This window comes from Amaranthus tricolor, chromosome 12 (genome assembly GCF_026212465.1).
Source record: "Amaranthus tricolor cultivar Red isolate AtriRed21 chromosome 12, ASM2621246v1, whole genome shotgun sequence".
In the NCBI taxonomy this organism is placed as follows: domain Eukaryota; kingdom Viridiplantae; phylum Streptophyta; class Magnoliopsida; order Caryophyllales; family Amaranthaceae; genus Amaranthus; species Amaranthus tricolor.
This window is the reverse complement of record NC_080058.1, coordinates 20,539,627-20,611,715: the sequence shown is the minus strand read 5'-3', so window position 1 is coordinate 20,611,715 and position 72,089 is coordinate 20,539,627. Positions and strand designations below refer to the sequence as shown.

The 72,089-nt window shown below is 35.0% G+C and overlaps 5 protein-coding genes across 5 annotated transcripts; 4 read left to right on the top strand and 1 right to left on the bottom strand.

The window, feature by feature from the left end:
- The first annotated feature begins 2,611 nt into the window (after positions 1-2,611).
- LOC130828688 (uncharacterized) lies at positions 2,612-5,618 on the top strand. The gene is made up of 6 exons (XM_057694652.1): positions 2,612-2,904; positions 3,058-3,070; positions 3,158-3,316; positions 3,419-3,485; positions 3,588-3,818; positions 5,584-5,618. Exons 1-6 carry the CDS (start codon positions 2,612-2,614, stop codon positions 5,616-5,618), a joined length of 798 nt encoding a protein of 265 aa, XP_057550635.1.
- A 23,882-nt stretch (positions 5,619-29,500) lies between these two features.
- On the bottom strand, positions 29,501-32,351 carry LOC130796896 (uncharacterized). The gene is made up of 3 exons (XM_057659324.1): positions 32,139-32,351; positions 30,279-32,018; positions 29,501-30,095 (listed from the first exon to the last, which is right to left on the bottom strand). The coding sequence occupies exons 1-3, from the start codon at positions 32,149-32,151 to the stop codon at positions 29,809-29,811; spliced, it is 2,040 nt and encodes a 679-aa protein (XP_057515307.1). The 5' UTR covers positions 32,152-32,351; the 3' UTR covers positions 29,501-29,808.
- Positions 32,352-34,195: 1,844 nt separating this feature from the next.
- Positions 34,196-36,598, top strand: LOC130828687 (putative disease resistance protein At1g50180). Its single transcript, XM_057694651.1, has one exon. The coding sequence runs from the start codon at positions 34,196-34,198 to the stop codon at positions 36,596-36,598; it is 2,403 nt and encodes an 800-aa protein (XP_057550634.1).
- A 3,954-nt stretch (positions 36,599-40,552) lies between these two features.
- Positions 40,553-47,064, top strand: LOC130828908 (probable disease resistance protein RF9). The gene is made up of 2 exons (XM_057694948.1): positions 40,553-44,021; positions 44,151-47,064. Exons 1-2 carry the CDS (start codon positions 41,187-41,189, stop codon positions 44,193-44,195), a joined length of 2,880 nt encoding a protein of 959 aa, XP_057550931.1. The 5' UTR covers positions 40,553-41,186; the 3' UTR covers positions 44,196-47,064.
- A 20,768-nt stretch (positions 47,065-67,832) lies between these two features.
- Positions 67,833-68,509, top strand: LOC130828686 (uncharacterized). Its single transcript, XM_057694650.1, has 3 exons — positions 67,833-68,009; positions 68,091-68,287; positions 68,371-68,509. The coding sequence occupies exons 1-3, from the start codon at positions 67,833-67,835 to the stop codon at positions 68,507-68,509; spliced, it is 513 nt and encodes a 170-aa protein (XP_057550633.1).
- The last annotated feature ends 3,580 nt before the right edge of the window (positions 68,510-72,089 follow it).

Genomic DNA, 72,089 nt, shown 5'->3' with positions numbered 1-72,089 from the left:
CTATTTTCGTATATTTGGATGCAATTTTTTTGTACATGTTAATGGAAAACGAAGTATAGGCAAGTTTGATGAAAGAAGCGATGAATCAGTATTTCTTGGCTACTCATCACTTAGTAAAGCTTACAGGGTATATAATAAAAGAATAATGAGTGTAGAAGAGTCAGTTCATGTCATTTTTGATGAAACTAACTTCTCAACAAGTGGACAGGAAAACAACCATGTGAAAATAGGTCTTGCTCATCTAGAAGACGATGATGAAAAAACGAAAATACTAGATGAAGGAACAGCAGGTGAACAACTGATCCCAGAAGAGGCAGAAAGGAACGATAATAATCAGGAACAGACAGTATTTCAGGATCAGCAGACTGTCACCAATCCAGTTGTTCCCACATACGAGCAAGCAGATCTAGAAGCAGAACAGAACAATAATCAAGCAGATGAAACAGAACATGCTTCTGTTCCCACTAGAGAATACGTGCCTAAGCCTTGGAAATATCAAAGTAACCACCCTCTTGATTTGATTATTAGTGATATAAATAAGGGAACGCAAACCAGGTCCGAAATCAGAAACTTTTGTGCACACTTTGCGTTCCTATCATCACTTGAACCTAAAAACCACGAGGAGGCTCTAAAATATTTCAAATGGATAGTTGCCATGCAAGATGAATTGAATGAATTCGAAGTATGGCACTTGGAACCCAAACCAAAACACAAAAAGGTAATTGGGTTAAAATGGGTATTTCGGAACAAATTAGATGAGCACAGAATAATTGTAAGAAACAAAGCAAGGCTCGTGGTCAAAGGGTACAACCAACAAGAAGGTATTGATTATACCGAGACTTTTGCTCCGGTAGCAAGGTTAGAGGCTATTAGAATTTTAATCTCTTTTGCTGCATTTATGAACTTTAAATTATATCAAATGGATGTGAAATGTGCTTTTTTAAATGGCTTTCTTGATGAAGAAGTTTTCGTTGAACAACCCCCAAGTTTTGAAAATACCTCTTGTCCTAATCATGTCTACAAGCTTGATAAAGCTTTATATGGCTTAAAGCAAGCTCCTAGGCAATGGTATGAAAGACTGTCAAAGTTTTTGATACAAAATAACTTTATTAGAGGAAAAATTGACAAAACCTTATTCTTTAAGAATAAAGGTTATGATATCTTGGTTGTTCAAATTTATGTTGATGATATTATTTTTGGTGCTACTAATGACTTGTTATGTAAAGAATTCGCCAATCTTATGGGAACAGAATTTGAAATGAGCATGATGGGAGAACTAAATTTCTTCCTTGGTTTACAAATTAAACAAACTGAAAATGGTATCTTTATCCATCAACAAAAATACATAAAAGAACTTCTTAAGAAGTATGGACTATACAACAATAAGACAAACCACACACCCATGGCTACAAATGTTAGATTAGATGAAGACCTAAATGGAATTAATGTAGATCAAACAATGTATCGAGGCATGATTGGTTCTTTATTATATCTAACAGCTAGTAGACCTAATATTTCTTTTAGTGTCGGTTTATGTGCTAGCTTTCAATCGAACCCTAAAGAATCACATTTTACAGCAGTAAAAAGAATTCTGAGATACTTGAAGGGAACAGATGACTTGTCCTTATATTATCCTAAAAGTGATGTCTATGATTTGAAAGGTTTTAGTGATGCAGATTATGCAAGTGATCTAGTTAATAGAAAAAGTACATCAGGTATGGTACAATTTCTTGGCTCATGTTTAGTTTCATGGAATTCCAAGAAACAAAACACTGTTGCATTATCCACAGGCGAAGCTGAATACGTAGTAGCAGCAGCTTGCTGTTCCCAGATGCTTTGGATAAAACAGCAGCTAAGAGATTTTGGTATTAAATTTGAATGCGTTCCTATTTATTGTGATAATACCAGTGCCATATGTATATCTAAAGATCCAGTGCATCATTCACGAGTAAAACACATCCACATTAGGCATCATTTTCTTAAAGATAATGTTGAAAATAAAAATATTGTTGTAAAGCATGTTAACACTAATGAACAAGTCGCAGATATCTTGACCAAACCGCTTTTGAGGGAACAATATGAAAAGATGAGATTGGAACTTGGTATGATTAAGCTCCACTAAAGTTGAAAGCAAGAATTCTCCATGAAGCATCATGAAATTGAAAAGGTGAAATCAACCACAAAATCTTGATTGAAAATCAATTATTGAAGGGATCAGGTATACAGTTAATAAAGTACGTACTATGAATGTTTTCTTGATTGCATGTTTTAATTTGATCAGACCAAAGCAGTGTATGTTCGTTATCTTTCTTAATCTAATATAATATAATATAATATAATAACATCATTCATTTTTCTTTCATATTTTCTTTCTAATATATGGTCAACTTAAATCAAAATAATGGGAATTGGTTTATTTGGATACGTCCCAACTCTTCATCAATCCTTGATTTCAAATGTAATGATAAAAGCATTTAAAGGATTGGACCTTTGGGTAACCGTCATTTCAACCCCTTATTAAACCCTTCTCTTACATCACAATACTCACGCTTTATCATCTTCCTCAAGCAACCGTCATCTTCCTTTCCTCTCAAAGCATTTCAAGACCAAAATGAAAACCCCAAGATCTTCAAAAACCCCAAAAACCGGTAAAATTTCTCAACCACAACCTCTCAGTGTGGTTCATCCTCCACCCTTACTTGATGCTGCACCATCCTCAACTACTGAAACTACAAATGAAACACCTAAACCCTCCACTGAGCATGCCGGTACCAAACGCCAAATCCCCACTCCAAAAGGTGGTTCATCTTCTAGGATAGCCAAGCGTTCGAAGCATGCTGATCCTAACAGTACTGAAGAAGTATCAAAAGAGATGTCAGTAGGGTTCGGGTTAGATAAGTACTGGTATGATTCTACTCATTTTCCTCAACTGCATGACATTATACAAAATCAAGAATGGGAGGTATTGATGTCCAATTTTAGTGGAAACTCAATTTTTCCAAACCTTATGCGAGAATTTATTTTAAATTTCTCTAATGATTGTGGGATGTGTTCTAGTACTGTTAAGAACGTGAAAATAGAATTTAATAGTGCTATGTTGGGGGAATGGTTTAATGTTCCCGCTGTTGGTTTTGATACATATTATGTTGGGTCGAAGATAGCATTCTCTGGCATTAATGGACGAACAATTTTGAAATTTTTAGGGGTAGATCAAAAGAAGGGAAAGATTAGTCACAACGTTTTGTCTCCTCTGCATAAATTACTGTATAACGTTGCACGCAGATTCATATTACCCAGAAATTCCAAACGTAGTGAAGTGAGTTTGCGTGATGCAACCTTATTTTACTGCATGGCAAATCATATTAAGATAAAATTTTCATCATTGATGATCTCTCATTTATCTGATTGCATTGAAAAGAAAAGTTTTGTTGGTTATGGAGGACTATTGACTTGGGTTTTTAGAAAATTTGATGTATCTTTAGAAGGTTTGGAGTTCCCAATGGGTCCTAACATGAAAATAGGTGCTAAATGTTTACAAAATTTGCACCTAAAACTAAATGATGAGGGGATGTTAATGCATGATTTAGAGGAGGTTGTTGAAATCGAATCAGAAGAGGAAGGGGTTGAGGAGGAAGAAGAGGAAAAGGAGAAATCAAGGAATGAGGAAAAAGAGAAGAAGGAGCACGAACCTGTTCCCACTGACAACATTGAAACAGGAGAAAAAGGGGAACAGGACGGAGAAGCAAGTAAGGGGGAAACAGGAGAACAAGAGGAAGCCTTGGAAGATAATGTTCATCACAATCTCTGCAGTGATTCAAGTGATGAAGAGATTGTGATAGCAATGAGGAAAAAGGCTAAGTTAATTCAGTGGAAGAGTAAGAGGTTAGCTTCGAAACGCAAGGCTACTATGGTTGATGAAACCACATCTAACACCATACCTGAGTCTACCTATAATAAACCTCCTTCTCCCAAGCCAATCACTCCACCACCACATCAAATTCCATCACCACCTCAATCACCTATTCACTTTACACCACCACCATTTCAATCTTCACCAGGTACTGGTTGTGCTAATCCTGATTTTGTTCCTGCAGCTTCTTCAAACTTCATACTCTCCAAGCTCCTTGACCTACAGTCTCAATTTATTGCTTCTCAAAATGAAATTCGAGTCTCACTTGCTTCAATCTTTGATCAACTTACCCTGATGGAGAACCGTCTTGGTGCAAAGTTGGATACTATTGAAGTGCAGACCGAATACATAGATGAAGAAGAGACTGCTCCTTGATTCCTCTTCCCATGTTTTTAATGATTTGTTGGCTCTAACATTTATCAAACAATTTCACTTTTGGTTTTGTACCATATGAGGTACAAAATTGTATTTGTTTTGTTGAACAACTGCTACAATTTCTTTCTTGTTAAATTATATTGTAACGAGTTGATTTGCTAAGTTATTTACAGTTGCTTTAATCTCTAGTATGCTCTAAAAAAATATTTTCAGTTTTCCAATGCCAATTAATTTATTATATTGTTCTTAAAGCAATTATTTAATTTTTATCCTCTTGAGAATTTGGTCGTGTAAGGGTATTTGTGTGTATTGTTGTAACTAGACTTAAGGGAAGTCTAGGGGAATAGAGAAGCTTCAAGAGAAGCGTGAGAAGAGAAAGAGAAGGAGAAAGAGAAGAGAAAGAGAAGTAGGCCTAGAGTAGAGAAGCTTCAAGTGAAGCAAATTGTTTTATCTGATTGTAATTGATTGCCTAAAACATAGTGAGAACTTTGAAATCCCGGGGGGTCGTAGTTTTTCCTTCTTATTAGGCCAAGAAAGTTTCCACGTAAAATCGTTGTCTCCTTTTATCTTTTTCATTTTAAGTTTATGTTTTATTTTATTATAATTCCGCAAAAATTAGAGGCAAAAATCTTAAACTTAATACCCCCCCCCCCCCCCCCCCCCCCCCCTCTCTTGTTGCATTCGATCATCTATTAGCATTTCTACAACAAGTTTATAATGTTTGTCCAGCTACTGGTTGACAATGGTTGTTAAATTCTACTTTGAAAATAGTTTTTTGCTATCCTTACTCCATGAACTTCATCCATGCCTTTGTAAAACATTTGAGTAGTTCTCTTAAAACTTGTTTGGAAGTAAATTAGTTTTTTTTTGGGTTATTGTAATTGGACTAAACTTTCTCTACAAGTCCTAACAATACTACGCTCTTCCATGTAGTAACTATGATATCTTACGTTGTTCAATCATCCAAATTCAACATATTACATTGTAGTCACACAAACGTACCGGCTTTTATGAATAAGGTCTCTCGATAAGACTAGTGTCACCCTAGTGAACTCCCTTGCTTAATAATATTTAACTTAAATGTTCAAGTATGACCTTCCTCGCTCTAAGATTCTTTGAGATATTTATTATTTTGAGATCATACTATTGTCCAACCTTTTCATATATGATCTTTAAAGTGAGTAGATTAAAGTAAAGTGAATCAAGCAAACGTTCTATCGAGTCGATTGTTCTATGAGATAAATAAGTGAATGAAAAAGGGATTGTGATGTATAAGCTTGAAAGATGGTTTACTACAGGTTATAATGCATTCACTATGGGATATTACTATTGAGGGTTTCACTAAATGAAAGCTGTAATGAAAATTGTTAGTAAAAACAAGTCAAGCTCGAAATTTATAGGACCTTATGAGGTCACAAAGAAATTCGGATTGTCCTATTGTTGAGGTTACTCGAGTTACGGGGTCGTAACTTAATTTTAAGGGGGTAGAATGCGATAGAATTTTGCGCGTTTTCACGCATTTATTTAGTCTATGATACGAGCTTATTTAAAATTTTATATGCTTTTGATTGATTATCTGAGTCGATTGTGTGATGTTTGCATGCTTTCAATTAGTTGTTTGAGTCAATTTAGGTGATTATAAACACTCAAAATGAAATAAGTATGAATATTTTGATAAATTGAGTATCCTTTTTCTTAATAGTATTAATAAAGTCATGATCTTTGAGACGATTCTTTGACTTAAAATGGTTAGAACACCTTCTTGAGTAAATAGAAATACAAATTTTCATGATTAGTACCTCGGTTACTCCAGTTTCGGGGACGAAACTTCTTTTAAGGGGTTAGTCTGTAACACCCCGAGATTTTATGACGTCATTATTTAATATTTAAATGACTTTTGGAGATTTTATACTATATTAAACTTAATTTTTTTATTAGTTTTAAAAAATTTCTTTCATATACGAATTTAAATATTAACATTTATATTAAAAAAATAGATTTGCGATTTCTAAAATAAAGAGTTTTGAATTAATTTATTATTGAATTAAAAATCTATGAACAAAACAAATATGGGTTTCTTAGTTGGGCTTGACTAAAGGGTTATACTAATAAAAGAGGAGTTAGGGTTTTAAGTCAAAAATCACTCCTTGCCTCACTTGGAGAATCATACGCCTCTCTCTCTCTCTTCCCAAGTTCCCCTCTCTTCCTCACGGCTCCTCCCTCACACCAGTCCCAGCAGCAGGCGGCATCACCACTCTCACAAACAGCCATCGCTGCACAGACCACCCTTCCATCTCCCACAAACAGTCACGGCAGCAGCAGCCGTGTGCTCTAGTTGTTGCTCGTGCAGCCAGTCATAGTGGCCTGTTTTGGGCCCTCTCTCCTGCCAGTTTGGTCCCGTGCCACCACCACCACAACCTTCACTTACCTCTTCACCTCTTGCTAGTTTTACCTTTGTAAGACACCTCCTCTTCTTCCATTTAATTCTTCTTGTTTTCAATTAAAGTTTTATAAAGTTTATGAGTGTGATGTTGATTTTGTGATATTTTCATTGGATCTTTTTGTGGGTAAGACTTTGATTGATGAATTGAACATATTTATGATTTAGGGTTTGGAGTGTGATTAGAAATTATGGTTGTGTGTTAATTTTGGTGGTGTTTTACTACATGAACTTTATTTGTGTGTAATGTGGGAGTTTTGTCAGACATTATAGATTTCATTGACATTGTTGAAATAAAAAGAAATTATTATTGCTATTATTGTTGCAAATTATTGGAGAAAATGTTCCTTTTCATGCTCCTTTACATTGTGAAAAATCTTGTACATTGTAGTAAATTATATCACAACTTGAGGTTATCACTAACATCAATATCATTATAAGTTGCTAGTATTGATGATGTTGTTATACAAGTGTTAGTAGTCTAGGACATTTCATGGTGATGTGGCCTTATACTTTGAGTCTCATTGGTTTAAAGAAATCGTCATAAATTACGCTTTATTGTTGTGAAAACTTACTTGATTGTTGGTTTAGTGGATGCGAAAGCTTATGTGATTGTTGAGTTAATGTCATAACATATGAACAAGTATAAATTGAGTAATGTGAATTGGTTTAGTATGCATTAGAATAAGTGGAAGTTACTTTCAATGGGTGAATGATAGCTTGTTTTAGCATTTAGATGCTCTTAAGTGGAGACAAATAGGCTTATTAGTTCTATTCCAAACTTGTATAGGTTCCCAGTTCATAACAAGAAGGTAGAACCTTAGTTGGGTGATTATTGTGATTTTTGTCGTGCAGGGACGCTTACAGATATGTAGACGCGGTAACTAACTTTTATATGCTCATGTTTCAAAGTATGATCAATATTTGCGACTTTATGCATTGTATTAAAAATATGAAGTACTAGAGTAAGCCTTATACATGAATAGCTATTAATGGCGTGTCTCTTGAACTTAGAATGGTATAGACCCATAGAATTAAGGCATCATTAGAAGTTGAGCACAATTCCTCATTCATAAAATTACATTATGTTTACTTGGAGTCAGAATGATTCCTTTATAGATAAATTTAAGTTTATATGTGAGTTATCGGTGGGTCTTGCAAACCCCATGGTTCTCATTGATAGCAAGAGTATATGTGAGTTACCGGTGGGTCTTGCAAACCCCATGGTTGATAGCAAGAGTATATGTGAGTTACCGGTAAGTCTTGCAAACCCATGGTTGTCATCGATAGCAAGAGTATATGTGAGTTACCGGTGGGTCTTGCAAACCCCATGATTCTCATTGACGGAAAGTGTATATTTGAGTTATCGGTGGGTCTTGCAAACCCCATGGTTCTCATCGATAGCAAGAGTATATTTGAGTTACCGATGGATCTTGCAATCCCCAAGTTCTCATTGAAAGAAAGTTTATTGATTGATAGAAGGTTTATAGTTGAGATAGTCATGGGTCTTGCAAACCCCAAGGTCTTCATTGATAGAATAGTTTATACTAGTGAGAAGTGCCTCGTGGGTCTTGCGAACCTCTAGGGTTTTCCTATATAAAAAGATTATGCCTAAGTTGAGTTACCTCATGGAGTTAAAAATCCCAAGGATATACTATGATCACACATACTTTAAGGTAGACAAGCGTCGTAAAGCCATGCTTTAACATGAGGCATCAGGTAGTCTGTTAACGCCCTTAGTTAAGTTGATATCATACGTGTCTTATAGAGATGTTATGTGTAATAGGTACAGCAGTCCCGGTGTATAATTCACACTAATAATTATGTTTACAATAAATAATGCGAAATTCTTAAATTACAAACTACTAAAATCCATTAAAATTTAAAATCGTTTAAAAACATAAGTTTAAAATATTACAATTAAGAGAATAACACATATTATTTTCTCAAAACATTATAAAAGCATATATACACCATGATCATCAAAGTCACCAATATGTAAAATAAATATAAGCTAAATCCTTGAAAAAGAAAATAAATGTTGCGGCCTGGATCGAAACTTAAAGTTAAACCTTCCTGCAAAATACTGTGATCCATGATACGGATGACTGCAGTTTGAATCAGAATCAGCACCTAACGCCAAGTACAAACTCCTCAACAATGTAATACTATGACAATCATAATATACTCACAGGATCCGCAAAGTACATTTCACAACTTGATTTTAAGTTCCTCGGTTCTCGGATCACATTTTCAATTCTAGAATACTTTCAACAATTTTTCACATTCATCTCATGAATGTAAATAAATATATTTGCTATAGTCACCTACACTTGGTAACTATAAGGTTCATCCAATGGATCTATTTAGATCCAAAATCACATTTGCACAACACACATAATAATGACTTTCTGATATATGTAAGGGTCTGTCTAGAGGAGGAACATATTCAAAACTCTAACTGTGATGGGAGCCATCGCTCCACCAATTTTTATGCTCGAGCTTCTACAGGATGGGACTCTCTCGGTCCCCCTATCTAACCCCGCATTTCTACGTGCCGGGAAACACGGGCGCCGGATTACACTCCGGTCCGTGGGTTGACATTTCCTTACTATCAGAGTCATTCATCCAAGTAAACATAATTTCTAACAAGACTCCATGTTATTAATTTCACATTGTTATAAGTCAAACCTAGTCTAGTCAAACTCCAAGTCAACATTCTCATAAGGCAAAGTCTACATATTTAATAATTCAATAATTAGAGATTCTCAATAAATACAATTCCAAAAAGTATGACAAAATTATGGGGACTATATAAGTTCTTTACAAGACCATATAAACTTATAAAGCCTAAGGAAAATTTTCGTAATATTTAATAAGGAGTTTCCATCGATGAAACATATAATTTAAATAAAATTCATAATAACTAATAAAAATATTGTAAAAATATATTAGAGGTCTAGAAGCTATATGATGTGAGTTTTAGACCAGAACGTTCAAGAAAAACAAGCCTATGGATTATAACTAAATTGTTTGGCAAATTTACCGATACCTCGACATAAAATTATTAATATCCTCAAATGTTCACGAAAAATTTATCCTAGAGTCCCTCTATGATCCTACTGTAAAATAGTCCATTTAGTATTTATTATTTCATATTTTATCATTTTTGAATTTAACGTTTTACTTAAAATTCACAACGGTCCATAGATGGTCATATTATATAAACTTATCCAATAATCAAATTATAAACCTATTGCCCATATAAGAGTCTTACAAAGATTATAGCTCGAAATAACTTCATTCAGTAATTATTTTATACTTTAACATTTTATGTTTTATTGGTAAGTAATAAAAGATTTAGTAAAAAAATTTCATAGAAAAATAATACCAAAAGTTTATACTTTGGTCCAAACTTGTAGGAAAAATAATAATATGATTTTACAAACCATTTTATCCATTAATATTATATTTAACCCCCTTTAATATAATAGAACATATTTTATTAGTTAATATTCCATAAATATCCATTTTAATGAAATAACTTTAAGGAAATAAATCTAAATGATTTTATAACTTTTATCTATTGTGGAGTTCATATAAAATACATTCCTAAAACTACTAAGCTCACATAAATTCATCCACAACAATAACTTCACAAAAACACCTCAAAAAAAATATTTCTATGCAATTTAACATAATAGAAATTCATAAAATTATCATGCATGAACACTAGAGTAAAAAATACACATAATAAAATATATATCCATCAATAATATCATATAAATAAAAAAAATTCAAATTTATATATTTTTCTTTTGTGACCTTAAGTTAATACCGATTTCGGGTAATAATCACAATACTCATAAATTTATAATGTAAATATATGAATAGCATTTCTAACATTAATATATATATATATATATATATATATATATATATATATATATATATATATATATATATATATATATATATATATATATATATGTATATATATATATATATATGTATATATATATATATATATATATATATATATATATATATATATATATATATATATATATATATATATATATACATATATATATATATACATATATATATATATATATATACATATATATATACATATATATATATATATATACATATATATATATACATATATATACATATATATATATATATATATATATATATATATATATATATATATATATATATATATATATATACATATATATATATATATGTATATATATATGTATATATATGTATATATATATATATATATATATATATATATATATATATATATATATATATATATATATATATATATATATATATATATATATATATATATATATATAAATATAAATATATATATATATATATATATATATATATATATATATATATATATATATATATATATATATATAAATGTATATATATATATATATATATATATATATATATATATATATATATATATATATATATATATGTATATATATATATATATATATATATATATATATATATATGTATATATATATATATATATATGTATATATATATATATATATATATGTATATATATATATATATATATATGTATATATATATATATATATATATATATATATATATATATATATATATATATATATATATATATATATATATATATATATATCTATATAATATCATAAATTTTCAATTTATAACATGCATATACTTAAACTTATAATAAACACTTTACTTTTACTTTTGATACAAAAATGTGTTATTCTTACTTTAAGCCAACATGCAAGATATAATTAAATCAATCTAAAATATTGCCATATCTTTCACATACTCAAGTAAATATAATATAAATGTCATATAGTAAGAAGGTTAAGAAGTGTGTACCATGAGCCACCAAGGATGCAAGAGAAATAATAAGAAATAAGAACACTAAAATAAGAAAAAGTAAGCTCCAAGAATAATCTTCAAGGTTTCAAGAATAATAATCCAACCTCCCAAAATAATAATACGAGAACCTTACAAAAGTTGATGATTTTGACTTAGGAAATTATAAAATTATTTTCCATCTTTATCTTTAACTCCAATTATAAATTCCACATTCAACTTAAAGTTCAAATCTCTCACCATCAAATGTCCCTTTTCGGCATGTCTTACTAAAATGCTCATAACCTCTAGCTCCCAACTCCAAATCCAATGATTCAAGTGTCTAATAGGTCACCACTCCAAGACCCATATTTCTCAAGAACAAACTATAGTGTTAAAATGAGTATAAAATGGTCGAAAATCGAAAAAATAGAAGGTGTTTGAAATTGGCTTACTCTTAGTTGTCGATAATGTTTGAGGGCAAAAAATAACCTTTTATGCTCCAATTGATACAATTCTTGGGTCTAAAATGTGAGGCATTGTTTGTATAAGATCACTATAAGGTTTATTTATACATGCATGAAGAGAAAAAGGAGTAAACACTTCAAATTGTGTTCATGTATATAGTTGACCAAAAAAGAACAACAAATTTTGAATGTTTGCTTAAGGATGAGGGACTTATAGAGCTTGTATATGTGCATGTGAGGTATCAATGAAAAGCTTAGGATGTCTAAAATATTATAGTATAAAAGTAAGAGGCACTTATTGAGATAACATGGGAGAAAAAGGATGATTTGTTGAAGGTATATGAGCTACCAGGAACTGTTAAGGTGAAGGGGTAGAAAGATGGGGATGAATCTCTCATTTCTGGAGGGATATAAGGTCGTGTAAGGTACCTAGAGAAAGCTTAGAGTGTTAGGAAATTTTTCCAAGTGGTAGTACTCAATTATATAGGGTATAGCTTAGATAAATTAGGGTAACTTTCAGACCGTACAAAACTGTCACTGAACCTGACCTTTGTACAAATCTACACTCTTTTATTTAATTATACCACAAGCTACCTCAATCTAATGGTTTAGTATCTTCATTTACTATTTTAAATTAATTTTAGAAGTCACCTAATAGTATCAAGCAAAATTTTTAAATCCTTGTTTTTTAGAAAATGATATATTTTCTTTAAAGCTAATATAAAACCATAATCAAAACTTATTTTTAAATACCAAAAAGACTATAATATCATTATAAAAGCTTTTTCATACTCTTTTCTATTTAGATGAATATATTTTCTTAGATTCAAATATAAGTACTTTTATTAAAGAACTTAAAATAAGCTTTTGTCAACATTTTTATTGAAGACATTTGCAAATAATATAAAGTTTTATAATAATAAACCAAATTTAAATATTTATAAAATCAACGAAGTTTAGAAGGAAATTTATGTTATTATAGTAAATCAAATTAACTTTGATAAAATTAAGTACATCTAAATCTTTACTTTAAATATAATAATAACATTTAACAAAACAAGACTTAGTTTATTCAAAATTAAATGTTTCAAAAATTAAACTTTCATTATGTTTGGCACTTAAGGATAAATAACTAGATAAGTTACTAGCACTAATCCATACTCAAGGCTGTTTAAGCGAAGATTAAAAGAGGTTTAAATATAAGGATATTACATTATGATTTTGAGAAAAGGAGTGTCAAGATATACATTTCACCCATGAACACATCGTTCGTGTTGGAAAAGAATAATTGAGATCAAGAAATATAGATGGATGATAAATAGTTACTAGTTATGTTTTGTGTTTTACGAAATCATCTTTATACAGTTGGATAACATAATGTTAGCTAATTTGTTGACCTTATTATATTTGGTGTTAGTTACTGACTTATATGTATTTGTGTTTATGTTTGATTTATTATCACTTTCTATAATGTTTCTACTATGATACATTTGGCTTATGGTCTGATGTTGAGCAGCAGGAACATCCTAGATAGGTGTAACAGGTATTGGAGCTTCTTCTGCATTGCATTGGGGAAGAGTGATGAGTGCGAAGCATAACACGAGTTATGCATTATTCTTTTGACTTCGTAGCTCTTTCATGTCTTTTTTAAACCATAGGTAGTATATGTTTTTAGTATGAGGCATTGTTTCCTCCGTTGTATTTTCATAATTCTGCTGCGTAGTTGACTAGTTGTGGTTTTAGTATGTTTCTTTTTATTCCTTTTAAACTCAAGTGTTGACACTGAAACCACGATCCATGCTTGTCATGATGATTCGAGGGGCTGATAATGAATCATTCCGTCGTGATACGAGATTTTAAAGGCGATGATGCCTTGGATGAGTTTAGTTATTTTATTGTATTTTATATTCCATCACGCCCTCAATTTTTAACGGAAATGCTGCAGGAATTTGACTTACAATTTTAGATTTTTATTTTATTTTATTTTTAATGTAACACCCGAATTTCCTCCTGTCCTTTACGATTTTGGTTTCGTTTAAGGGGTTGGAAATTCAAGGGTGTTACACATTTTTAGAGAACTTAAAAATAACATTATTTTCGGATCTTTCTATATAACTTAATGACTTTTCATTTAAAAATAAAGATTGTTAGATTTACTTACCCTTTGATATTTTATTACTTTGGAGATGAATGTGTGTTGAACAACACTTCTTGAATAAGACACACAACTTGAGATTTTAGGATAGGAACAAAAAAGAAAGATGGTAAGTGGATGGAAGAAAAATGTCTTATTTTTCCTTCTTAATATCAAAATTTTAAAGGCTTTTTAAGAGATTATTTTTCTTAGTTTTTAGTAATAAAATACCAATTCAATATTAATCTTTATAGAAAGATTTCTAGTAAAAAGAATTTTACATGAACAAGTTTAACAAAACTAGAGAAATAATGAAATGAACATAACTTACTCTATTTTTCATAGACTTCTTCAAGTTTGGTGTCTAAGAAAAAATCTTAAAATGAAGTGTTTTATGAAAGATATGAGTGTCTAAAAATAAATATTCATAAGTTTTGATGGATTTTTGGAGAAGATTTGATGAGAAAGGAAGGTATTTTAGTATTTGAAACTTTGAAGGATTCTAGTGTTTGTTCTTGGATGAATTTGGCAGCAATGTGTTTTTGCTTCTAATATTTGCCTCTTACATGCTTGTAATGATGCACAAGCTTTGGATACGACGAAAGGGCCTTTGGGTAAAACAATTTGCTTTAGTATGTAATTGTACAAAGGCTAAAGAAGTGTAGTGATGCAACTAGAAAAATTGAAATGGATAAGACAAATTATTAAAAAAAAACATAGAATGAGAGTAAACTTAACTTATTTCCAAATGTAAGCGCCTCTAGTCCCAAAGCTCAGGTTCAGTGCTGTTCGCAGTTACTACCTGCGAACAGCAGCAAACTGGTCAAAAAAGGCAAAAAGTTGTTCGCACTTACTAAGTGCGAACAGAGTTAAACCTGGTCAAATAGGGTCAACCCCCTATTCACAGACACTAACTACGAACAGTTGCTTGACCAGGTTTTCCTCTGTTCGCACTTACTAAGTGCGAACAGTTCTTTGACTTTTTTTGACTTGTTCAAACTAGCCGTTATATTGTCAAACTAGTCGTTAAATCAATCTTCTATAAATACAAAAACCTTATAACTCAATTCATTCATTCATATTCACCATTTTATAATCCTAAGTTAAAGTAATTTTCTATAAATTAGATTAATTCCCTATTGTTATTATTGAATTGAATTATTGTTGATTTTTTTAATGTTACTATTGAATTTACTTAATGCTTCTAATTAAAGTCTTTATGCTTTTTCATTAATATATCTAAAAGCTTCATTCAATGGAATAGCATTGTCATTGTGGTCATGAAGTTGAAAATTATTAGGCTCGACAAAGAGAATGAGGAGCTTAGAAACGAGATACTAACTTGAAAAGGGAAGCAATTTATAAGGCGCGTAGGAGTGAAGAAACCGATAAGATATTGAAAAAGTTTAAGAAGGAACCCTAGGTTGTAATGCTTGTAAGTCATGAATAAGCTATGTATTTGTAATCGTTATTAATGCATTTATGTTGAATTTTTGGCATCATTTTCCCTAATTATTGAGTCATTTCTGTTTGATATATTTGCAATAGAGAAATCAACATAAGTTTTTACAAGTCAATGTATGTTCTAGGGGGATGATTCATCGCCAAAAGTCCAAGCATTCGTAAGTTAAAGCTTGGAGATTATGATAAACTAAATAATCATATATATATATATATATAAACACAACTAAATATATACAAATGTTTGAAATATACAACTAAATAAACATATATATACATAGTCAATCAAAATACACAAAAACCTAACGCTAACGCTTATCCCCCTCTTCTACCGTATCTAACTGAGTTGGTCTCCTACGCCTCCTAAGGTAGTAAGAGGCGTTCACGTGTCGCTCTGGTAGCGGAGGGAACTGGTACTGTGATGGCTGGGATGGCCCATCCTGCGAGTTCCCCGCTACGTCTCCGGGGTATGACAAGTCCATCTCCTCCAAATGAACGTCATAAGGAGGAGATGAGACGTGCACATCGGCGGTAGCCAGTGATGACTCCGCAGCGACTTCCGTGATAAAGTGCTCGAACTGCATCTCGAGGAGCATGCCTTTGGGTACGACGAAAGGGCCTTTGGGTAGAACAAGTTTAAGAAGGAACCCTAGGTTGTAATGCTTGTAAGTCATGAATAAGCTATGTATTTGTAATCGTTATTAATGCATTTATGTTGAATTTTTGGCATCATTTTCCCTAATTATTGAGTCATTTCTGTTTGATATGTTTGCAATAGAGAAATCATGATAAGTTTTTACAAGTCAATGTATGTTCAAGGGGGATGATTCATCGCCAAAAGTCCAAGCATTCGTAAGTTAAAGCTTGGAGATTATGATAAACTAAATAATCATATATATATATATATATATATATATATATATATATATATATATATATATATATATATATATATATATATATATATATATATATATATATATATATATATATATATATATATACATATATATATATATATATATATATATATATATACATATATATATATATATATATATATATATATATATACATATATATATATACATATATATATACATATATATATATACATATATATATATATATATATATATATATATATATATACATATATATATATATATATATATATATATATATATATATATATATATATATATATACATATATATATATATATATACATATATATATATATATATACATATATATATATATATATATACATATATATATATATATATATATATATATATATATATATATATATATATATATATATATATATATATATATATATATATATATATATATACAACTAAATATATACAAATGTTTGAAATATACAACTAAATAAACATATATATACATAGTCAATCAAAATACACAAAAACCTAACGCTAACGCTTATCCCCCTCTTCTACCCTATCTAACTGAGTTGGTCTCCTACGCCTCCTAAGGTAGTAAGAGGCGTTCACGTGTCGCTCTGGTAGCGGAGGGGACTGGTACTGTGATGGCTGGGATGGCCCATCCTGCGAGTTCCCCGCTACGTCTCCGGGGTATGACAAGTCCATCTCCTCCAAATGAACGTCATGAGGAGGAGATGAGACGTGCACATCGGCGGTAGCCAGTGATGACTCCGCAGCGACTTCCGTGATAAAGTGCTGGAACTACATCTCGAGGAGCATGCCTTGTGCAATCTCCCGTATCGGCTCCTCATGGCTGGACCAGATGACGGCTGCCGCACCTTGTGCCTGCAATTAATAGTTAGTTAAAGTAATATTATATTATGTAATTGGCAACTTCATCATTTAAATGCAAATGAAGACTTACAAATTGGATAATCGTAGGCGCAGCAGGAGCATAATGTGCCGCTGCAATGATGCCACGTGGTGTCATCCATCGGCGAGTGATGGAAAATAACTACGACATGTAGTCAGGTATAGTAGGTGTGCCAACAACATCGATTGGCACACCTTGGGCCAGCAGTTCCAATCTCTGATCTCAACGAGCGATGTGGCGCCCGTTGATCTCCGTCCAATTCGCCGTACCCTGATTCTTGCGCGAAATAAGGTGCAACTCGGGTTCAGTGTCGCAAGGTGGTGGAATGTTCTGTACCAACCCATATTGGCGCAGTACGCGCTCTGGTAGATGTACTTCGACAATTTCGAAGCATATGAGTGGCATAAAAGTCCTCCACGCACTTGACTGAATCCCCGAGTGCTCGGGCACAAGTACGTAGGCTTCGACAGGGTACGGGTCCCACAAAAACTATAATATATGTTATGAAAATGTAAACGATGTATTAATTAAATTGCAATGATGCTAATGAGTACTGAAATCTCTACCTGGTTGGGTCGCAGCAGGTCTAACTGATCCCGGTATAATCCTAGATCGGTCCATGTATGTTTGCGCGTTCGGAGCGCAAAATTCCACCATGATCCATATGCAACATCTGGTGGGGATTGTTGCGGAGGAGCAGCTTCACCACGACCAACACTTCTGTAAGGTTGGCCGATCAGAATATGCTCCCACGCCCACAACTAACAATTACAAATGTATTTATTATGTAATTTACCAAATATAAATTAGAATTAAATGTTATTATTATTACCTGTAATATGGTTAATGGTCCTGCAATCTCCTGTACAAATACCCTAGGGTCGCGGAACCCCAGCTATACTCGGCAATGCGCTCCCAGGGGTCATCTAGTAACGTCAAATGTAGGAGCTGAACTTGGTTGTTTGTTTTATCAGCAAACAAGACAACTCCTATAAAATATAAGAGATACGCCTTGGCGCACCTCAAAATGGTGCCCTCATCAGCACCTTCGGGGAGCTGTGAGAAGGTCTGAACCAACCATGTACATCGCAAACCGCTCCCCCAAATGATATCCGCTGGAGGGCGCTCTCCCAAGATACGGTGAACCATGTCATAGTAGCTTGATAGCTGGCGTCCAGCGGTAGTCACGGCACGTTCCTCGATGGGAAGCGTGTTAGTAAGCTTACATCAAGAAGTGTGATGGTAGCCTCAAGGAGAGGAAGATGAAAGGTGTGCGTCTTCTGACGCCATCTCTCTACTAGTGTTGTGATAATAGCACGGTCAACTCTACCGAACGCAATGAGGTGAAAGTCATATAACCTCGTGCGCTTAAGGTACGGGATGATCCTCTCGTCGATCACCCATGACCTCTTATCGATCATTGGCATGAAGCAAGGTTCATATGTACTTGCATAACTTTGAGAAGTATAGTACGGATCCACAAAACACTCATATGAAAGGTGTCGTTTGATGCAAACATCAAGTAGTTGTGAAAACGTTATGTGGTATATCTCCTGTTTGTTACATGTGCACTTCCTTTTATTCAAGTCCACATTTTGAATCTTACCCCCCTTGGACGATCCTCTATTTCCCCGCCCAGTCTTAACTTCGAAAGCACCTCTTCTATAGTCAAATGCGATAATCTCATGAAAGTTTGCCTTCTCGATCTTTCTATTGATAATCTTGGTGGCATGCGATGTGTACATGTGTCCTACAAGTAACCATGCACTAGCACGTTCACGTCTTTGAACAAAATAATCGTTTACCCGATAGAAGGTGAATTCAACTAGTGTTTTCAAAGGTAAGAAACGTACACCCTTCATCACATAGTTGAAAACTTCAGCAAAGTTCGTGTTAGTAACGCCATACCTATGACCTCCATCATCGCACGACTACTTAGACATCTCACCTATGTCATCAATTCAGAAAATTGCCTCTCGTTTTGCAGTCCCGATTGCCTTCAAGCCATTCATTAACTTAGCTTATTGTCTTTGCTCAGTAGTTCTACCAAACAACTTCTTTAGTTGAGCATTACCCATAGCACGATTAAAATTGCTAAGCAAGTGACATAAGCAAAACCTATGATAGGTATAAGGTGGTTGCCACTCCCGCTCTTCCATGGTTGCTAAAATACCCGCGTGTCTGTCAGAAGTAACGCATAAACCCATCCTCTATGTGACATGCTTACGAATACAAGCCATGAACCACGACCATGCACCTATACACTCCTTCTCAACCAAGGAAAACGCTAATGGAAAGATTCCCTTATCACCATCTTGGGTAATGGCAGTCAATAAGGTATGACAATACTTACCATACAAGTGTGTGCCGCCAATGGCGATAACAGGTTTACAATGATTAAAGCCCTCAATGCAAGGTTTAAAAGCCCAAAAGACACGTTGGAAGGTTCTAATATTAGGTCACACATATACACCCACGTCATTGTCTTCCTTAAAAAACCACTAACCTTCTAAGCCCGGGTTAGAAAATTGCAAAGCTTTTTAAAAGCGTGGAAGGAGAGAGTAAGAACCTTCCCAAGTTCCATATATGGACAACAAGGCTTGTTGCTTAGCACACCACGCTCTCTTATAATTCACTTCTATACCAAAACGATCTTTAACCATCTGCCCAACGACAGATAACTTAATTGATGGGTCTTTGAAAACACAGTTTCTAATCACATTGTTAATAACAGAAGATGTCAAGTGAATGTGTCCAGCAGAGACAGTGTCACTACCCAAAACACAATACCCATGCTTACCATTGTACGTAACAATACGCCATGAAGATGAATATGAATCGAGCGTAGCCCTAAGTCTCCAGGAACAGCCCCACTTACACTTCAAGGTAAGGACGGTTTGGTTTGAAGTCTTCGTTCTATACTCCACATTTCTACGAATATGATACACTTTTATAGCGTCCAACAAAGCTTCCTTACTATCGAACATCATACCCCTCTCCAACTCCCCTTCTTCGGTGTAAGTGGAATCACAAGCCTAAGTCCTCCAGGAGTTGTCCTCCTCATACTCGTCTAGGGGTGGACATAGAGCATAGGGTGTAGGAGCAACAATTATAGGAATGTTACCTAAGGTCATGTCATTTGCTAGGGCATCCTCATTGACATCCACATCATCCTCAGAAGGATCGTTAATGAGCTTATTACTCTCATTACCATCATCCCAAGGTCCCATCTCATCACTTTCTCCTAAGTTAACCACTGCATCACTTGAAACTTGATTCAGAGGGGGTTGGGAAGGAGTACAAGATGGAGAAGGAACAAAGGGATTTTGAGTTTCTTGAGTTGATATGGGCATAGGCGTAGGAGAAGGATTAGAAGCACCTAGATTCCTAAGGGTACTTCTTCTACGTATAACTCCAAAGAGGGTATTTGGGTAGACTTTGAATGCTCCCACATAGCATCTATAGCCTCATCATCCTCAACCAGAAAAGCTAGCAATTCTCCCCTCATGTCATATTTAAAGCTTATATTTATGGTACTTCTAGTGGAGTCAAATCCAATCTTAGAACATATAAAATGTTTAAACTCATTCAAATCCATGTTCGAGTTGCATGCAAACAACCTACGTCTACCCCCAACATAATGAACTTTGCCACTACTTTCTCGAATAGAACCATTCCAAAAATATACTATAGTGACACGAAATGATGCCATTTCTACATGAATACAAACAAAACTTAAATAACTAAAATTTGTTTATAAAGATATCAACTACATTAACTATATTATATGACAATAACATATAAACTATGTTTCTAATATATCACTAACATATAATTTAAACAATCTTTGATTAACATATATCAATTACATTATCTATATTATATAACAATAACATATAAACTATGTTTCTAAAACCAACTCAATAAAGTAATTAAAACAATTATATCAATTACTTTATTCCAATACAATTATCACCATCAACAACACTTTAAAAACCAACTCAAGAAAGTAATTAAAACAATTAATTATTACCTTAATCAGTTGTGGATGACCTATAAGAGTAGTGAATTGAGGCTTTATGACCTACATTTGAATAAATATATAAAAACTTCAATAAAACCCTAAATTTTGAAATCAAAATCACAAAATCAAAAAAAGAATTTACCTTTGTTCAACCTAGATGTGTCAAATACTTAATTTGAAGTGCTAAATTGGAAGAGGAAAGCAAGAATTGAAGGATTGAAGTTAGTTTAATGGAGGTTTTTAAGAGGAAAATGTCGACTTTTTTTATCCTTTAGGTTTCTGAAATTTGGGGAAATGAGGAAGAAAGACTTACTGCTGTATTTGGCCTCAAGTTTGTTCGCAGTTACTAACTGCGAACAGAATTCTTTGTTCGCAGTTAGTAACTGCGAACTGACCCTTGGCTTTTTTTTTTATTTAAACACCTGTTAGTAGTTACTAATTGCGAACATATTCCTACACTATGGCTTGGAAATTACACGCTTATAAATGAAAATAAGTTCAAAATTATCTTATTTTGTGCTTTTTTTTGATAATTACTCTTATTCATTTCAAATTTTCGATGCAACTATAGGCATCTGTTTGGGCTGTTTTGGAGGTGGTATTTGTCCTCAACTTAGTCTATTATGGTGTAAGAAAGGTTTATCTAAGATAGTTTAAAGTTTGCATAAAAGTTGTACATGTAACAAGTTATAAAATTTGTATGTCATGTTTAAAATCAATTTTATATATGTATGAAATTTTTAATTTATTTTCATCATGGGTAAATAATGTTTTCGAGTAAGTAAAATAATTATCCCAAAATGTTACAGGTAGTTGCTTAACTTTATGCTTTTACCTCCATAGTTTATGTTACTTGTTATGATTCACAACTACGTTACGAATTAACAAGTTTCTATCATCGTAGAAAATTTTCAAATTACTACCATCACTAATTAAAAAAATATTAGAGATTAATTTCTTTGATTATTTCGTGAAATCAAAAATTTTATAATCGTTAAAACTACTCACAAGAAACTTCTTACTTTTTTCGTCTTTCGTCATGTATTTTCTTTTTAAAAAATTTCATAAGTCCTTAACGGATTCCATGTATTGATAAATATCGAAAAAACAATAATTATCCCGAAATCTTTTGTCATTGTCCCACTTTGAACTCTTGCACAAGTCCTCCACGGTTTCATCCTCTCGTTCTTTCGGCCTCAGATTAGAGATTACTTAAGCCATATCCAACGTAATAAAGAGAAACAACATTTTCTTTTTCCGCCTTCTAAAGTTCAGACCCACAAACTTTTCTAACTTGACAATGTTAGTAGTCATATCTGTAAGACTCGACATCTTCTAGGTAAAGCTTTTAGATTGTAAAATGTATGTATGTATAGAATTAGAGAGATAACAATAGCACCAACTATAAAGATCTATCCTATTACAAATATTAAAAGGTAAGATTACAAAGAAGAAAATCTGAACTTGCACTTGAAACAAACACAATATCAAAAATCTTTCAGACTAAAAAATCTTCAGAACTTGATACCAAACCAAGGCACTAACAATAGTTTTCCTAACACCATTATTCCTCCTACACGGTGGTTAGGCATAAAACATGGCATACACTTTTGAGATACAACAATTTGCTTTTCTTCACAAAAAATTTGAGGATAGTTGATGTGCTCGTTTTTAGAGCACATTTATCTCTTCATTGTAGTGTCGAGTCTCGCGTTTTAGAATGCTTTTTACACACTTTACGCATGATTTTACCTTACTCTTGTCTCCATGGTGTTTTGAGGTCATTTCAGGTACTTTCGGACATTTCAAGGTATTTTACGTTGCGTACGAGACTTAAATGGTTTGATCGAAGATTAGACACGTGTATCGAAGCTTTCCCAAGCATTTCAAGTCTTCCTCAAAGTCCCCGCAAGGTTCGTAAGGCATCCAAAGCTTCAAAAGACGAAAATAGGCCAAGTAGAGAACCATTCGGCCGAATAAAAGTTCCATTCGAGCGAATGGGCAATGATTCGGGCGAACCTATCAATTCGAGCGAATGGCTTCAAAATTCCAAGGAAACAAGCTCAAAACGTCTAGAAAGCCCGAATGTACCTCCATTCGGTCGAATGAGGTACCATTCGGGCGAATCATGGTCCCATTCGGCCGAATGGAGGCCCCAGACTGCGCGATTTCTTTTCTTCGCAAACTGAACTCTGAGGGCTTTTAGCGTATTTTACCCCTTTTGTTCCTTAGCTTATAAATACCCTTCATTTCTATAAAACCCCTGGATGCTTGAGGGGGATGCCTAGTATGGGTGTCTTTGTGCCTCACTCTAGAACATCATTCTTTCATTGTTTTTCTTTACTTTTTGCCCTAGTGTAAATTTATTGTTCTTCATTTATGCTTTCATCTACTTTCATCTCACTTCATTTATGTAAGTTTATTTCTTTAATGCTTTGATGTCTTTATTGCTTTCCTCTATTGATCTCTTCTATTGCTTTCTTAGTTTAGATTTAATTCTTTCATGTTCTTCAATTCCTTTAATGCTTTCCTTGTTTATTGCTTTTATCTCTAGTATGTTAGAGTAGTTTCTTTAGGGGTTTTAGGTTAGAGAAACCCTAAGTTTGGTCTTGTCTTTAATGTTTAGGATTAGGGTTGAGGTTGATGATGGTTGTTGATAAATATTCAATTCGAATCTTGTGCTACCACTCCTAGAGAAACATAGGGCAATTATAGGTCGTTCCCGTGGCTATTAAGGTTACCAACTTTCTCTCGATATCTAGAGCGTCTTGATTGATTATCGTTCGAACTCCCTTGACCTAGCTTGTATTTATTTCCAATAGACCATCCTAGGGTGGACGTAGTCTACTCCTCGCTTGTCTTTCATTGTTGAGATTCCCTTTTTATTCTTATTATTAGTTAAGTTCACCCACCAACCAACCTTCCATATAACCTTCCCACACCAAGTCTTTAGTCTAGCATCCCTTGTCCTTGTGGTTCGACCCCCCAACTTACCATTACACTCGTTGTAGTAGTATCAGGGTGATTATAAATATTCTTTGTATAACTTGGTTCTTAGTATTAACGACGTGCTAGAAACCGGTTATCAAAATGGCGTCATTTCCGAGGACAAGGCGTTTGTTTAGATTTTAGTTTTGTGTGCTTTGTGAATTGCTTTTATTTTTGAAATTTTTGTTTTTCTTCATGGCTTGCTATCCCTTGCATCAATACAAGCATGAATCTTTTTGGAGATTCTTTGTTAGATATTGGGATTCTCTCCCCCATGATAATGTTAAACAATGGCAATTTGCCTTGACCTTTATGAGGTTTTGAATAGTGAGACTAGGGAATTAGTGGATGATGTTTACTCAAGTGCACTCCTTGACCAAACCCTGATTCTATGTCTAAACTTCTTCATATGGTTGGCCAAGGACAACTTTAAGAAAGAATATCCTGGTTTCCCTCCCCTTGAGGTTCCACTAGCTAGCCTACCCCTTTATCGATTACAAGTATGGTGATACACCAATGGGAGATAGTTGGAGAGAATGTGGAGTTTTAACCAATTGAAAAGGGCTTTTGAGGAGAGCCTAGGTACCTATGACCACCTTGTGCCCTTGGCGCTAGACCATGACCTAGAATCTTCTTGCCCTGTTGCTTACTCCCCTCCATCTCTTGATGATCAACTTATGGATGAGTTTTATGATGATATGTACAACTGGGAGGAGTTTACATTCCCTACACCCTTGCATCATGACTCTCCCGTTCCTTGTATTGATGCACCACCTACCGGTGAGGTTCTTGTTGAGGTGCCTTGTGCACTTCACCATGATGAACCCCTCACATATGTGCATGATCATCTAGCTAGTGAACCCAGTGACTTAGAGGTAGATATGCCCTCGATTGAGGAGTCTCAAGTGCATACTGTTAGTGTGCCTTCTGTTGAGTCTCACCCTACACCTCTTAGTCATTGTGAGATGCTTCCCATCGCCCTCCATCATGCTCAACTTGATGCTTGTGATGCCTTGCCACTTGTTGCCCTTCCCCCTCCCTTTGTTCGCTCTTCCTTCGACTTTTCATCTCATTATTTTCTTCTTTCTTCTCTCCCTCTTGCACTCCCTAACTTCTGCTATTTCGGGGAGTGAGTTTGACAAACTCCTCCGGAGTTTGACTCACTATATAGTGAGTCAGGTCTAGCTAAAGACCTTAAAGAAGCGCTTGTTGGGAGGCAACCCAACTGTAAATATTAGTTTTTGTTTTATTTTTGTTCTCTTTCATTGCATTGCATTTTTGCTAGTCAGTGCTCACGTTTGGTTTGTAGTGTTGTTTGTTAGAACTTGCAGATCCAAACGACCATTAGCATTGACCCTCGACAAGGTTTGTTTGTGATTGATTTAATGATGTTGAGAGGGTCAATGCTAACGGTCCCGAGAGGGCGAGAAAAAGAAGAGAAAGTCGGCTCAAAAGCGCAATACATCAAAAATGAAGAATATAGCTTCACCCTGGCTTGGGGTAGGCAATCACTCTAGCCTCGCGCTTCTTACCTCCACTTCTTCCAAGGAGCGGAGAGTTCTTAGACCACTTTGATGATGCGGATGATAATGCTAGGAGTGAAAGCCCTCCTAGCCTAGGTATGACCTTCTTTTTTCTTTATTATTGACTATTTTTTGTTTGTCTCGGGTATTGTGACAATCTTGTTGACCTCTGTTTTAAACGTTTCATCTTTTCCTTCTTTCTCCTTCTTTGCTAGAGACTAGCAAAGGTTTTGCTTGGGGGAGAGTTGGTCAACACTATTGTCACTATTACCCATTTGTTGTGCAGTTAGTATTATGCAGTTCTAGGTTAGTGCATTGCATATATTATTTTGTATATATTTTGCATGTTCACCTTGCATTCATGGCATACTGTATATTCATGCTTTGTTTTTCTGTTTTCAATAAAAATGTTTTGAGTTTTGAAACTAGCATGCAAGCTTATGGTGTGTACATATGTGGTCTTATGCATACTCGTATTTTTCTAGCCTTGTGCCTGTTTTGGGACCAAGTAATTGACCGTTTTCCACCTGACTTGGGGATCTGGGATTGCTTGGTAGGTGGCTTGGATGACTACCTTTTTAGGCACATTTCGACTAGCCTGTGAGGATTGAGCCTTTTTGGACTCCTTGCGAGTTCCATTCATTTTGAGTGCTAGTTAGGGGGTCTAAGTATTGTGTCTATTCTCCTCCAGCGTAGTCTGCTTTTCCTAGGGCCAGGGATGATAACACGTTTGTTAGATTTGAACTAAATAGCCAAATAGCCTACCATGGACGTAAATTGACTTTAGGTTAAGCCAAGTTCTTGCCTTGAACTTTTCTTTTGTAGCCACGCTATTTAAACTCCACATGAGCCAAATATTCCCTCTTTTGATCTAGAGGATAGCGTAGTGATGGTGGGGTTGGTGTGAGTTACATTGTGTTGTGGGCTTTTTGGTTAGTTTAGTGGTTGTTGGTTTATCATGACTATTCATTCATTTGTTGCTCATATTATTTCTCCCTTTTCCTCTTGTGCTTCACGTAGTGATTATCACATTTACATACATACTCATTCATTGAATGAGGAGACCTTCCTCTTGTTCTTCATATATATAATGGGTAATATTTGAGTGAGGAAATTTATACTTTCATTTGGGAGATGAGCTTGAAAACACAAATTGTGATGAAATTCAAAATTTTTCATGGTGTTTTATAATAGAATTCATTTATTCTTATTTGTGGTTTTTGGGTTGATATCATTATTGGATATAGTGTTTATTGGTTTTCATGAGGTGTTTGTGGTATCTTTAGTCTTGGGTCACTTGCTAGCCTCTACTTTAGCGCCACATTCCCAAATGTATCCCACCTTAACCTAAAGCCAACGTTCCAACCCTTCATAAACCTATTCGACTTGGTCTGATCAGTTTGTTCTGTGCTGGAGTGTAGATATGACACAATCCCCAAGATTTGCCCCTATTAGGTGTTTGATTCCCGACTCATTTTTAGTCGGATGATTATGAGCGAAACACGAACCATAATCAAACACATGAGCGTTATTACATATTTCTCATAGTTTTTGAGAAATAATCAGGGGAGCGTAGACTTGTGACCTCTCTAGGTAGTGGGTGGCATGGCCTGTGTTGTAGCTTATCTAGTGATCCCGAGTCGGTGGAACTGGCTGTTCTTCTTGGTATTGTGTTCTCATGAACCCATTGTACTTCCACACCCATGGCTAGGGAACAGTATTGCACGTACACAGCTTGCGTTGTTTTGTTTTCCGCTCACCTTGTATTACATTGCATTGGATTTGTGGGTCTCCTTCTGAAAACCCTCACGAAACCTTACTCGTCCTCTATGGGAGACCTAGGGGTTTAAAGGGCTTGTCGTACATGCTAAGTGCGACCGTGATTCCTACGAAAGTGAGTCTTAGGTTTTATTGCATTTCGTAGTTTAATTTTGTTTTTGCCCCGCGCTTTCATGTTGCCCTGCTAGTTCTTTTGCTAGGGACTAGCAAAGGTTTGGCTTGGGGGAGTTGATGTGCTCGTTTTTAGAGCACATTTATCTCTTCATTGTAGTGTCGAGTCTCGCGTTTTAGAATGCTTTTTACACACTTTATGCATGATTTTACCTTGCTCTTGTCTCCATGGTGTTTTGAGGTCATTTAAGATACTTTCGGACATTTCAAGGTATTTTACGTTGCATACGAGACTTAGATGCTTTGATCGAAGATTAGACACGCGTACCGAAGCTTTCCCAAGCATTCCAAGTCTTCCTCAAGGTCCCCCGCAAGGTCCGGAAGGCATCCAAAGCTTCAAAAGACGAAAATAGGCCAAGTAGAGAACCATTCGGCTGAATCTAAGTTCCATTCGAGCGAATGGGTAGTGATTCGGGCGAACCGTATATCAATTCGAGCGAATGGCTTCAAAACTCCAAGGAAACAAGCTCAAAACGTCTGCAAAGCCCGAATGTACCTCCATTCGGTCGAATGAGGTACCATTCGGGCGAATCATGGTCCCATTAGGCCGAATGGAGGCCCCAGACTGCGCGATTTCTTTTCTTCGCAAACCGAACTCCGAGGGCTTTTAGGGCATTTTACCCCTTTTGTTTCTTAGCTTATAATTACCCCTCATTTCTGTAAAAACCCTGGATGCTTGGGGGGATGCCTAGTATGGGTGTCTTTGTGCCTCACTCTAGAACATCGTTCTTTCATTGCTTTTCTTTACTTTTTGCCCTAGTGTAGATTTATTGTTCTTCATTTATGCTTTCATCTACTTTCATGTCACTTCATTTACGTAAGTTTATTTCTTTAATGCTTTGATTTCTTTATTGCTTTCCTCTATTGCTTTCTTCTATTGCTTTCCTTTAATGCTTTCTTAGTTTAGATTTAATGCTTTCATGTTCTTCAATTCCTTTAATGCTTTCCTTGTTTATTGCTTTTATCTCTAGTATGTTAGAGTAGTTTCTTTAGGGGTTTTAGGTTAGAGAAACCTAAGTTTGGTCTTGTCTTTAATGTTTAGGATTAGGGTTGAGGTTGATGATGGTTGTTGATAGATATTCAATTCGAATCTTTTCCTATCACTCCTAGAGAGACATAGGGCGATTATAGGTCGTTCGCGTGGCTATTAGGGTTACCAACTTCCTTTCGATATCTAGAGCGTCTTGATTGATTATCGTTCGAACTCCCTTGACCTAGCTTATATTTATTTCCAATAGACCATCCTAGGGTGGACGTAGTCTACTCCCCGCTTGTCTTTCATTGTTGAGATTGCACTCCAAGTCTTTAGTCTAGCATCCCTAGTCCTTGTGGTTCGACCCCCGACTTACCATTACACTCGTAGTAGTATCAGGGTGATTATAAATATTGTTTGTATAACTTGGTTCTTAGTATTCACAGCGTGCTAGAAACCAGTTATCAATAGTTTAGAACTTTAGTTGCTACCCATGTGGTTGGGAGGAATTCAAAAAAACTTGAGATACTAGTTAACTATGGATAGTTCTTGAATGTAATTATTTCAACTCAGTACAGAAATTTATATACATGAGATATTAAAGTACATTCAAAGTTCAGAGGACCTTACATACAATTGTTCAACAATGCTAAGCAATTAAAATCTCAAAAATATGTGGTTAGCTACATGAACCCAAACAAAAAAGTGTGAGTGATCATCACCTAATGAAGATTAGACTTTGTTTGGACCATTTTTTAATGCTAATCTTGGATTAAAAACATCAATTCCAATGATCATTAGAGTATAAAATAAGCTAATTAACAGCATAAGGTTCTACTTAGCACTCAACTTAGCTCTAGCATGACCCTGAGATATCTGAAATTGTTCAGTGATGCCTAAGTGAGCCATCAAAAACCATACATGAGTAAGAAACTCTCCCCCTTTCCTAAGTTGTGTAGCATGCTCAGTTCCGCGACAATGGCATGCTGCATAAGCCAATATCTCAACCCAAACCCCGCTAATAATCGACCATTTCTGCTTCGAATATTTGGAACGCAGTTCAGTCGCGATCCTACAGGCATCAAATAGCACGGATTTGCTTCTATCCCCTTTAACTTTACCTGACAGAATACAGATAATATTTTGTTATTAACTAATGAAGGATGGAAAATAATGATAATAATAATAATAATAATAATAATAATAATAATAATAATAATAAATTTGTTCTATTGAACATAAACGACTCCCCAACCTTTAAGCACAATGTAGCAGAATCAAAGGGAGATCAGAGGATTACGTACCTGGTTGGATTTCAGTGTTAACCCGAAGAAGCATCTTACTGGCCTCAACTTCATCAAGGCTCCTTTCCTTGAAGAATTCCCAAACCTCTGCACAGGTATCCCTGAACCTTATCATGCCAATTCCCATAGGCAACATGGAAGGACACATTACCAAAAGATACAACATGTACTCAGACATATGTCTACTTTCAGTACGATGATCTAATGAATAATTTTCAGCGTCTTCTGTTAAGTAACACAGATCAGTTGCAATGTGCCAGAGAAGGATGCTTTGATCAAATTCCACTTCACTAATTGACCAAATCAAGTCACTACAACTGTTGTTTATCAACCATTTTTTGCCTCTTGACGAGCATAAAATAGTAAGATCGCTCTTATTACCAAGTTTTGAGATATCCAAAAAATGATTGAAGATCATTTCCTTTAATTTCGCAGACAAACTGGTATTGTCAAGGTGCCAAATTTCATCCACCTTGTTTTCAGGCATTAAGAGCTTTAAAAATCGAGGAAAAACGACCGACTTTTCCTTTCGACAAAATTTCCGAATGCTATATTGGGAAATCAAATTAGTCCGACGTCTCCTTGGAGCCATCAAGTCCAAAACAATGTTGTTTTTGTAGTGCTTCTTCAGCCAGTAATCTGACCAATCTGAGAAAACAAGAATGAGGAAAGAACAACCCTCCAGAATTATTGCTACCACGAGTAATAGATATGTTATACAGAGGTCAACTTTCTGGTAATGATCTTTTCTGCTTTTGAGTATGAACACTACTAAGGATAGTAATGTTAAGGAAAACGTAATGAAACGGAGAATATGCCCTTTTAGATTATAAACTGCAGGTGTCTTGGTGTAGAACATATCATATGCAAATCCAAGCTCAATCTCAATCACCTCAAAAGCTTGTTCCATTTCTAATTTATGAAACAAACATTGGCTTTCATCTCGATCCTGGAAGCTAAGGATGAGGTCTACAAAAAGACATTTAAAGGTTTGGAACAAGTCATATGCTTTAAGAACTAACTCTCTCTTCTCAACTGGCATGGTCCCACAGGTAGGAGGAGGGGCCTCAATCAACTCCTCAGCTTTTACATAGAACCCCTCTGCCTTTTTCATGGTGAATTCCTCCATGAACTTAGAATAATTGGGTCCCGGATCAGCTTCTTTTATCAGTGAAAGACGGAACTGCTCAGTGCTAGCTGATCTAAGAGAATAAATTCTCTCCAAAAACTTTATTAGACCAGCTATGAGCATTGGGAATGAAAGAACAGAAATATAAGAAGTACCTGGCAAGGCCATAAGAACAATGTAAATAGTCACAGCCAACTGGACGACCAGCTCAAGCAATCGTCGCTGCCAAAGCTGGTTGTCCTCAAAGGAGTATGCAGTGATTGTATCAGGGCCACCAAGATGTAGCAGCAAAAAGGGTGCCCAAAATGACATAAGATCTTCTTCTAAAGGAGCAATGTTTTCGGGATGATCCTGGACTCTATTGGAGATGACCCCAAGGGCAACTGTTGGAACCCAGTCTGCCAACAGGTATACAGACCAAACTGCAAATCTCAGAAAAGGTTTTCCATTGTATTTTCTGAGCTTACCCAAAAATAATAAAGCAATTTGCAAGGAAAGGCTCAACAGAATGAGTAAAGTCAATTGGCAATTCTTCCACCATATTCTCATTACTGTTGGAAATACCTGTATCAGCTCCCTCCTATCCATAGTGATCAACATCCCAGTTATAACTGAGAATTTCAAAACATTAAAAGAAAATTAAAATGGGTAGATGGTAATACTCAAGAAATTAAACCAAACAAATAAAAATGAATCCTGTATACAAAAGAAAGCATGGAAGAAAATCATACTTTGTCTAAGCATGGCTAATTAAGTAAATTCACATTCTTAATATCCAAGTCTCTCCAACTCAGGAACTTGTATCAGAGCTTCACAATTAGTGGATGTTTTGCTGATGGTGGGACTCTTGTTATTAAAACACTACCAGTCAAATGGAGAGTCATTGTAAAGGTCCAAGACTTGCGAGTTGCGAGTCAACTTTTTAATACCAACCAGTGGCTAAAGTTATACCACACATCATTGCAATACTTCAATATATTATGAAACATCCATAATTATTGACGTCTACTGTTTACAAATATAACAATTAATAATCCATTGTAGTATAGTAATTTCCTTTAGGTTACTTTTTTGGTTATTCAATTTTTTTTGTATGTTTGGTACATTGGAATGATAAAGTTGTCTTTAATCGGACCTATTAATTTTCAGCAATTCTTCTGAGAAATCATCTTATGAGAAACGGCTCTGTAGGCTCTACCCAACAATTAAAGAAAAGAGAAAAACTTAAAAATTGACTCGCGCGTTTTAGCATATTCGAAGTTGGTGTTATAACTTATTCAAGTTGGTACTTAAACCTATTGAAGTTGGTATTTTCAGTTGGCACTTTAACCTGTTAAATTGTTGTTTTGACCTTAAGTTGTTAACCAATTGAAGTTGGTATTTTAACCTATTAAGTCGGTATTTTAACCTATTGAAGTTTGTGTTGTAACCTGTTGGAGTTGGTTAAAACGCCAACTTTAAAAACAAACTTCAACAAGTTAAAACGCCAACTTAATTATGTTAAAATACCAACTTCAATAGGTATAAATACCAACTTAAATAAGTTAAAGTACGTATTTAAGCAGTTTAAAAACAGCAACGCGAATAGGTTAAAATACCAACATCAATATGTTAAAATACCAAGTTCAACGTGTTAAAACACCAACTTAAATAAGTTAAAATACAAACTTACGCAGCATAAAACACCAACTTTAACATGTTAAAATACCAACTTCAACTGGTTAAAATACCAACTTAAATAGGTTAAAATACCAGCTTCAATTGATTAACAACATAACATTGAAACACCAACTCTAAATAGGTTAAAATACCAACTTTAATAGGTTAAAATGCCAACTTAAATAGGATAAAATACCAACTTCAATAAGTTAAACACCAACTTCAAATTCGTTACACAACGCGCGTTTGTTTTGTACTTTTTTTTAAGTAATAATGAATTTGTCCACTTAAAACGCGTTTTTTATAAAAACCGTCTCAATTTACAATCAGTGTTAATTTTAGACTGAAAATGTTAAAACTTAATGAGTTATAACTCAAAAATTTGACAGACCCAACAATTTTTTAAGTTGGTCAACCTAATCGTAATGTACACCAACCCACTTTTACAAATTGATCAAAAATTTAGTCCCACATTAATTTTTAACCATAACCGATTATATTACTAGTATGCTATAAAAAACAAAAAAAAAAAAAAAAAAAAAAAAAAAAAAAAAACTTCCAAAACCAGCAGCTAGATTAATTTCAGAACAAAATTGCTTTCAGTTGAGCCTTATAGCAAACAAGATTGTTTTACTTGATTTTGCATAAAAATAACAATTCCAAAACCAAAAAAAATTGGATCTTTGGCTTCATATGTAGGTAGACCCATATATTTTACAGAAGTATGTAAAACCCAACTCCCATAATCATCCAGCAAAACCAAACCTATTGCCAAAAATTTCACAGCTGGAAGGATGATTATATGTTATAATTATAGCAGACTACTGACTAATACTTGTCTGCTCTTTTCCCCAATTGAGATGGCTACCACTTGCAAATCCTGAAAAAAAAAAAAAAAAAAAAAAAAAAAAGAAAAAAAGAAAAAAAAGAGAGTCCTCTTACTTTTAGCAGATGGCTGTTCTTAGATTTTAACTAAAATAAAATCTTTTCTTTTCTTTCCATTTGAATCATATCAGAAACAAAATTTCCAGTAAAATTGAGTTCAGATAAGGAAAATCTAGAATAGAGCTTCAGTTGTTCATTCTCCAGTATATCGTTATAGCAACCAAATTAGCAAGTACTGGTAGAGATGGCCGAGCAGGATACTTATTTGGCTATTGAAAATACTGATCAACTGCTAGAGCACGCATCAGTTATAGTTGAAGAGACCGATAAACTGACATCTCTGAGAGAAGGGCTAAGAACTATGAGCATATTAGCAAAGGAACATGTCCAAGACATGGAACCAGTTGAAGCTGATTGGTTATTGAAGGTCAGAGATATTGCTTATAAGATACAGGATGTAGTTGGTTTAATGGTTGTAGAGACTAACCATCAAAGTCAGAAGAGCATGCTAGCAAGGAGGTTGTCAAGAAAAACGTCAGCGAAAAATTATGAGGAGATACAGAATATAGAAAAAGAAATCAAAACTATTTGCTCCTTTAAAGATGATGCTGAATCAAACACGGAGTCTCACCATGGCCGTAGTAGTATCGATGAGGTAATCGGATTTAAAGATTCCCAGCAGACTCTAACAAATCAGCTCATTGGTGATATGGGATCACAACGTAAGGTAATTTTGATCTCTGGAAAGGCAGGCTCAGGAAAAACTACTTTGGCCAAGATGGTTTGCAATGATGAAAAAATCAAAAACCATTTTAAGTGCGTAGAGTGGGTAAATTTTCAACAACAACTCTCGCTTCAAGAGTTGTTGTGTAGAATTTTGAAACGGATCAAGTCGTCTAAAAATATTGATAATCTCAGTACGGATGAGGTGAAGGCAGAGATTTCAGAAAGTTTGAAACGCAATAGGTATCTTGTAGTCATTGACAATATCCATAACAGAGATGTAATGACTCAACTTTTGTGTTCATTTCCTGACGAGTTGAACGAAAGTGGATTTTTATTAACAAGTAAATTGACACAAGAAGAGTTAGAATCAGAGCAGATGATTTCATTATCATATGAAGTTCAAGCTCTGGATAAAAACCAGAGCTGGCAGCTGTTGTCAAAGAAGGTATTTGAGGGGGGAAATCCTCCAGAGCATCTAGAAAGTTTTGGTAAAAGACTGGCAGACAAATGCAAGGGCTTACCCCGTGCCATTCTGACTCTGGCAGAAATCTTGAATCATGCAGAGAAAACGCAAGAATTGTGGTCTGAGTTCCTCAAGAATTATGATGACCTGTTCCCTAAATATGAAAAACTTTCACCAAAAGAAAAGTCATGCTTGTTATACTTTGGTCTTTTCCCTTTGGGTTTGTCACCTGCAAAGCAAATGATCAAAATGTGGATGGCTGAAGGGTTTCTGATACAAAAAGGAAGCAACAAAGTAGAAGAAATCGGAGAGCATTACTTGAACAAATTAATCAAACAATCTTTCATCCAAGCAGACACAAAAAAGGCAGATAACAGTGGTAAAACATGCGACACTGACATCCTTGTCTCAGAATTTTGCAAAGCTGATGCTACCAAGACTTTTGAGATTCACATGGACAAGAACTCCAAACCTAAAAAAAATATTACAAGGATGGCGATTCATAATGATTCTGCCACAGAAATTCTGAAAAGCTTTGGAGACTGTCCCCACGTTCGTTCTCTTCATTGTTTTGGTAAGAAAGCTGATCCCACCTCCTTATGCTCAGCAGAGTTCAAGAAAATACTAAATCAGTTTCTCAAGCTTCAGGTATTAAACTTTGGTTATGTTGAGTTGGATAAAGTGCCCAAAGACTTAGGAAAGCTGACAAATTTAAAGTATATAAACTTAAGGGCTTCCAATGTGAAAAAGCTGCCATCTACAATTGCCAACCTTCAACAATTGTTGACACTAGACATGAGAGATTCTGGTCTAGTTAGCTTACCAGATGGAATATGGAAGATGCAGTTCCTCCGGCATCTCTACGTTGGCGGTTCAAGTTTGCTACCAAAGCCTCGTGGAATTGATTACTATAGAGCTCTTTCAAACCTTCAGACTCTTTATGGTGTACAGTCAGACAAGGTTTTGAAGGGCCTAATGGTGAGGGCCAAGTTCCCTAATGTTACAAAATTGAGAGTAGGCAGTTCCCATCTGGACCACACATATGATTTTCTAAAAAGCCTTGATCATCTTTACCATCTTCAATCATTAAGGCTAGAAAAACCTTCCAAACTCCCAAACCAAAATGCCTTCCCCTTGAGCCTTACCAAGCTAACTCTCTTAGAAACTGAACTAGATCCAGAATGTATCAAGACACTAGAGAAACTGCCAAATCTAAGAATCCTTAAATTACTCAAGAAGGCTATTAACGGAGAAAATCTTGAGTGCAGTGCAGGAGGATTCTTACAACTGGAAGAATTGTACATGGAATATTTGGATGTGAAGGTGTTGAAACTGGAGAAAGGGGCAATGCGATGTATCAAACATTGCTTCATCAGAGGCTATAATGATGTGGAGATACCAGATCAACTGAAATTGGTGGCAAACATAACCGTAATTGAGGCAAATGGAGCTGAATAAGAGAAAACAAGTCTGCAACAGAACCAAGGAAGGTGGAGGTTCTGCATTCATATAACAAATACCCAGACTACTGATCTCTCACGTTGATTCGTTTTGGTTCATGCAGCCGACACGAATTAAGGCTTTGACATTGTTTACATCTTTTCTAATATTTTTTGCAGTCAATTTTCAGTTTGTTGAGTAACATGCCTGTTATTTTATGCATTATTCTCTATAGTGTTCAAGTTTTTTTCAACAATAACAAGGTTCTACAAGCAGCCTACAACCCCTAGCCCCACTCCTTCATTGCATGAGAAGAGGCATGTTCATGTTCTTTGAGGTAATTTATATGCCAGGAAGTGACATAGCTAACAGTATAACATATATAACTAGATTCTTAGGTGCAACCAATGCTCTTGAAGGCAAAAAGGCCAACACTAATGTATAGTCGATACAAAATTTAAGATACATAACAAGCTTAAAGGTTAAAAATTAAAGATTAATAATCCCCATTAACCAATAGCCTAATGCCTACTTAATGTAAACCTTGATGGTCCGTTTGTGTTAGAAAAGAATAATATTTCAAATATTTTTAATTAAGAGGAAGAATAGGAAGTTGTTAGATCCAACTAATTAGTTTTGTGGAATTACCAAAAGGATTACTGAAGTTCTATTGCTCAGGAAATTACTAGATAAACTTGGTTTTCCTCAACAAAACAGTTATGAAATAAACTGTGATAACAAAATAGCAATCAATATCTCTAAAAATCCACTACAAATATTCTAGAAAGAATAATTCAAATATTTTAACTTGGGCATTGAAAATCCTATGACCCAACTTGAGGGGAATGTTAGAAAATAATAATATTTCAGATATTTTGAAATAAGAAGACAAATAAGCAGTTGTTTGATTCAACTAATTAGATAGTTCGTTCCTATAACTTTTTACTTTTATATATATCAGGCCTTTACTTCTATCAAGAAAAGAAAATACAAAAATATTTCTTAAAACTCTAAGTTGGAGTTAATGTAGTTGGTATTAAATGATATGACCGTTAATGAAAATTTAGTGTAATTTTGGTGGAAAAATCACTTGACAAGTTTAATGTTCATGCTTGTTCTACTTCAATCATCTCATTTTCTTCATAAAATTTATTCTAATATAGTACCATTTAAAAAGGTGCTATTAGCTGGTAATGAAAATTATGAAGGAAAAAACTATGGTACATTTTATAAAAAGTTTACACTATAAATAAATTTCATTAACTATTGAAAATATAATGCAAATACATATAAAACAAACCAATTCGTATTTTTCTTGTGTAAATGGCAATGGAACTCCTTACTTTGTAGATCACCAATATGGGCACCAAGAAGATAAGTTTGCGACAATGAATTCAAGTCGCTCCAAAACCTAATATTTATAGGAGGTGTGAGTCATGTCTGTCAATTTCTGATTCATGGGGACTTCTTGGATCTCAATTCCTTTGACCCTAACTAGGTGTTTGAAAAGGAACCATCTTGGGGGATGTATACTTCCGCTCCACTGTATAAACATCAAGGTAACAGTTAAGATTTCATAAACCCGCCCAAAATTAATCAACCTAAAATCTACCCGTTTGACTGTTTTGACAGGTCTAGTGTGAGTACACTTTTCTTATGTGATATTTCTCCCAAAAGGGTGCTTGAGATGATGATGACATTCACTATGAGATACAACCTATACAACAATATCTTAGCATAAAAGATATTGCAAGAGTAAGACAAGTGCTGTAGATGGAGAATTAACTATTGATAATGTATAAAGTGTTTATAACGCTCTTTATACACAACATGTAAAAGAGAAGCATGAATAGTGTATGTTCAAAGATAAATCAGAAAATGTATCTAAGAATGTGGGTGGAATGCACTTTGGACATTCCCTTTGTTTATAGAGTAATGTGTCAACCAATGCCTTCTTAGGAAACAAGTGTGTTTCATCAAACAAAGCCTATGAACCAAAAGGTTGATTTACCAAAGCTTAGCAATGAATCAATATATTCATCATTATTAACCACCAGAAGTAATTAACATACATTAGTCATGATTGAAAACAAACTGCCCTAATGAAATAAACTAACAAAATCGAGAAAAACAAAACAGCATGCAGGCGACGAGTCGTCGCACCTGGCGATGAGTCGTCGCACCTGGCGATGAGTCGTCGCCAGAGAAGCCGACTTGACTTTCTCGCAAAGCCAACTTGATTTTGGGTTCTGTCCCAAAAAATTACAGCAACAACAAGCGACGACTCGTTGCTTATAGGGCGACGAAGCGGTGTTTTCTACTGACTTCTATTTTGTGATTTTCCTTTTAAGGTATATTCTTGAACTTATGTTTCATTGCAAATTGTCCCACTACAATACTTAATCCTTTTAAGGTATATTTTTGAACTTATGTTTCATTGCATATTGTCCCACTACAATACTTAATATGTAGTATATATAATCTAGGTCCTTGTATACTCTAAATGTCCAACATTAACAACATTTAATACAAAAAACCAAACGGGATGTTAGTGTTTAAAAAGGATTTTATATAACATATAATATAAAAGGACAAGTGACATAACCAAGTGTGTGTAGTGATATCTATAAAAGGTGTGTTGAATATTTAGTGTATCCAAGAATAAATTTGAAAGTATAATAAATTAAGTTTAAATGTCATATATTGGATTCAAAAACCTTAGAAAACAAAGTTGTCGCGAGGAATGCATGTATGCACGAGGTGCGAGAAATACGTAAAAACAAAGTTTTTGGCCTGAACTCGCACAATCGCACATATATTCATATCTCGCAACTACTTTGCATCCTATATTCGTGAATGAAATCTTTAATGTTTAAACTTAATTTATTATACTTTCAAATAAATACTTAGATAACTACCATCAAAATCAGCATAATTGCAGAGGTACAAGGTAAGTTGTAGGATCTATTAAAAAAAGGAACACCATCATTTTCGTTGTGTTGTCGTCTTTTTTTAATCGATCACTTTTAATTTGTATGTTATTCTTAATCTAGAAATTAAAATATAGTCAATTGGAATCTTGTTTGATTCATCTTAATACAAGTTTTATTAATATCAAATTTTTATAATTTCTAATTATGCACAATTAGAGATATTTAGATATCAATTAGTGTATTGAATAGTGTGCCAAAATTAAATGGGACAAATTAAAAGAATTGGGGGAGTAATATATCGTTGGAAAACTCTAGAAGTCTAGTTTCTAATGTCGCAAACCTTGCATCAATTGAACTTTTCTATCAAAAGTTATAGCGAAAAGAGTAAACATGTATCAAATTTCAGCACAAGCAAACTTTAAACGATCGTCATTTCTGAATCGATTATCGGAATCGGTTATATAATATATCATTGGAAAACTCTTAAAGTCTAGTTTTTAATGCCACGAACATTACATTAATGTGATTTTCCTATCAAAAGTTTTGTCCAATAGAGCGAATATGTATAAATTTCATCACAACACATGCAACTAGGTCTATTTTTTGATTTTTGAATTTTTTATAATTAATTTTTTATTTTAATTTAATTATTAATAATTTTAGTTTAATAATAATAATTTTTATTTTATAATTAAAAATAAATTCAAGAGTATTTTTATAATTTGATTAGAAAAAGATGGCGACACAGGTTAGTGACTTTTAAAGATTTGATTAAAAAAACATCAAACTAAGAAAAGTCTATGCCAGTTGCCCACTGACCACCCACAATAAGGTTTTTGTACCCTAACTAATGGAAATTTCCGTACTAATCTTTGGGCCTCTGAAATTTAAATTTAGATTATTTCCACATGAAAGGAAACCACCAAGTGGCTAATATAAATTTTAACTTTTTATTGCTAAAGAAGAGTCAGCACTACTCAGCAGACTATTCGTCTTTGTCTAGTTGCTAGTTTATTAGACAGTCATTTTGCATCCCCACCAGGTGATCTCACACCATTTTTTGATGAGACGACCTTAAGTAAGGAGTCCATATATGTTAGTTGTTTTATTAATTGAGCTATTAAACTCATGTATGGAAAACGTTTTACGGTGAGACCGTGAGAATTTGTACCAGTTTTATTTATGCTAGTGGCCTTGATATTCAATTTATGGTTTTTGTACATTAATGGAATTTTCCATACTAATCCTTGGGCCTCTGATATTTAAGTTTAGATGAATTCCACATGAAAGGAAACCACCAAGCGGCTAATACAAAATTCAGTGTTTATCTGCTAAAGAAGAGTCAGCAGACTATAAATCTTTGTCTAGTTCAGTACAGTCAATTTCCATACCCACCGGCCACCAAGCCACAATTATTGAACTTTTCCAAGGGACTAATAATAATATCTATTTCCCCTTTTGTGTATGTAATGAGTGGTTGAGTACAGTGCATAACTATGATATAGGTTTGCAGCAATAATGTTGCAGCTATGCTTCCTTTTAAGCCTCACCACCCATCTAGACTATTCTACATTACCAATATCTGCCTTTCGCTAAGAAATTCTACTGGACAATCACATACAGAACTAACTATTCACAAATCACAAATCACAAATTAACAGCCACATCCGCCTATGGCAGTTGAAGCAGTGCTGTCTGTGGTTATCCAGAAAGTCACATCTCTCTTGATCCAGGAATCTGTGATTTTTGACAAAGTTATAGACCAAGTAGAAGATATTCGACTAAAGCTTCGAGAGATGCGAGGATTCCTAACAGATGCTGAGGAGCGTCACAATGATAATCATGACGCAAAAAACTGGGTTCAAGTATACCTTACAACTATATATCATGTAGAGGACATGGTTGAATCCTATGTCCTTACATTAGCACGAAAGAAAAAGGCAAGATGTGCTTCTATCAAAGGTAAGATTCATGAGAATGGAATCTTGCTGAATTATGGACTCTTCTTCCATGATAGGATAGCCTGCCAGAAAGTTAGGAGGGAAATGAATCGAATTGAGGAGGAGATAACAAAGCTGGAGGGGAAAAGGCCAGGTATTGTTGAGGATGCAAGTTTGAGAAGCATGTTTATCCGTGTGGAGAAGATGCATGAGCAAGGTGATGTCAGTGATTCTTACAAAGAGGAAAATTCTGATTTTGTTGGCTTCGAGGACTTGAAAGAACAACTAGAGAGAAGATTGACCGATGAGTGTGCTCATGAGATAATTAGTGTTGTTGGTCCTTTAGGCTCAGGGAAGAGTACTTTGGTAAAAAGGATTTCTAATCTTAAGTCAGTCTCAGAAAAATTTGTATGTCAGGCTTGGCTTGATGTCTCTGATGAAAAGCTAGATTTTATGGATCTCTTGCGTCGACTATGGAATCAGGTTAATGAAAAGGGTGATAAAGAATTCATTGTTAGTGATGAAGGACAGCTGAAAAACACCCTATCTGAGTTCTTGAAGAGGAGAAAGTACCTGATAGTTTTTGATGATATAAGAGAGAAGAAAGTAGCTGGTGATAAAGGAGAGGAGAAAGTACATGATGATAAAAGCGAGGAGAAAGTACCTGATGATAAAAGCGAGGGGAAAGTACCTGATGGTAAAAGAGAGGGGAAAGTACCTGATGATAGATGGACCAATTTTATACAAACCCTCCCAAAGGTGGTTGGTAGTAAAGTGGTGCTCATTACCCGTGAAAAGAAAATTGCTGATAAACTAGATAGCTATTGTCTTGAACTTAGACTGCTAGATGACAATGAGAGCTGGGACTTGTTCTTAAAGAAATTAGGTCCAGGTGGAGATGTTGAGAATTGGAATCCGTTCTACAATGAATTGTGCCTGCAATGTAATATTTTTGAAATATGCAAAGGCTTACCTCTCAATATTGTGCTCCTAGGGGGTTTCTTATCAACCAAGAAGATGAGCTGTAAAGAGTGGGCACGACTATTCAACCAGGCCAACTTGTATAGCAGGGACACAAAAATCTGGTTACTAAGCTACACTGATCTCCCTGCACAATATAAGCTTTGCTTGCTGTACTTGACACTATTTCCCAAAGAATTTGACCTCTCACATAGAAGAATAATAAGGCTTTGGCTTGCAGAGGGATTTCTACAACGCCCAGGAAGGGATCTGTGTGAAGACTTTGCTGAGGAATGTTTCAATGATTTAGTCAAGAGGAACTTTGTAAGGATATCCAAGCTTCGCTCAGATGGAGGCCCCAAGAAATGTCATTTGCCTGGTTTTTTACATGAACTTTTGACACCCATAGCTCAAGAAATCCGCCTTTTTCATATCCATCGATCATCAGCTAAACAAAACAGCTTTACTGGGGTACGTAGGATCGCAGAGTACGCTGAAATCAAAGATTGTATTACAGGTCCTGACCTTCAGAATTTGCGGTCTTATTTGTCCTTCAGCTCTCAAAGATATGACAATCCAGCTAAAGAAGTTGGCAACTTTTTACGCAAAATCACGGGCAGTTCAGGCTTTGGACTCCTAAGGGTGCTTGACCTTGAAGGCGTATACAAGCCAACATTGCCTACAACACTGAAGAATTTATTTCAATTGAGATATTTGGGGCTTAGGTGGACATTCCTCGACAGCCTTCCAAAATCAGTAGGTGATCTTCCCTACCTTGAAACCCTGGACCTTAAGCGTACACATATCAATGCTTTGCCAAGTTCTATTTGGAAACTGAAGCATCTCCGACATATTTATCTTCCTGAGGTTCGTTTGGATATGAAAAAACGGCCTAATTTACGACTCCTGACGCTTTGGGGATTAGTCATTGATGATAGCAGCAATATGGATGGGCTGGATCAAGTAACTCATATACGAGAATTAGGCATTACTTGCCAGCCGAATAAACTTCATGATTTGATGAACTGGATTAAAAATTTAACTCGCCTTCAGTCTTTACGCTTGACATCCAAAAATGAATGGGGTTCCCCTTCCAACCTTCGTTTGGAGAGCTTGTCTAAATTGAGCAAACTTTCTCACTTGAAGCTGCTAGGAGAGCTCGAATTCAACCATCCACTCACATCGAACCATTTCCCGGCACAGCTAAAAGTCCTCACACTGTCAATTTCACACCTACAAGAAGACCCAATGGAGATACTGTCTCAGCTTCCAAACTTATCTGTCCTCAGACTCCTAGCTAAATCTTATCTAGGCAACAACATGAACTGCCCAAAAAATGGGTTTCCAAATCTTCAAGTCTTGAAGCTGTGGATGCTGAATGAATTACAGGAATGGAGACTGAAGCAGGGAGGAATGCCCAGAATCAGAGAGCTGAATATCAGATGCTGCCAGAAGCTGAAAGAGATTCCCACCGAATTGCTGAAACGAGCTACCTTAGAAAAACTTATTTTAACCAACATGCCAGTGGAATTTGAGGAAAATGTTCGGAATAATATATCCGAACATATACTTCTCAAAATTAACAGCTACGATTTTACTGGTTTGCCGGTCAGTCTAAGTCACCTAATGAATCATACTTTTATTAATTTATTCAAAATGTTTGGAATAATATATCCGAACATATACTTCTCAAAATTAACAGCTAAAATTATAATTTTTCTCTATTCTTGATGTCAGTGGGAAAAAGATCCTGCTTTATGGAAGAAGACATCCAAAGTATGAACTAAATTGATTCACTGATTCCGGACTCCCACCCATGAAGAGTTCTCCAGCTACAGGTTGGTGCAATCATCTGCTGCCTCAAATGGAATGTGTAACTAGTATGAGACACTATTAGTATAAGCAAGTGACTTCTGACTATTGAGTTTATGTATTCAGTTATGTTTCTGTTGTTTTTCATTAACCTTCCGTTTGTGAGATTAAAGATTAACTTGTTGTTACCTAACAAAAGCAGTTGGATCCAAAAGCCATTGAAGAAGCATTGTGCAAGCTAAAATAAATTAACTTGAGGGGGAGTTTAGAAATACATAAGAAAATTAAGAGAAATATTCGTTCAATATTCTGTTAATATTTTCACGGTAATCTTGCCATAATTAAAGGGATTTATGTTTCCCTTGTTAGGCATCCTATATAATTAACGGCCTTCCTCATGAGACAGATAATATAAACAATATTCATAAACCCTAAAACAAAGTTGTGTTAATTTTTTCATCAATATCATCCTTCGTGGCATTTCATAGAACACCTTGCCTGCAATTGAGTTAGCATTATGTTGGACAAATATTTAACTGTTCAAATTGTGATCAATTAATGCTTAATCAACACAAATTCTTCAACTTCAACCATGATCATCCTGATAGGCAAACCGTCTCATTCTAGTTTATTTATCCCGTTTGTCATTGAAATGGCCATGAAAATTTCAGCATTTTCCCATTCTAAAATATTTATTCCCTAGCTACCACAAACCCAAAACTTCCTACTGAAACCAATTCCAAACACTTCATCTCCAAAATTTAGATTTACTTTTTGAAAATCTCATTTCTCAAACTCCAAATTAATGTTTTAAATAAGAAATTGTTTTAATATACAATTAAATCTGTCTTGTTAGAAAATGTATGGGTAAAGCTATAGGCAGATGAAAACACAAAACATTTCTCAAAATTCTAGATTTAGAAGTCTAGGGGAAACTTATCTGCTTGAGACACGATGTTATCAATAACCACATGGTTGTGAATGTCCAACTGGTTTTGTCCCTCTGGTGGGCGAATGACTTTCTTATGCAAAATCAGGGCTGATTAAGGCCTTGATTATGCAAGGAATAATGTTGTGCGGAAGCTTGAATCAATGACACTTACAAAAACTACAAATGATCATGAAAAGAACACGAAACAATCACGAACAGAACCAAGAAATCCTTTCTTGATTTTCTAATGGTGATCACATGTGACCCTCCTCTATGACCGAGACAAAACTGATATGTACAAGCCTTCCAGACTTTGTACTCGAGGTTTCCTTAAAGTATTAAGGTTGCTCCACAACTCTTAACGCTCCAAGGATCAAAGGATACTCTGTAGCCTTTGATGAAGTTGCCTCCAACTTCGAAGAAAAAAAACAGAAAAACACTTTTCTGAAATACCTCAATTATATTGAATGATCAAATAAAACGTAAGATGTTTATTACATGGGTAAGGCTCTCCTTATATAGAGCTTTCAACTAATTTAACGGCTGTATTCTAATTACACGCCTAATTAAAGAACACGTGCTAATTACAAGGCTCCTAAACAACAGAAACAGAAGGCAAAATACTTGGGCAAATTCTGAGCTAGAAAATCTGTCAGACAGCCCTCCTTTCACTCAATCTCTATGATTCCTTGTGGACTATCAGTGAGGTCCTGGACCCTTGATGGCTTGTTCCATGTACAAAGATCACGTCCCCAGATTTTTCAGGGTCTAGATGGGTCGGGCCTGCGCTTAGAAGACTCAGCAAGGTCTGCTGGTCGTCAACAAAACGTTCTGGTCTGGGATCTGCTGTCTTTTCCCATTTCCAAGTGTGTGATGTTGTTCCTTGGTGCTGTATTGGCTTCCTTGCATCCCTCACATGATCTTGAAGTCAAGTTTGATCTTTGGAGAGCATCCTTGACCCGGTTCTGCCCTTCATGTACAATTGGCGTAGATGACAAGTCAGGAACAATGTCTTGTACTTGTGGGCTGTTTGCAAGGTCTTGGTCACTTGATACATTTGTATCACTTTCACAGAATTACTCTCGATGATCAACTTGGCCCAAATTTTTTCCCTGACCAGTTGTAAAGCACGCTCAATTACTCTCATTTCCGCGATAGCTAGGGGTGTTTAGAAATATACGATGTTAATTCTTTGTGAGCAATGGAAAACTGCTCTCCCTCTCATTGATGAAAACAGCCATATAAATATTACAACCCTAAACCAAGACTTCTAGTACAAGAAGAACTCTATATTCATACAGAATATTTTGCATGCCTAATATACATAAGGAATATATTACTTGCTTAAGATATATAAACTTGCCTAATACTCCCCCTCAAGTTGGAGCATGCAAATTACAAATGCCCAACTTGTGTAACAGAAAGACAAATTGTCGTCGACCAAGAGCCTTTGTTAGAATGTCAGCCAACTGATGGCCGGTAGGAACATGAGTGGTCTGCAAATTTCCATTTAACAACTCATCACGAACAAAATGACAATCGACTTCGATATGTTTAGTACGATCATGAAACACAGGATTTTTGGCAATATGAAGAGCAGACTGACTATCACAAAACAACTGCATAGGCTGTTGATGGAGAATTCCCAAGGAGCGTAACAAGGACTTTAACCACTTTAGTTCACAAGTGGTCACAGCCATAGAGCGATATTCTGCCTCTGCAGATGAACGAGCAACAGTAGGTTGTTTCTTGGTCTTCCAAGAAATCAAAGAGCGTCCTAAGAATACCAGATAGCCAGATAAGGAACGACGAGTGAGAGGGCATGCTGCCCAATCACTATCACAGAAAGCTGTCAATGATAAATCACTAATAGGACGTAATAATATTCCTTGACCAGGACTACCCTTTATATAACGTAAAACACGAACTGCCGCATCCCAATGTTCAACTTGAGGAGCACTTAAAAACTGAGCGAGTGTATGCACAGAATAACTCAACTCTGGACGCGTAACAGACAAATAAACCAGTCTTCCAACCAACCTCCGATAACGATCAGGATCGGAAAAAGGATTACCTTTACAAAGGGCCAAACGATGGTTTTGCTCCATAGGTGTGTCAATAGGCTTACACCCAAGCATACCTGCTTCAGTAAGAACATCCAAAGCATATTTCCGTTGAGAGAGAAACAAACCCTCATTGCTACGAGCAACCTCAATCCCCAAAAAATATTTCAAAACACCCAAGTCCTTCATATGAAAACAAGAACACAAATACTGCTTAAAACGAACAATGGCATCGTGGGAAGAACCAGCAATTATCAAATCATCCACATAAACCAAAACATGCAAAGAGACATTTCCTTTAACATAGCTAAACAAGGAATAATCAGCATATGACTGAGCAAAACCAAAAGCTTTTAGAGCATGAGATAGCTTTGCAAACCATTGTCGAGGAGCCTGTTTCAACCCATACAAGGATTTACGGAGCCGACAAACTTTCCCAGGAGTGGAACATTGATAACCAGGTGGGAGCTTCATGTAGACTTCTTCCCCCAAATCACCATGAAGAAAGGCGTTATGGACATCCATTTGATGTAACTCCCAACCAAGGGACACCGCAACGGCCAACAACAATCGAACAGTGCCCATTTTGGCAACAGGAGCGAACGTTTCATTATAATCAACACCAGGAATTTGACGATTACCATGAACAACCAAACGCCCTTTAAGTCTCTCAACATCACCAGTAGAAGTATACTTAACTTTGTATACCCAACCACTACTAATAGCACGTTTGCCAGGAGGTAAATCTTCTAACGTCCACGTGCCATTTCGTTCCAAAGCATCAATTTCCTCCTGCATGGCTTTTCGCCAACCTGGACTTTGCATTGCTTCTCGAAACGACTGAGGCTCTTTAGTGTTAGACAAAGCTATCAAAAAACACTTGTGTCGAGATGAAAAATTATGATAATCTACAGAATAAGCAATATCAAAAGGCATACCTGAGGAACAAGATCGAGAAGCAGGAACATTGCAAGAAGTGGAGTCTATATTCTTGGAGAAAATAGTATTAGTAACAAAACCACGAAGCCGAGTGGAAGGAATTTTAGTACGTTGACCACGGCCTAATGTTTCAGTAGAATTAGTTGCACTCTCAACATCTTCAACAGATTGAGAAACATTATGGGCAGGAATAATAGAAACATTATGCTGCACATCCAGCATACTGCCAGGGGCAGACATACCTAATGGCTGATGTGATGACACACTTTCAGCATCTACAGTCATAGTACATCCTTCCCTGGACTCAAATTCATCAATATCATAATCCCACACAAGAGGTTGAGCAAAATATTGTTCCCAGTGCAATTTTTGAGCATCAGGCAGGGAGTCTAAATATGGAAACACATCCTCAAAAAAATGCACATCACGACTCACAAAAAACTCATATGTGTCCAAATCATAAAGATACCACCCTTTTTTACCAAAAGGATACCCAACAAAAATGCAACGACGAGAACGAGAATCAAACTTATCCTTGATACGAGGACGATTAGCAGCATAACACAAGCACCCGAATACTCTAATGGTATCATACAAAGGCTTAACACCATACAAACACTCATAAGGAGTCTTGCCTTTCAAAAGAGAAGTCGGAGTTCGATTAATTAAGTGAACCGCCGCCAACACACACTCCCCCCAAAAATATTTAGGTAACTTTGCTTGAAAACGTAAGGCACGAGCAACATTCAAAATATGCCTATGTTTACGCTCAACTCGCCCATTTTGTTGAGCTGTATCAACACACGTAGTTTGATGCAAAATACCTTTTTGTCGAAAGAAAGACCCTAGACTTAGAAATTCTTGACCATTATCACTCCGAAGTACCTTAATTCTCTTATCAAATTGAGTTTTAACCATGACATAAAACTGTTTAACTAGACGACTCACTTCGTCTTTTCCAGCTATCAAGTAAACCCAAGTAGCACGAGAGAAATCATCCACAATAGTAAGGAAAAAACGGGAATCATTGCTAGAAAAAATTTTATTAGGTCCCCATATATCACAATGAATCAAATCAAAAATTTCGGATGCTTTATTTATACTAATAGGAAAACGATTTCGGGGTTGTTTACCCATAAAACAAATTTGACAGTCCAAAGCACAAACATTATAATGTTTACCAATACTACTAACTTCTCCATGTAACATAGAAATTGCTTTCATGGAAGGATGACCTAATCTCCTATGCCACAACGTACTTGCATCCGAATGGGCGACTTTATTGGCTTGCAGTCCACGAACACGAGCATGCTTGAAAATATAGACTCCATCATATAGCGTTCCCACCCCAATCAGGTTCCTCAAAGTGTGGTCCTGTATGATACAAAACTTATCAGAGAAAATAACAATTAACTTCTGTTTTTCCAATAATTGAGATACAGACAACAGACTACAGGTAAGAGCAGGAACAAACAAAACATTTTCCAAGATTAAGCCATCACATAATCTGATTTTCCCCTCTTTAGTGGCCGTAGTGCTTTTACCATTTGGTAAGCCAACAGGCGAAGAAATATCATGACAATCAAAGAACAAAGACAAGTTACCAGACATATGATTGGAAGCGCCGGAATCGATTATCCAATCATTAACACCATACATACCCAAAAGTTTCTCAGTAGATGAAGTAGCATTTGGTCCCTTGAGAACAGTCAATAATTGGGACCATTGCTCATCAGTAAGAGTGGGAGCACTAGCACGTTCAGGTTCACCTCCTTCTGTTGACGCATTGTAGCGTTGGCCACCGACATTAGCTGCAAAACCACCACGTGTAGAACCACGTCCAGCACCTCTGCTGCCTCGACCACGACTAGACCGGCCAATCCTGCCTCCACGTGTACGGGCAGCAACACTCTCTGGCCAGCCAACCAACTCATAGCATCGGTCCTTTGAATGACCAGTACGGCCACAATGAGAACACACCCGTGGCTCCATTCTGCCGGACGCCATACTAGAAGCAGCAAACCCAACAGCCGTGGAACGCACACCATCTGATGAATCTGTAACAGCCTGTTTGCGTTCATCAGAAATTATTTTAGCATACACCACATTTAAAGAAGGGAGGGGATCCATGAGCAACAAACCAGAAACAACCGTCCCAAATTTTGTTGGGTCTAAACCAAGACAAAATTCATGTACATGGGCACGTTCACGCAACTGGGCATATTCAGTAGCAGCGGAGCAAGTACAGACCGGTAATTTTTCAGCACTAGCCAACTCATCTTGAAGCCTACACAACTCACCAAAATAGGCAGCAACCGAACGACCTCGTTGCTTACAATCACGGATTTGGTTCTTCAATTCAAAGACACGAGGACCATTACCAAGCGAGTAACGGTCACGTAAATCATCCCACAACATCTGGACATCTTCCGGGAATCGCATAGTTGACCGCACGGAAATATCAAGCGTATTGTAAATCCACGCCACAAGCATTGAATTGACAATACCCCATTGATGGTAATCGGGTGATTGCGCAGCAGGTTTAAGAATTGTACCATCGACGAAACCGAGTTTGTTCTTAGCACGCAGATTATTACGAAGAGACCGACACCATTCATCGTAATTATCCCCTTTGAGAAGAATAGGACTGATGACAGCACTGGTTCCTTCACTAGGATGAAGATAGTAAGGGGAAAAAGGTTCATAGCGTGGAGAGAAAGAACGAGAAGCATCCTGCGTGTCCTTGGGATCATCCGACATGGCTGAAGAACAAAAAAAAAAAAAAAATTAAAGGATTAATAAATCTCTGAAACAGAGTGGCTTTGATACCATGTTAATTCTTTGTGAGCAATGGAAAACTGCTCTCCCTCTCATTGATGAAAACAGCCATATAAATATTACAACCCTAAACCAAGACTTCTAGTACAAGAAGAACTCTATATTCATACAGAATATTTTGCATGCCTAATATACATAAGGAATATATTACTTGCTTAAGATATATAAACTTGCCTAATATACGATTTGAAACAAACCCGATACCGAAGTATCCGGATAAAATTGGACACGGATAGTGTTTTTAAAAAATTTTAATACAAACAGTTTATAATGCAACGCCTCCTTATTTCTCAAACCTGAGTTCAGGGCTTCTTTTCTCCCTTCATTGTTAACTTTTGTCTTAGTTTCATTTTAAAGCGCTAGTGGGTTGGATGATTAATAATGTATATGAAAAAGCTTCTGTCTTAAATTTATTATAGTAATTGGGATTCCCTAATTACTACAATACTACTTTACTATAGTGAATGAATGAGTGATATCATTTTAAAGGGCTTCTGTCTTAAATTTTATGTTTTTCTCTTACATTTTTAATGTTTTTTGTTTTTTTTTTTTATTTTTCATAACTAAATTAAGCAATGCTAGACAAAAAAAATAAAAAAAATAAAAAAATTCTAATAAAACCAGGTATTTGGATCCGTCCCGTATTAAACCGGGTAACCGAAATCCGAATACCCGGTTTAATCAGGGTCGGAACCAAATTGCATTTTCACGTATCCGAAAAATCGGATCCGGATTTCCGGATTCGGGTCGATCCGGTATCCGGTTTTAAACACTCCTAGCCATAGCCGCATTATCCTGATGCCTACTTGATTTCGAAGCTAGCAAAAAAATGTTATATGTTTTATATGAATAAAAGTTGAAGTGATTACAAGTGAAGACTCAACTCTCTAAAAAAATGATAAGGGAAAATTAAAGACTTAATTTTCTTTAATAATGATAATTCAAAACACATATTGATTAAACAAATAAATTAAGTAATTACATTTAGTTGTTTAAGTAAGTCCAAAATCATATTTGATATACATTTGATAAGTAATATATATTTAAGTTCGAAGACATTGGAATATGCTTAAACAACTTAAGTTTATCGTAAAGTTGATTTTATAAGTCTTGAAATACGTTTCAAAGTCTTGAAGATAATTACGTTTATAATCAGGTTGATTTCGTAATTATATTTGAAATATTTTTAATTACTCAATGTTCCTTGAAATTATATTTGAAATATTTTAATAGGTCAAGGTTCATTAAAATTATCTTTGATATTATTTGAAATTAAGTTTGAATGTCTTATTACACGTTTTTATCTTAAAACGTTTAATTATTTGAAATTGAATTTAAATATGTGCTTAAATTAGTTTGATGATCAAATATAGTATAAGGTACACTTGTTTTGTTAATTATAGTACACGGCTATATTTGATGATTGAATTAGTTGTTATGCAAATTATAGAGTTTTCTATTAATAAATGATATTTGAATTAACACTAAAAATAGAAAATGACTATTTGAATTAATGCTAATAATAGGAATTAATTTGAATGATGATTTAAATGTTGATAAATTTGGTTTGTGCTTATTATTCAATATCTTGTAAGAGTACTAACGTGGCAGCATAGCATTGGATATTAAAGACAAATTACAGCACATAATGACGAAATTATTATAGCTGTCAGAACACGTCAGTTTGAAGTTAACCTCAAGATCTTGAAGACAGGCACAGAATGACCAGGTCAACAGAAAATAACGGAAAGAAGCCTTCTTGTTTTCCAAAATGTGTTGAGGCGTAACACTATATATATGAGGCTTCATTTCAAAACTAAGGATACGAATACACATCTCTATGAACCTCTTTCTCTCTTGACTTAAGATTTAGAAATTCTCTAAGTGTTTAAAGAGTTGTAATTCTTAGTTCATCTAACTCTTACATTTGTAATAGGTTTAAAAGTTTAAAAAAGAGTTAGATTAAGTTTAATACGCCTAACCAAGAATACTTTTCTAAGTGTTCAACTTGTGAATCTCTATTGTGAGATTTGGGATTTGCTTTTATTAAAGGGACTTGTAATACAATTCTTCAAGGGGAAGAACGTGGTGTGAGAAGATAGAGAGATCTTCTTGTTTGTATTAAAGTCGGATTAATAAAAGGCGTTGAAATCATACGGGTTGAAAGAGAACCCATAGGCGGGGAGTAGGTTGGTTAGAACCGAACCTCGTTAACATATCGTGTGTTATACTTTAAAGTTTATTTTCCGCACATACGTTATTGTTTACGAATTGATTCAAAACTGTTCCAGAAAACATTTTTGACAGACTCCTCAAACTCTTGAGATAAGTTTCCAGACAAAATTTTAAATAGCCCAAACTCTCTATTCACCCCCCCCCCCCCCCCCCCCCCCCTAGAGAATATTCAACCTCCTATTAACTTTCAATTGGTATCAGAGCTGAGTTTCACATAAAAAGAGTAAAATCTTGTGATGGATCCAATAGGAGAAGGGTTGTTTGCTCAAGGACGTTCGTGTTCAAGACCACATTTGTTTTGCGGTACAAATTTCTCACATTGGAAAACATTGATGAAAATGTTTGTGATTGATCAAGATATGGAACTTTGGGAGATCATAACTAAAGGACCTAAGATACCCATGAAAAAGGACGCTCAAGGAAATGATGTACAAAAATCTGAATCTGAATATTCACAAACTGATTTGGAATGGGTTTCTAAAAATTATAGGGCAATGAATCAATTATGTTGTGCTTTGAATGGTACTGAGTTTAATCGAGTTTCTTCATGTACAAGTGCTAAAGAAATATGGGACAAGCTGGTTGTGACATACGAAGGAACATGTCAAGTGAAGGAAACAAAGATCAACATCCTTATGCATCAATACGAAATGTTTAAGATGAAAAAGGATGAGAATATAAATGAAATGTTTACTCGTTTTACTTTGATTACTAACAGTTTGAATTCTCTTGGCAAAACTTTTACTAATGCAGAAAAAGTCCAGAAGGTCTTGAGGTGTCTTCCAAGATCCAAATGGGGTCCAAAAGTCACCGCCATTGAGGAAGCTCAAGACTTGAGAGTTCTATCACTTGACGATCTCCTTGGGAAACTCACAACTCATGAACTTACCCTACATGATGATGGAGAAAATGATGTAATACCTTTCATGAAAAATCTTGCTTTAAAGGCCAAGAAACATCATGAACCTTCAAGTGATGATGAAGAAAGCGATGATGAAGAAGATCCATTTGCGTTGATCACAAAAGGTCTTGAAGGAATTATGAAGATGCGAAAAAGATTTAAGAAATTTAAATCCAGAAATAAAGGTAAGTCTTCTAACTCTAATTCAAACTTTAAGACTAACAAACTTGCTTGTTTTGAGTGTGGATCAACAGAACATATGTAAAGGACTGCCCCAAGAAGATAAGGGAATCCTACAAAAGGAACAAGAAGAAACAAGCGATGGTTGCAACTTCGAGTGATTCCGAAGGATCATCCGAATCTGAAAGTGAAGATGGACAAGCTCATGTATGTCTTATGGCTGATAATGATAACAATGATGACATAGATTAAAACCATAAAGAGGTACGTGACTTTCTTAACACATGCTCAAAAAATGAACTAGTTACAACTCTACTTAATATGTTTCAAATTGAAAAGATTTTAAAAGATGAGAAAAATATCTTAGAGGATAGAATACGTCATTATGCTGAAGGTTGTGAAGAAATCTTAAATAAAAATGAATCGCTAAAGGCTGAAACAATTAAACTTGAAAAGACTGTCAAGATCTTAAAAGAACAGAATCTCAGCCAGACTAAACAGCTTATTGACCTTACGAATGAGAACAATGGCCTTGAAGCCAGGCTCAAAACCTTGAAACATGAGTCTGAGAAAAATCTACAAGCATTAACCAAGCTAAATGAATCTGAATCTAAATTCACTAAAATGCTTACATGTCAAAAACCATCGAGTGATAAATGTGGTATTGGTTATAATAATGTTACACATAACTATAAGAGTAAAACCACATTTGTGAAAAGTGCATATAAATATAAACGTACACCTACTTGCACCTTTTGTTGCAAAGAAGGACATATTAGACTTGCATGTCCATACAGACGTAAGGAAAATCATATTATCAAGAATTCCTTTCCTCTTGAATTGCGTGGACAGATAAAGCAAATATGGGTTCCTAAAGGGACAAGACCACCCAACATGGTCTATCCCGAATATGGTTCCAAATTTGTCACATGGTTAGCCAAGTAAGGTTGAGAAAGGTTATTTTTTTGTTTTGTAGGATAAACAAAAGTGGATTCTAGATAGTGGATGCTCGAGACATATGAGTGGTAAAATCTCTTTATTTTCTGAAATTAAGGAAAGATGCAATGGCTCAATCACCCTAGGAGATAAAGGTAAATGCAAAATTTTAGGCGTTGGTAAAGTTGGTAAGAATCCATCTAAAACTATTGACAATATTTATTTAGTTGAAGGTCTAAAATTTAATTTGCTAAGTGTGTCTCAACTATGTGATAAAGGTAATGAAGTAATTTTTGATAAAGAAAAATGTGTTGTTAAAAATCCTAATACCGGAGATACTTTAATTACTGCTCTTAGAAATGATAATGTTTATGCCTTGCATACTAATGAAATTGCAGCTCAGAATTTCAAGTGCTTGAAAGCTATTACAGATAATCCAAAACTATGGCATAGACGTCTTGGTCACATCAATATTCACACCATACAGAAGTTGGTAAGTAAAGATCTAGTTAAGGGACTTTCAGCTCTTGACTATAAACAAAGTCCTATTTGTGACGCATGCATTAAAGGTAAACAAGTAAGAAGTTCATTCAAACCGAAGAAAACGGTAAGTACATCAAGACCATGTGAACTCTTACATATTGATTTATGTGGACCAATGCGTGTACGGAGCATACGAGGTAAATCTTACATCTTAGTTATAGTTGATGATTATTCTAGATTTACGTGGGTTGATTTTTTAAAGGATAAAAGTGAAGCCTTGAAATCATTCTCAAGACGTTGTAAAGAGATGCAGACTCAACTGAACCTTCCAATAGTCTCGATTAGAAGTGACCATGGGAGAGAGTTTGATCAACTAGGCTTTGACTCCTTTTGTGAAAAATATGGAATAACCCATAACTTTTCAGCTCCTAGGACACCTCAACAAAACGGTGTGGTTGAAAGGAAAAATCGAACCTTAGAAGAGATGACTAGGACAATGCTTATTGAAAATGGATTAGCTAAACACTATTGGGCCGAGGCTGTTAACACAGCTAATTATGTTTTAAATAGATGCCTTATAGGACCCATACTTAAGAAAACTCCTTATGAGTTATTCAAAGGAAGAAAACCTAATATAGCATACTTTAGACCATTTGGTTGCAAATGTTTTATTCATAATAATGGTAAAGAAAATTTAGGTAAATTTGATGCTAGAAGTGATGAAGGTATATTTCTTGGATACTCACTGAATAGTAAAGCCTATCGAGTGTTGAACAAGCGTACAAATATAGTTGAAGAAAGTATACATGTTGTTTTTGATGAATCCAACAATGGAATATTAAATGAAGGATTTAAAGAGTTAAATCTTAATAAACACTTTGATGATTTGAGTGATGATGAACTGGATGTTAATGATATTAGTGCAGCTAAAAGGAATAACATGCAGGATACCATACAAAATATTGATGAAGGAAAAAGGATTGTAAACATTGAAGACTCACAGTCTGATCTTGAGACCCAATCTCAAGAACTTGAAACAGTTCCTAAACATACTGCTTTAGATACACCAATTAGAAACACCTCAAATGAAGTAAGTACAAGTTCTTTGAATGAAAACACACCATCTATACTACGAAGAAGAATTAGAATGTCATCTCAACATCCTCCAGAAAACATTATAAGTGATCCAAACAAAGGTACGCAACCTCGATCCTCTCTTAAGAATCTATGTGCATTTTCTGCTTTTGCTTCTCTTGTAGAACCAAAGGATGTTAAAGAAGCATTACAAGAACCAGAGTGGATCATTGCGATGCAAAATGAATTAAATGAATTCGAAAGGAACAAAGTTTGGGATCTAGTTGAAAGACCTCCAGATCGTACTATCATTGGAACTAGATGGGTCTTTCGATATAAACTCAATGAGGATGGAGACATTGTAAGGAATAAAGCTAGGCTGGTAGCTCAAGGCTATAATCAAGAAGAAGGTATAGATTATGATGAAACTTTCGCACCAGTTGCAAAGTTAGAATCTATCCGTATTATGCTTGCTTTTGCTTCATACATGAATATTAAACTATATCAAATGGATGTTAAATGTGCTTTTTTAAATGGATACTTGCAAGAGGAAGTATATGTTAAACAACCACCCGGCTTTGAAAATTCTGATCTACCTAATCATGTGTTCAAACTAAATAAAGCGCTATATGGCTTGAAACAAGCTCCAAGAGCTTGGTATGACAGATTTAGCTCAAATCTACTTGAAAATAAATTTCAACGAGGTAAAATTGATAAAAAACTTTTCATTAAAAATAAAGGAAAAGATTTTCTAGTTGTTCAAGTATATGTTGATGATATATTTTTTGGAGCTACTAATGATTCTTTGTGCAAGGAATTTTCTGATGTGCAAGGAATTTGAAATGAGCATGATGGGAGACTTAACATTCTTTCTTGGACTACAAATAAAGAAAAAGAAAGACGGCATATTTATTTGTCAAAGTAAATATGTTAAAGATTTGTTAAAGAAGTACAATATGGATCAATGTAAAGAAGTTAATACGCCTATGAGTGCAACACTAAGTCTAGACCAAGATATAAATGGTAAGAGTGTTGATCAAAAGACTTATAGAGGTATGATTGGTTCTTTATTGTATTTAACTGCTAATCGTCCTGATATCATGTTTAGTGTTTGCTTATATGATCGTTTTCAAGCTAACCCAAAAGAATCTCACCTAACCGCAGTTAAGAGAATCTTTAGATATTTATATGGGACTAAAGACTTCGGTCTGTGGTACCCTAGTTGTGGAAATTTTAGTTTGATTGGTTTTTCAGATGCTGATTATGCTGGATACAAGGTTGATAGAAAAAGCACCTCAGGATCGTGTCAATTCTTAGGAAATTCATTAATCTCGTGGTATTCTAAAAAGCAAAATTCAGTTGCTTTATCTACAGCTGAAGCTGAATACATAGCCGCAGGTGTATGTTGCTCTCAAATTTTATGGATTGCTCAACAACTTCGAGATCTTGGAATTGATTTCAAAGGTATACCAATAAAGTGTGATAATACAAGTGCAATTTGTATTACTAAAAATCATGTACAATATTCGCGTACAAAACACATTGAGGTACGTCACCATTTTATAAGAGATCATGTTGAAAAAGGTAACATTTCTTTATCCTTTATATCTACTGAAAATCAGTTAGCGGATATATTTACAAAACCTTTAAGTGCTGATCATTTTGCTTATATACGTATGGAACTTGGCATGCTAAATGATGTTGCATGAATTAAGGGGGAGTAATGACAAAGAGTAAAAGGGTTAAAAAATTAAACGATAATTGTTACTTGATACTAAGTATGTATTAAGGGGGAGCATTATATTTACATGTTTGATTGACAATATATGTATGTGTTTGTGCATGAGTTTGAGAATTGAAAATTTAATTCCAATTTCTTAAAAAAAAAATTTATTTGTTCTATAAAAATGGGATTTATAATTAAATACCTTTAATCAATAAAGGATATTTAATCATTTTAAAACAAAATTGTTTGTTTGAAGTATTTATAGACGTCAACAATGTGTTAAGATCTTGTTCATGACTTTGATTAAAATTCAATTAATCTCATAATTGCATTTCCAAATCAAACACCTATTCACGTCATTGAACAACCGGTCAAGTTACACACTCTTTTTGCATTCTTTGTATTGTCAAATCAATTAATTGAAAGTACAAATGCATTGTACTATATCCTTTTAATAGCAAGTGAAACGCATTGCTCATTCATTTACTCACTGATTCTCTTTCTGATTTGCTCTTCAACCGTCTCTTTCACTTTTCCCCTTCAAGATTTCAAAAAACTCTTTCTATGGCACCCAAAAGGAAAATGAACAAATCTGGTTCAAAATCAGAGAAAGGTGAATCGTCTAAATCCAAAATGGCTGAACCAATAACCCCTATCATTCACTCACCTTTGAACACTTTAGAAGTGCCTAAGCAGTGGTTTGAGAATCATACGACATATGGGAGATGGGTTGATATTTTCAGACAGCGATCACTTTCTTATGTTGATATTCTCGATTACAATTTCTTCTTATTTGAAGATCTTGAGATTATCTCTGCCTTTATTCAATCTACTCCTGGTATGTTATTAAACCCTGGCTCTACTACTTATCCGGCTCTCGTAAAAGTCTTTTACTCAAACTTATCTTTTACTTTGATTGATGGTAATCAAGCCTTAAGAAGCTTTGTCAAAGGACAAGAGCTTATCATCTCTAAAACCCTAATGAATGACTTGTTAAAATTTTCTCATGAAGCAGAAGATAAAACTCCTAACATTTTGGCCTTATAAAATGCTAAGGATATGTTTATTCTTGAATCATATTCTGATTTTTCTTCTACTAAACAATTGACTCACAATGCCTTGAATTTATGTGGTAAACTACTGCATTATATTCTTGTTAGAACTGTCTTCTCTCGCAACTCCTCATGCGAATTAGTCACTAATGCCCATCTGATATTGATGTGGAAAATTGCTTCTCTTAAGAATGTTGATTTTTCTTCTGTTATCTTCTCTACAATGTGATTTTTTAATTCTCATACTCGCAATTGTTCTCTTCCTTATGCCAATCTATTGACATTGATCTTTGATCATTTTGATCTGCTCTCTGAGTCAGAGGATGTGGATTATTCTGGTCCTATATCTTTGTCAAGTGAAATCCTCCCTCCTCTTGGTATTTTCAAAATGCATGACAAGTATGAGTTATACTCACATTTGTCTTCAACTGATAAAGAGGATCTGCAAAAGATTCATGGTAAGCGGCTAACACGTCTTGAACCTCACATTAAAGAACACACCACTCTTTCTCGACTTCAGTCTCTTGACTTAGAGGTTGGTGAGATGAAATCTTCTTTACTTGAATTGCATGATAAGGTGTCTACTTTGACTTTTATGTTAGACACATTTATGAAAGAAATGAAAGGTATGGTAGTAGAAGATGTGGTTGTTGAAGAAGACGTTGATGAGGGTGATGCTGCTGTGCCACAAGAGGATGTTGTTATGGAGGAGGCAAAGGAAAAGAAAGATGAAGAAGAGAAGGAAGTTGCTGAAGGACAAAAAGATAAGGAGGTAGACATTCCTGTTGATGTTGATACTACTCCAATCCAAACCATTCCGCCAATCGTTGATGAAACAACTTCATCCAGTAAACCTAAACCTTCCAAGAAAAGGAAGACAAGGTCTAGGAAATAATTTTAATTGTTGATGAATGATAAACAATTTCTTTCGGCAAACAATATTTTAACAATCCCAACATTCTCCTTGTTTACTTTTTTGATGAAAGTCAAAAAGGGGGAGAAAATATTATGTATGTAAATGTTTTTTTGTTTTGCATGCTAATTATGCTTGCTGGGGATTTATGTTTTGTTTGTTGCTCTGATTTAATTGTTTAATTGCATATATCATGTTGCATATAATATATTGATGAATTATAGTTTGTTTTTTAGTTGCTCTGATATATTAATGAGTTGCTTTGATATATTGTTGGTTGATTTGCTAATTTACTTTGTTGAAATAATTTACTTTGATGAATTGTGTTGTTTATTGCGAAATGCATTCATGCTTAGTTTAACATTTATGCTTAAGGAAGATATAAATATAAAAATTGATAGTTGCTGATTATTGCTGATTATTGATTATTGTTCATGTTCATAATCATGTTTTTGATATTAAAATATTGATATGATGCTACATTACAATATTGATTATTATATTTGCATGTATTGTGATTGGATATTTGTTTGCATGCATAGATAATGATTGTGATAAAATGAAGTATGAAAATTCACTGGTTTATACTATTCTGTTTTTATATTGTTCTGATTTGAAACTGTTTTCAAAATCTTGAAGAACATTATGATTGATGATAAAGTTTTTGAAAATATTCTGTTTAAAGATATATCGTTTATTCTTATCATGTTTTCCAATTCATATTAACTTAGAAATATGATTTAGGAAAATATGGTTTTGACATTCATCAAGGGGGAGATTGAAGACTCAACTCTCTAAAAAAATGATAAGGGAAAATTGAAGACTTAATTTTCTTTAATGATGATAATTCAAAACACATATTGATTAAACAAATAAATTAAGTAATTACATTTAGTTGTTTAAGTAAGTCCAAAATCATATTTGATATACATTTGATAAGTAATACATATTTAAGTTCGAAGACATTGGAATATGCTTAAAGAACTTAAAGTTTATCGTAAAGTTGATTTTATAAGTCTTGAAATACGTTTTAAAGTCTTGAAGATAATTACGTTTATAATCAGGTTGACTTCGTAATTATATTTGAAATATTTTTAATTAGTCAATGTTCCTTGAAATTATATTTGAAATATTTTAATAGGTCAAGGTTCATTAAAATTATCTTTGATATTATTTGAAATTAAGTTTGAATGTCTTATTACACGTTTTTATCTTAAAACGTTTAATTATTTGAACTTGAATTTAAATATGTGCTTAAATTAGTTTGATGATCAAATATAGTATAAGGTACACTTGTTTGTTAATTATAGTACACGGCTATATTTGATGATTGAATTAGTTGTTATGCAAATTATAGAGTTTTCTATTAATAAGATGATATTTGAATTAACACTAAAAATAGAAAATGACTATTTGAATTAATGCTAATAATAGGAATTAATTTGAATGATGATTTAAATGTTGATAAATCTGGTTTGTGCTTATTATTCAATATCTTGTAAGAGTACTAACGTGGCAGCATAGCATTGGATATTAAAGACAAATTACAGCACACAATGACGAAATTATTATAGCTGTCAGAACACGTCAGTTTGAAGTTAACCTCAAGATCTTGAAGACAGGCGCAGAATGACCAGGTCAACAGAAAATAACGGAAAGGAGCCTTCTTGTTTTCCAAAATGTGTTGAGGCGTAACACTATATATATGAGGCTTCATTTCAGAACTAAGGATACGAATACACATCTCTATGAACCTCTTTCTCTCTTGACTTAAGATTTAGAAATTCTCTAAGTGTTTAAAGAGTTGTAATTCTTAGTTCATCTAACTCTTACATTTGTAATAGGTTTAAAAGTTTAAAAAAGAGTTAGATTAAGTTTAATACGCCTAACCAAGAATACTTTTCTAAGTATTCAACTTGTGAATCTCTATTGTGAGATTTGGGATTTGCTTTTATTAAAGGGACTTGTAATACGGTTCTTCAAGGGGAAGAACGTGGTGTGAGGAGATAGAGAGATCTTCTTGTTTGTATTAAAGTCGGATTAATAAAAGGCGTAGAAATCCTACGGGTTGAAAGAGAACCCCTAGGCGGGGAGTAGGTTGGTTAGAACCGAACCTCGTTAACATATCGTGTGTTATACTTTAAAGTTTATTTTCCGCACATACGTTATTGTTTACGAATTGATTCAAAACTGTTCCAGAAAACATTTTTGACAGATTCCTCAAACTCTTGAGACAAGTTTCCAGACAAAATTTTAAATAGCCCAAACTCTCTATTCACCCCCCCCCCCCCCCCCCCCCTCCCCTCTCTAGAGAGTATTCAACCTCCTATTAACTTTCAACAAGCATCGCTTTGAGATTACAAGTCTTTGCAAGCTAATATAGGATTTGAAATTACGACTTACTAAACTTAAAATTAATAAATAACCTTAAACTGAAGATACTTTAAGATAATACTGTTTACGGAAACTTGATACCAAAGCAACACTATTTAGTTTTTCTAAAAGCGTTATTCCGCCTACTTGGTGCATAGGCTTAATTTTGAGATACAACGTTTTGTAATTAATTTTAACTTGTAGAGAATTTAACTTGTGAAGGAAGAGAGGAAAAACATTGAAATGCACTTATGAAAATTGTGTCTCCAACCCAAGAAAATCGGGTGACTTTATATAATGGTAAAAATAAACTACCATTAATCCCATAATCTACCCATTTTCCCAAAATTACTAGGTAAATTAGTTTTAGGTTTTAAATTATAGGAAAAATTACCTAGAATAATCCAACATTTTCATGATTTTTCTACAATAATCTCATTTATTGATTAACCATGAATAATCCGAAGTTTAGGGGTATTTGGCTAAAGTAAACTTGGGTAACTCGATGACCTGTTATAGTAGGTAGTTCACCAAAATAGTGAACTAAAAATTAATTTAATATTAGAGAAAAATTTTGAAAATTTACATAAAATTTCTTAATAATAAAAAAATCATAAAATTTTTTAAAACATTTTTTAACATTTTTTGCGACATATTATTTTAATTTATCTATTTAAAAAAAACATGTTGTAGCAAGATATTCAGTTACCAGGTTTACTCTACGAAAATACCCCTCAAAGTCGTGATTATTCATGGTTAATCAATAGGTGAGATTATTATAGGAAAATCATAAATAATTTGGATTGTTTTAGGTAAATTTTCCTAAATTAAATAAAGTAACCACCTAACTTTAATTAACTAAAACCTAATTTATAACCGAGTAGTATTACATGCCCAAGAATAAAGCAAATTATTGGAAATTGTCATACACTCCACGCATAAAATGGAATTAATCAAAGGAATTATTCAAAGGCACCCACAAAACCAAAAATTTGAAATAGATAAGATTATTTATAAAAACAAAAGCATAAAATAAGAGCAAAATCAACTTATTTTCAAATGTAAGCGCCTCCAGCCCAAGAACTCAAGCGGAAAACTGGTAAAAAAAGTTAACTAAGTTGTTCGCACTTACTAAGTGCTAATAGAGGAAAACCTGGTCAAACAGGATCAACTCCCTGTTCGCAGTTACTAACTTACTAACTGCGAACAGGAGGTTGACTCTGTTTGACCAGGCTCCTTTGTTCGCACTTAGAAAGAAGCTGTTGTATTTAGGGACATACTTGTTCGTACTTACTAACCGCGAACAAGTGATTTGGTCAAAAAAAAGTCAACAACCTTGTTCGCAGTTAGTAAGTGCGAATAACTTCTTTGGCTTGTTTTTGAATCAAACCACTTGTTCGTAGTTAGCAAGTGCGAACAAACTCATACCTCAGGTTTGGGATTTAGGCGCTTACATTTAAAAATAAGTTGATTTTGCTCTTATTTGGTGCTTTTTTTATATAATTAATCCTATTCATATCAAGTTTTCCATAAAATCGAAAGCAGGCCCAGTAGGATACAAGTCCCAATTCGCGACCCGTGAGCTACCAGCCGACCCACATGACTTAAAGCTTTAGACTAGGAAAATTTGAAAAAAATAAGAGCATTGAACAACTTTATTCCAAAAATAAGCTCCGTGAAAACTTTATTCCCAAAATAAGCGTCCGTACATCCAAACTTAGGCTTGGTGTAAGTCGCTGTTACTAACAGTGACTTAAGGAGTTGCCCAGTCAACTCCTTAATCTCGTAGGTTGGATTGAGGAAGTAACTGAAATGACGAAGAAGACTTAAGTCGATGTTACTAACAGCGACTTAAAAAAAAAATAAATAAAATAAAATAATTTTTTTTTAAGTCGTTGTTAGTAACAGCGACTTACACCAAGCCTAGGTTTGGATGTACGGACGCTTACTTTGGGAATAAAGTTTTCACGAAGCTTATTTTTGGAATAACTTTGTTAAATAATCTTATTTTTTTCAAATTTTCTCAGACTAGAAGCTGTTTTTGGGCTTAATTTAAGGCCCAAACGTTTCCTTTTTTCCAATTTAGCTTTATTTTTCTTATATCTTTTTGGACATGAGTTTTAACCTCTTGTCCTTAATTATAAAGTTAATAATTACAGTCCTGTTAGCCCTACTATTTTCATAGTACTTACCAATAATTTTCATGGCATTAAACTTTAGTATAATTAGAACTTATAATTATACTTAAACTTTTATACCTTAGTATACGTAGTATACTTAAGACTTTTACACTTTTTATACTCTAAATTATCCAACAATATTCCTCCCCCCATTTAGAGTATATACTTATTTCTCTACACAATCCAAGATTGCTCCATCTCATACATCAATGCTCAATGTCCAAAAGGATTTGAATTGGCACCTAGTACATTCTCAACCACAAGTGAAAATAAATCGATAATGTCCAAAAGGATTGAATAAAAGATATATATCCATCCACCCAGAGAGAAGTACATACAAAATAATTTTCCTTATACATTCAGCTTGACACTTCAAAGCCTGTGTCCGTATGTAACACCCCGTAATTTATCGGGTTTAAAAATAAATAAAATATAATAAAATAAAGTATAATAAAATAAAATAAATAAATAAATAATATTAAATTATATTATTTTACATAGTTAATTATAAGAAATAAAGTGAGTTAAATTTTAACGGTAACGAGTTTTATCGCGTACGATGTTATCGCGTGACGTTTCTATTCTGTTTTAACAATAATATAATAATTACTTAATTAATTAATTAAAAAAAATATATATATGTTGTGGGAGGTAAAGGGTGGCCGGTTGGAGCTAGGCATGGGACGACTCTTGTAACTCCTCTCATAAGTGACCATTATGAGCATTATGAGCATTATTGGCACATTAAGTGAATTATCTCCTTAATGGCTTTTTAATTCCATAATCCCTCACAATCCTAATCCTCCAAGTGAACACAAAATTCAGAAAAAAAAAATTCTCTTCTTTGCTCTTCTTGTTTTCGGCATCCAAAAGAAAAAAAAATCTTGTTGTTCAATCCAATCTTTTGATCAAAGGGTAAGTTTAATTGAATTGTTAATTATAGATTTTGTATACAAAGATTTCTAAAAGAATTATATTTTATGTATGATGTTATTCTATGACTTATAAGAGGATTGAATATTTTTTTCTTTTATATATGAAAATTTTCTCTAATAATCCTTTAATAAACTATAATTTGTTAAAAGGATTAAGAAAAGAACTTCATGATCAATATTCTTCAACAAAATTTAAATTTGTTATAAGAATTAAGAATTTAAAGTTATATTGATATTTAAAAAAATTTCTTATGGTCTATTTTCTCTAACAAAATTTCAATTTGTTAGATGAAATTTAAATGGTATGGATCAAGTAATGTAGTCATCCAAGAATTTAATAATCCTTTAGTAAAATTTGATTTGTTTGAAGGATTGTGTTATATTTATATATATGTGTGTTGATTTAAAAGGGTGAATTGGTTTTGTAATTCTCTACAAAATATAATTTGTTAAGAGAAATTAAGTATTTAATTTAGTTATCATAATTTATGAAATTATAAGTCTCTTGAAGGATTTTGTGAATGTGACCTTGCTAGAGTTATTTTGGTCATGAGATTTAAAAATGATTGATAATGTATATATAAAATAATAATAATAATAATGAAATTAAAAATAATAATAAATAGTAGATCTGGGTTATTAGAACAAGCTGATGGAGTCTTTAATTGGGATTTGTTTAAAAGGGCTATGCGAGAGAAATTCTACCCTTTGCACGTGAGAAAAGATAAGTCAAACGAGTTCGCTCGTTTGGAGATGGGAGACATGACTGTTGATGAATATTACCGAAAGTTTATGGAATATATTCAGTACTGTCCTGATGATGTTCCCACTGAGGAGAAAAAGATGCAGCGATTTGAACTGGGATTGTCATATGACATTCAAAAACATATTGAGAGCGATCGCTATAACACCCTGGAAAAGATGTACAAGCGTGCGTCTTAAATAGGGAATATTCTGAGGAAGGAGAAAGAAAAAGAGAAGAGTAATGTCCCTGAGAAGAGGAAAGAGGTTGAAGGCCAGACATTAGGGAATTCGTCGGACTTTTATCAGAAGAAAGCTAGAACTTTCGGGAATTTTCAGGGAAGTAGGTCTAGTACAAATTCTGGGTTTAGGGGAGACGCGAAGCCTGCTAAGCCATTACAGGACCGAGATGGCAATAAAAGGAAGTATTTCTGTAGGAGATGTAGGGGAAACCATCCTGGGAAGGATTGTGATGGGAATTTGGTTGAATGTAATTTTTGCCACAAGAAGGGACATAGGGAGTATGAATGCTACATCAAGAAAGGGAGTGGGAGTCAACAGCCGGGTGGGCAACATCGGCAGCAGAATTCGAATAACTCCGGAAGACAAGTCAACCTGCAGTACGGAAATGGTAATCATGGAAACACTGCTCAGAGGTTTCAGCGACCTATTAGCGGGGGACCAGGCCGGGTGGATGGAAACCGGATCGAAGGGTTAGGTATGCAATGTGGGGGTAATCAAGTGGGAGGAGTAAATGCACAACCGATTGGTGGACGGGTATCTGCGGTCAGTGCAAGGGAAGCCTTGAAGTAAAGGTTAACTACGGCCCCTGTTCTTACCTTACCTGACCCAAGGTTGGATTATACTGTTTACAGTGACGCATCGAAGAAAGAATTGGGTTGTGTACTGATGCAGGACCGTAAGGTGGTTGCTTACGCATCACGACAATTGAAAATACATGAAGTTAATTATCCTACCCATGATCTGGAGCTAGCTGCTATAGTGTTTGCTCTCAAAATATGGCGGCATTACTTGTATGGCGTTAAATGTAGGATCTACACTGATAATTAGAGTCTGAATTATCTCTACACTCAGCCCGATTTAAACATGCGACAACGTCGGTGGCTTGAGTTGATGGCAGATTATGATTTGGATTTCATATATCATGAGGGACGAGCAAACTTAGTAGCCGATGCGTTGAGTAGGAAGTCCAATCACTCGTTGTCCGCCTTGGACGGAGTTGAGGAGTTGCATCGGGATTTTGCGAGGTTGAACTTGGAGGTGGTGCGTAAGGGTGAATTACAGGGGTGTCTGAATGCTTTGTCTATTTGACCTTCGTTCTTTGAAGAAATTTTGAATTCCCAGGATAAAGCCCCGAAACTGATGAAGTTGAAGGAACAAGCTCGGGAAGGAAAAACGGAGGGATTCTTTGTTCATGAAGATGGGAGCTTGAGGTTCAATGGTCGCTGGTGTTTGCCGACAGGGGAAGAATCTTTGAAGGAATGTATCTTAGATGAGGCCCATTGTACGAAATTTTCAGTCCATCCGGGCGGTGACAAAATGTATCAAGACCTTAAAGTTTTGATGGTCTGGGATGAAGAAGGATATTGCGGATTATGTCTCGCGCTGTTTGACTTGTTAAAAGATTAAAAGTGAACACAAAAGACCAGGAGGTTTACTGCAACCTTAGGAGATACCGGTATGGAAGTGGGATGATATCTCTATGGATTTTGTTGTGGGTTTACCCTGGACGAAGGCGGGAAATGATGCGTTATGGGTCATAGTGGATCGTTTAACTAAATCAGCATGTTTCATCCCTATGAACTGTCGTTGGGAGATGGAACAATTAGCTCGAGCTTACATTAAGTATGTCGTGCGATTTCACGGTATGCCTCATACTATTGTGTCCGACAGAGATACACGGTATTTGTCAAAATTTTGGCAAACCTTGCAACAGGCAATGGGCACTACGTTGCTTTATAGTACGTCTTTCCATCCGCAGACGGATGGGCAGACGGAACGGACAAATCAGATACTAGAAGATATGTTGCGCGCTATTGCCATGGAATGGCAAGGGTCGTGGGATGAACATTTGGACCTGGTCGAATTTTCTTACAACAACAGTTATCAGGCATCTATACAGATGGCTCCATTCGAGGCTTTGTATGGGCGTCGTTGTCGTAGTCCGGTTTATTGGGATGATTTCACCGAAACAGTGACCTTGGGGCCTGAATTGTTGTTCCAGATGACTGAGAAAGTGATGCAAAAGCATCAAAGAGCAAGAACTCAACAAAGGAGCAAAACAGTGCTAGTGAATGTTTATCTACGCCAAATAACCATGAGATAAGAGAAACTAGCAAAAACACATTGGACATGACCAGAAGGGACCTACAAATGCTCAAGGAAACTAAGGAAAGCCAAAGCATCTCAAAAACCAACAGCATGAACACAAACAGGGCCACAGAATGCAAGAACAGAGCAACAGTTGATTCTGACGACCAGCTGACCTTGTTGACGTTACTGAGCTCAGACCAGGAGTACCTGGACCAAGATGAAGGCGGAAACACCATCTCCATACATGGACCAAGGGATAGAGGCCCTAGGGTTGTACTAACAAACCACCAGGAAGACCCTAGGACAAGCTGAAGGAGGCCTGGTCAGAAGAACAAGGAAATCAGGAATATGACTAAGTGTTGGCTTTTGTTTAAGTTTCTGTTTTGTTAGTTATAGACACGTGTATTAGTAAAGCCTTGTAACGGCTATTTTTGATATGTAGAAACTCTATAAATACATGGGACACTCATGTAATTGAATTCACGTTTTATATTGAGATAAGAATCAGAGTTGAGTATTTTCAGACAAAGTGTTTGTTTCTTAAGTTTGTTTGCAAACTTGTTCAAAGAGGGTTCTTCTTTGGCCGGAGAATTCATAGGTTTTCAGGCAAACCTATATTCTCAAGGAACCATTCAAGTCAAGGACTCATCATCCTTGTTTTGAGTTTCGGTATAGAAGTGCAAAGGGGTGGAACAACGTCCACCAGTTCATACATCAGAAAATCAAGAAACACCTTCTTGGTTGTTCTGAGTATTCTGAACACCTTTGCATTGATTGATTTAGGATTGTGCGTGAGTAATTGGACCTGGTATTGATTCCATATTGATCCTTGCATAACAAAGGCCACATTCAGTCTTTGTTTTGCATCAACTTGGTATCAGAGCCAATTCACGTAAGGGACAAAGGTTGGTATAACAGATGGATATTCAAGAACTTGTCATTTGCTCTGGGTTGTTTTGAGGAAAGTGTCTGAAGGCGATTTGCAAGGCGATAGGACTGGAGATTTGTGCATTACCAATTCTACAACATTCAGGGAGTGTCTTCCTTTACTTTGAATTCGTTATTAATTGTCATTACAGATTTCTCAATTTACTGCATTATTCATTTTGCATCCAGATACGATTTGTTCTTTGCGATTGCGATTTTTTTTATTTTTTTTCTGTCTTTGAAAAATTCTTGGGATATTTTCTGTGCTGGTTATCTAGCTGTGTGAATTAGAGACCATGGACCATGAGGAAAGGTTTGGAGCATTAGAAGATAAGCTGGAAAGATTGATGATGCATCTAGGGTTAGAAAATCAGACCAACAGACCACCAAACCCTAATTTTCGCCCATATGAGGATAGAACCATTAAGATTGACCTTCCTGAATTTGACGGCCTGTCTCATGACCCAGCCAAGTACTTGGAATGGGAAGGAAGGATGGAACAATACTTCGAGTTTAAAGAAACACCCCCAAACCAACAATACAAGATCGCCAAAATAAAATTGACCAAGTCGGCTGCAGTTTGGTTAGAGGGCATTCAAAAACAAAGACTTAGGGAAGAGAGGAATAGGATTAACACTTGGGAAAAGCTTAGGAAACATATGAAAAGGAGATATGTCCCAACTACATACAAGCAACAACAAATTGTGCAGTTACATGCCATGAAACAAGGGGCTAGATCTGTGGAGGACTATATGAATGAATGGGAGAGACTATATGTTCTTTGTGACCTTCATGAGGCTGAGGAAATAAAGGTGGGAAGGTTTGTTACTGGATTAAGGGAAGAAATCAGAGATAGGTTGATGAATACGCCTGACCTCACAGTGCACCTAGCTAGTTCACAGGCTAGGGAAATTGAGAGACAAGCTTACAAGGCAGCAAACTCCCAAGTGAGGAACACAAGGACCTACTCACCAAGAACTACAAATAGTTTGACTGTACCTAGGAAGGAGACACCCACCCCTGGACCCAGACCTACTCACACCAGAACAGAGACCAACACAAAACCACAGGACATAGTGTGTTTTAAATGCAATGGGAGGGGGCACTATAAGAGAGACTGTCCTAATGCCAGGGCATTCACAATGAGGGAATGGACTGATATTAGGCAAAATACCAACCCCAAGAGGCTCTTGGTGTTAAAGAATGGGCAGGAAGAAGAGCTAGACCCACCCAGTTTAAGTGATGATGATGGTACATTCATAAGAGATGAGCAGGGCAAATGGCACACTTTTGAAGGGGATTCTGAGGAGGAGGGAGAGGGAGACCTAGAGAAAATTCCCCCTGAGGAAGAACACCTTAACCTAATCATTAGAAGGAGCTTTCACACAACACCCATGATTAAGAAATCAGATCAAAGAGAAAATATTTTCCAAACCAAATGCAAAATACAGGGGAAGGTATGTGATTTGATCATTGATAGTGGGAGTGAGGCTAACTGTGTCAGCCAACGTTTGGTTAAGGAATTACACCTAAAGACTAAACCTCACCCTAATCCCTACAAAATGAAATGGTTAGACACCAAATCAAGTGACCTAGTAAATCAACAATGCCCAGTGACTATAACTTTGGGAACATATGAGGATGAAATATTATGTGATGTATTAGAGATGGATGCATGTCACCTCTTGCTGGGCAGGCCCTGGCAATATGATAAAAAAAACCATACACAATGGCTATGACAACACATATACCATTAGGCACAAAGGGAAGAGGAAAGAGTTTTTACCCCTGCCTCCACACAGAGCTATTCCACCACAACCCACCAAGGTTCATGTGCACTTAATGAACAGGAGGGAATGTGAGAGAGAGGTCCAAGAAACAGAAGAGTTGTACTTACTAGTGACCAAGGAAGTACAGGAACCCACACCAATACCACCTGAGATGACTGGACTAATAAAGCAATACAGGGATGTTTTTCCCACTGACCTACCACCTGGATTACCACCATTAAGGGGTGTTGAGCATCAAATTGACTTAGTACCTGGGGCTAGTTTACCAAACAAACCTGCTTATAGGACTAATCCCAAGGAAGCTCAGAAATTA

Coding starts and splice junctions, on each gene's coding strand:
- LOC130828688 (XM_057694652.1), top strand. CDS start 2,612: ATGAAAACCCCAAGATCTTCAAAAACCCCAAAAACCGGTAAAATTTCT. Junction 3,486..3,587: donor ATTTGATGTATCTTTAGAAG/GTTTGGAGTTCC, acceptor TGCATGATTTAG/AGGAGGTTGTTGAAATCGAA. Junction 3,819..5,583: donor CAATCTCTGCAGTGATTCAA/GTGATGAAGAGA, acceptor GGTTTACTACAG/GTTATAATGCATTCACTATG.
- LOC130796896 (XM_057659324.1), bottom strand. Junction 30,096..30,278: donor TAACACTGAAATCCAACCAG/GTACGTAATCCT, acceptor GTATTCTGTCAG/GTAAAGTTAAAGGGGATAGA.
- LOC130828687 (XM_057694651.1), top strand. CDS start 34,196: ATGGCCGAGCAGGATACTTATTTGGCTATTGAAAATACTGATCAACTG.
- LOC130828908 (XM_057694948.1), top strand. CDS start 41,187: ATGGCAGTTGAAGCAGTGCTGTCTGTGGTTATCCAGAAAGTCACATCT. Junction 44,022..44,150: donor ACGATTTTACTGGTTTGCCG/GTCAGTCTAAGT, acceptor TCTTGATGTCAG/TGGGAAAAAGATCCTGCTTT.
- LOC130828686 (XM_057694650.1), top strand. CDS start 67,833: ATGCGACAACGTCGGTGGCTTGAGTTGATGGCAGATTATGATTTGGAT. Junction 68,010..68,090: donor CGAGGTTGAACTTGGAGGTG/GTGCGTAAGGGT, acceptor TTGAATTCCCAG/GATAAAGCCCCGAAACTGAT. Junction 68,288..68,370: donor CATCCGGGCGGTGACAAAAT/GTATCAAGACCT, acceptor ACTTGTTAAAAG/ATTAAAAGTGAACACAAAAG.